The 72,089-nt window shown below is 34.6% G+C and overlaps 2 protein-coding genes across 2 annotated transcripts; both read left to right on the forward strand.

Annotated features, from left to right (window-relative positions):
* The first annotated feature begins 5,263 nt into the window (after positions 1–5,263).
* On the forward strand, positions 5,264–13,616 carry LOC115961307 (toll/interleukin-1 receptor-like protein). The gene is made up of 2 exons (XM_031080306.1): positions 5,264–5,769; positions 13,340–13,616. Exons 1-2 carry the CDS (start codon positions 5,264–5,266, stop codon positions 13,500–13,502), a joined length of 669 nt encoding a protein of 222 aa, XP_030936166.1. The 3' UTR covers positions 13,503–13,616.
* Positions 13,617–13,895: 279 nt separating this feature from the next.
* LOC115961308 (disease resistance-like protein DSC1) lies at positions 13,896–23,317 on the forward strand. Its single transcript, XM_031080307.1, has 6 exons — positions 13,896–14,447; positions 14,997–15,269; positions 15,366–16,100; positions 16,204–17,161; positions 20,886–22,412; positions 22,684–23,317. The coding sequence occupies exons 1-4, from the start codon at positions 13,896–13,898 to the stop codon at positions 16,861–16,863; spliced, it is 2,220 nt and encodes a 739-aa protein (XP_030936167.1). The 3' UTR covers positions 16,864–17,161; positions 20,886–22,412; positions 22,684–23,317.
* The last annotated feature ends 48,772 nt before the right edge of the window (positions 23,318–72,089 follow it).

The following is a 72,089-nucleotide window of genomic DNA, read 5'->3' on the forward strand; positions in this document are numbered from 1 at the left end:
AGAAGGTTGGTGAGTGAGACATCTAGGGGGATTGGACTGATACCCAAGTTGTGACATTGTGGCTAATGCCTAACCTCTATGATGGGTGATTCCATGCAAGAGGTTAAATGGGTAGAGGTCAATAGTGGTCCACAGGTACTGTCATTTGTTATGTGTTTTCCGCTATCTCGATAAGGAGATTAGTGATGAGTCCATCCCTATGGTGTGAGACAGTGCTAAGTTGCAGAATTTGGTGAGGTTGAGCTTTAGGCTCTTAATGGATCTATATCCCTACCTGTTGGGATGGGTTGTATCTGCACGCACTTCTGATGGATGCCACTGATTAAGTTGCAAATTGTTAGAGGTTGAGATTTAGGCTCTTAATGGATCCATACTCCCTATTTGTTGAGATGGGGTGTTCTACACGCACTCCTGATGGATGCTACCTATGTGTGAGTGGAAGTTGTGCCGCTTCCTATGAGACTTTTTGGGTAAGTCTCTAGAGCTCTCACGAAACCCAGTGGCGCATGGCCTGGATAAGACACCAACCCGCTTAAGAACAACCTTGATAAAAAAAGTTATGTGGGTGGTAAGTTTGGTTTACTAATAGCTTGGTTAAAAGAGTTTTAACTCCACCATTATCTTTTAGTTTCTACTTATTTATCCTATGTATGGTTAAAACCTTCTGGTACCATATTGATGCATGCTTTCTTTAGTTGCGTGCCTTTCCTATTTTGTGTTTGTAACATGTGGGGATTTTTGGTGTGGGTGTGTGTTTCAAACACTTTTATTCTTATTTATTTCTAGCCGTTGGAAATTTATGAGTAAAATAGCTGTTGGGCAATTATGAGAAAAATAGCCGTTAGGCAATAATTGATAATATAGCTTGTTGGCTTGTTTTTAATAAGTATTGATAATCCCCCTAATTAGAATACACTATCTTTTCAAATAAAGCAATCTAACAGTAAATAAATTTTAATTTATGTTTGATTAAATTTCCTTGAACAAATTTTAATTAATATGTATATTCTACTCTAAAAAGTCTCTAATTGACTTTTGATTTATTAATACTTATTAGAAAAAGTCTAAATTACAAATTACACCTCTAACTTTGACTTGTTTTTAATTCGGTTCTTTAAGTTTCACTATTTTTCATTTCATTCCTTTAACTTTCAGTTGTTTTCATTGAATTTCTTCCATCCAATCCATATTGGACAATATTAAACTAAGCAAGATTGGACAATATTGATGGAATGACCTAATTGGTAACATATTTAAATTAAAGATTGAAAAAAAAAATGAAACTTAAATGAAAATTTTGAAAATAAGTTAAAGTTGGAGGATGTAATTAGGATTTTAAACTTAAATAAATATGTTTTATATAAATAAATAAAAAATTCCTGATCATTACATAGGATGTGGATGAGTAGATAACTAGATATGTAATTGTAGTCCATTTTTATTTTTATTTTATTTGCATAGAAAGTATTGGATGATGTAAAATTAACCCTATATCATGATTGCTACACGTTAGATAATTGCCATACACTTAGTCTGCAATTATGCAATCTACATCAATCAAGTATTATATAGTCCAAAATTTTAAGATTATAACTTTCCAAGTCTTTGAAAGTTTCAAACAATGACGAAAAGGCTTTGGAAGTTTTGAACAATGGCCAAAGACTTGGTGAGACGTTAACAAGATTAAAGACTTCTAATGGTGTCACTCGTTTTCATGATTAAAGGTATCTGGCATATCAAGGACTTAACAAGAGTCACAAATATTTTCTCCCACACAAATTTTAGGAGATAAAGCTACTAATTAAACTTTTGTTACCTGTTAGGAACACTCTGTCTTCCCCATAAGTCCACTGCCCCCATTAACTTATTAAATTATTACAAAATGTATGTACACATATTTTGGAAGGCTCATGCAGCTGCTTAACTCTAGTAAAAAACGTTCAAGTAGAGATAGGCTATATGTTAGATGGGTTTTCAATGGACTTTTTTTTTTTTTTTTTTTTTCTTTTTTCTTTAAACTCACACGCCATTACCAAAACTGCATGCAATAGTTGGTAACGTGGAGTTTTCAATGGACGTTGCATTCAGATAAACATGTTGATTTGCTTGCTAACTCCAATTACTATAACCATTTTGTCTCTTTCGTGTAGATGATTGCAAGCTGTTTGTTTCCTGCTTCTCCAGGTTTGGATCAACTACTATTTCATGAAGTCAACAAATATCTTGATGGATTAGGAAGGATGGGCACTACCAAACTAGTGATATGTTAGGGTCATTTAATTCGGATTTGAATGGTCTGTATGTAATGTTAATAGGACTCGTTATAAAACTTGGTTAGCTCTTTAGTTTAAAAAAATTTCTAGATTCTAACCAAAAAAGAAAAAAAGAAAAAAAGAAAAAAGGACAGCAGGGTTTGGATACGAGAGAAAATTTGACATATAATCTGGTTATTTCATTGCTGAATCATGTGTTCTTATAATTCCCTCCTATTTGTACTCTTAGTTCGGCAATCTCATTATCAGGTTATTTGTCAATTTGACACCCTCATTATTGATTAATTTCTCTCTCCTCACTCCCCCAAAACTTCACAAATATTATAAAATGATGACAAACTTTCTTATCCACAATATTGGGCAAATGGTAAAATATGGCCTAGGTGAATTTTACTTTCTTCACTTTTTCAATTTTCATTTCTCTTTTCCTAACTAAATAAAGGAAAGTAATATTCCATTCCCTTCTCTCTTTCTTTCCACCATCAGTTTCACGGAAATAGAGGAGAAATATGTAGGAAAATGAGAAACTTTACTTTATAAAAAAAATCTTACTTCTCTCTATTTGGATACTGTTTATTTTGATGAAACTGAAAAATTATTGCTGAAAGTATTGTAGATAAAGGTAAAAGTTAGATAAAATGATGACAAACTTTCTTATCTACAATATTGGGTGAATGGTAAAATATGGCCTAGGTGAATTTTACTTTCTTCACTTTTTCATTTCTCTTTTCCTAACCAAATAAAGGAAAGTAATATTCCATTCCCTTCTCTCTTTCTTTCCACCATCAATTTCATGGAAAAAGAGGAGAAATATGTAGGAAAATGAGAAACTTTACTTTATAAAAAAATCTTATTTCTCTCTGTTTGGATACTGTTTATTTTGTTGAAACTGAAAAATTATTACTGAAAGTACTATAGATAAAGGTAAAAGTTGGATAAAATTGATAGGCCACAAATTGAATGACCTCTTGTGATAGTAATTAATTAATTAATTAGCCAAGTTATTAATTAATCAATTTATCATGCAAATGCGTGGTAGCACAAACAAATCACCAATAAACTAATAATGTAGCGGAAAATAAATAACACGATGATTTGTTTATGAATGGGGAAAACCTAACGGCAAAAATCCTACCGGGTGATTTTTAGGTCACCACTCCCGAAACTCCACTATTATCACAACAAGTGGTTACAAGTAATGGAATCCCCCGTACCTTACTAACCTACAGTTGAACCCTTACCCCAATACCCAATTGGACTTGTTCTATAGTGACAGTTCCCTTTTCTGATGCACGACTCCCAAGTACGTGACTAACCAATTGCGCGGATCCCAGTACGCGACTTCAATCACCAACTAAGAAGGTTGTTGGTTGCAAAGTTCTTCAATTCATCCACACGATGAAGATCAAGAAGATGCTTGGTCACAAAACCCTACGGTACACATACACAGCAACTTCTTCAAGAGAAAGAGATGAACTAGGGCAAAAATTTCGTCTCCGGTCACAATTTGCTTGAACAGAGTTTGCTCAAAGATTGTGCAACTTATGAACTGTTTGACGGCCCTTAAAATAATCCTTTTATATGTCTAGAGTTAGGAGAAAAGAAAATCCAAAGATACATTCACGGATCCCAAGAAAATCAAATTTGAATTCTGAAAATCTTAAACCTCGACAGATAGGAGGTGTCGAGCAGCTGTCGAGCAAATGTTGAGCACACCGAACTTTGAATAGCTTTCTTAAGCTCGATAGATGCAGCTGTTGAGTTAGCTGTCGAGTTTTAATGAATTTGCATTATCAACTTGTTTTCTTGGACAGACTTGAAGGCTTTAATATTTGATCTTGAAACATGGTTTCTTGAAATATTTAAACACATCCTAAATCTACTCAAATACAAGTAAAATGCGTTTTGTCAAAGGATAAACCAATTACATAACATCATGACATATGTTCTTAACATGTGAAACACATATGTCCTAACAAAAATGATGACAAACTTTCTTATCCACCATATTGGACGAATGGTAAAATATGGCCTAGGTGAATTTTACTTTTTTCACTTTTTTATTTCTCTTTTCTTAACCAAATAAAGGAAAGTAATATTCCATTCCCTTCTCTCTTTCTTTCCACCATCAGTTTCATGGAAAAAGAGGAGAAATATGTAGGAAAATGAGAAACTTTACTTTATAAAAAAATCTTACTTCTCTCTGTTTGGGTACTGTTTATTTTGCTGAAACTGAAAAATTATTGCTAAAAGTATTGTAGATAAATGTAAAAATTAACTGAAATAGTACAATAGAGCCTATGAATAGTATCAAAAAGTACAGCGAAGTCCATAAATAGTAGCAAAAATAAGCTAAATAGTGAAATAATTTTCATTTTTCATTAGTAATGGAGGCGAAAATAACTTATTTTCCAAAAAAGCAAAAACACGTGGACCTCGGGTGTGGAGACTTGAACTAAAATATTTTAAACGTTACCCTACTTTCACGGAAAGTACCTGGTAGAATAGTGGCCAGTAGACGCGTTTACACCAATAAGCCCAAGTTCGAACCATAGTAGAAGATTACTTATTTTTCCTTTTCTTATTATGCCAAAACCAGTGCAAGTGCTGACTGCTGAGCGGCCCCATGCTAACGTAGAATATTAACCCCCCTTTTTCCCCAGAAAATGGAAAGTGGGAAATGTTTGACTAGTCCACAATGACCGCTGTAGTGCTTAGAATTTTCAAAGACTTATTTTAGGTTTCACACGGAAACCAATTGCAATGAAAAAAGCATCAGTATGGCATACTTGAAAAGTTCAAAGAGTTCCTACTTACTAGTCACACCCAAAGCAAGCTACCTATAAAGGCTCCTCCAGCTTTAATTCATCCTCTTCATAATTTGTCATTCACTTAATTTCCTGTGTTATATTGACAACCCTTTCATAGTTTTTTTTTTTTTTTCCTCTTCATTTCAGATCTTTACACCAATTTGCTCAAAAATCCCCCCGATGGCTCTTGTTACTAGCAAAGGAGGCTCATCTTCATCTTCATCTTCCTCTTTCACCTACCAACTCAAGAACTTTGATGTCTTCTTAAGTTTCAGAGGTGAAGATACCCGTCTTGGTTTTATAAGCCATTTGTATAATGCTTTGTGTCAACGGGGTATCAAAATCTTTATCGATGATAACCTTCAAAGGGGAGAAGAAATTTCTGCAGGACTTGTCAAAATAATTGAAAGTTCAAGGATTTCAATAATTGTATTTTCTGAAAACTATGCGTATTCCGCATGGTGCTTGGATGAACTTACCAAGATTGTTGAGTGTAAGAAGAATAACCAATTAGTGCGACCAGTTTTTTACAACGTAGATCCATCAGAAGTTCGTAACCAAAAAGGAAAGTTTGGAGAAGCATTATCTAAATATGAAGAAAAATTAAAGGATAAAAAGAAGGTGCAAAGATGGAGGGAAGCTTTACATGAAGCTGCCAATATATCTGGTTGGCATTACAAGCATGAGTATGTTCCTATATTTAATGACTACTTTTATGCCTTACAAGTTCTAATGATTTTTCTCATAAAAAAAGGTTCTAATTGTTTTTCTCATAAACAGAAAAGTAGTTTTAATAGTTTTGTGATGACCTGTAGATTTTATTGTTAAACAACTGCTACTATGTGATGACTGTCCTCTCTTTCTTTTATTTATTTATTTATGTTTTTCCAAATTATGGAATTTTTTGGGCTCATATCTTCTACTAAGGCAGTTAGCTATGGTTCAATAGTAAAGATAAAATAACAAAATATTAGATTATCTTACCAAATAATTAGGAGTTTTTCTAACATGTGGCTTAAAATTTTTGATGCACCGACACAGACACGGAAATGATGATATGACAGTTTTTGAAAAACAAAGACACAACACAGCATGGACATGACAATTAAATAATTAATTAAAATTTATATTTAGGCATATTTTTTAGACATAAAATACATTTATGTCTAGAATTTAAATTAATTAATTATTCCTTATAAAAAAATTAATTATTTAACTTTAATAAATAAATAAAACTATAGTAGGACACACAAAAACAAAAATCACTAAATTCATAATAAACATTTATAAGGCAAAACAAAAGGCTGAGTAAAGAAACAAAAAAATATAAGTTATAAGATATAACTTAATATGGCACTAACAACATTATATATGTCACATGATGATAGTAACAACATTATATGATATCCCACTTAAAAAAAAAAAAACATTATAATATATCCCACTCTCACCCTATGATAGTGAGAGTGAGATTTTTTTTAGGGGGACAGTAAGAGTGAGATAAAAAATAAAAACAAAACAACATGCGTTATAATAAGTGAGATTGGCCTGTTTAGTAGGTCATTTCAATACACTTTTAGGGCATTTTAAACACATTAACAAATGTTTTCACGTATTTTATCACCCGCACTTAAGTAACAAAGATAAGGATATATAGAATGGGTTGCTCGTCTTGGTAAGGTTTTCTCTGTAAACCTCTGCCAAGCCGTGGCACTGTAGTCCCTTCCTTTGGAAGGAGAGTCTGTCCCTTGCATTAACAGTGTTAGTGCAAGGCTAGTTGGGTTTTTTCCTGGGGATTGGGAAACACCATGAGAGCTTCGTACTGGATCTCCTTCCCTAGATATGGAAGACTTAACAAAACATTGGAGTTCTTTATCTCTGTCGGAAAATGAGGGCCTCGGACTAAGCCTTAAAAGCGAGCAAGCAGTCAATGAAGTCGGTATCATCGCTAGATTCCTAACCAGACGCCCTTTGAACCTAGAAGCCATTGCCAACACTTTCTCTCCTCTGTGGCGATCTAAATCGGGTTTCAAAGTCAGAAACATCGGGAACCATGCGACCCTTTTTTCTTTTGAAAACAACTCAGATGTTGAGCGGATTCTCTCGTCGGAGCCTTGGAGCTTCGACAAACACATTATGGTCCTATCTCGTTATGATAAGGAAAACCCAATAAATGCCTCTGAGCTAAATAAGGTTGATTTTGGGTTCAAGTCTATGATATTCCATTAAGGTTCAGGAACAAAGAAGTTACAGAGCAGATTTGTGAGATAGTTGGAACAATCCTACATCCCAGCGTAGATTCAGATAATGAGGGAGGGAGTTTCATAAGGGTCAGAGTCAGGGTTGATATATCTAAACCTCTCTGTAGAGGCCGACGCATATCGCTTGAGGATGGGAAGACGCATTGGGTCTCTTTCAAGTATGAACGTCTCCCCAACCTCTGTTATTGGTGCGGTTGTCTCACCCATAATGATAGGGACTGTGAGAAGTGGATTGAAAGCGAAGGAAGCCTAAAACCTGATGAACAACAATTCGGGTCATGGTTACGTGCTCCTCCATTTTTTTCTTCGAGGAAAAATGTTATTTCAGTCCAAGGTTTCTTTACGAAGAAAAAACAGAGCACAACAACCCACCCCACCGAATCTCAACAACCCATCCCTCCGGCAAGAGAACAACAACCCTCCCCCGAAACTCCTCCACATTCCCCAAGGACATCCTCTGAGATTTCTGATAAGAAAAAATCTGAAGCTGTCAAGGCAGCGGATTTTCCGCTCCAAAAATATTTTGTTAGTTCCGAGGAGGTACCCCCGCTGAAATTTTCGAACCATGGTGACTTCGAAAAGGTAATCCAAGACCTTGACAGTGACATCCACTGCTTTGACAGGACGGAGGCTTCCCCAATGGACCCAAAAAATGCCTTACCTGTGAAAGATCAGATTAACCCGTCACACCAAGCCCAATCATCTGGCCCAACGGTTGTATGTTCTCAGGTCCAGCCCAACGAGCCCACTCCTCTAAATGATCAAACGAATTTGGACACAGACATCACGATGACCAAAACCCAATCTGAAGGCAAATGGTTAAGAATTCAAAGGCCAACCCAACTCAAGGAAAATCAAAACCCGGTTGTTACTTTGGGTAAACGCATCTCCCTTGATCAATTAGATTCCTCCATTCCTCCAAAACGCATAGGTCGTATCGGCGTTGCACAAGATGAAAACTCCTTACTTGAGGCGGTGGCTGACATCCAGCCCCGCCATAAGAGATGAGTTGGCTTGTCTGGAACGTGCGTGGGCTTGGGAACCTACGCACATCCCGAGAGCTCGAGGTAGTCACTCAAGCAAAAGTCCCCTCTGCCCTGTTTTTGGCCGAAACTTGGGTAGGTGAAGCTAGGCTGCGTCGTTTATGCAATGAGCTGAAGTTTGACCACTGTTGGATCAGTCCTAGTGCTGGTAAGACTGGTTGTTTGGCTTTGTTCTGGAAAAAATCACTTAAGATTGAAGTGATGTCCTGTTCGCCGAACCACATCGATGCTACTGTTGGGGAAAGATCAGAGACTCAATGGCGTTTCTCAGGTGTTTATGGGTTTGTCGACAAGGCCAGGAAACACGAGACCTGGTCCCTTCTCCGTGATCTCCACCGGTGATCCCCTTTGCCGTGGATGTGCGCCGGAGATTTCAATGAGATACTATGGTCCCATGAGAAGCTTGGTCTGGGTGCTAGACAAGAAGGAATGATGAAGGACTTCAGAGATGCTCTGGACGTTTGTGGGCTTATGGACCTCGGTTTCGTGGGGGATAAATTCACCTGGCGAGGCAAACGCGTTGGCGGTTTGGTCCTTGAAAGGTTGGACAGGGCGGTGGCGGACAATGCTTGGTTCTCTCTTTTCCCCGACACTAAGGTCCAACACCTCCGCACCCATTCCTCCGATCACAAAGCCATACTGATCAAGCTGGAAGGTATTTCTCCCCATCCTGATCGCCCTTTTAAATTTGAACAAATGTGGCTTTGTGAGGAAGGGTGTAGCAAAACTGTTAACTTTGCTTGGGGGCCTACTTCATTGAATGCCTCTATAGTTCATATTGCCTTAAAGATCAAAGTGTGTGGTGAGAAGCTCTTGGATTGGAGCCAGCAATCTTTTGGCAGCATTAGGAAGCAACTTGTTTCAAAAGGCAAACAACTCTCCAAGGCTGAGTTCAATGCTGCCAGGGGTTATCTTGATTACGAAGTGGTTAAAGTCCTAAGAGCTGATCTTAACGATCTTCTAGACAAAGAAAGTAAAATGTGGCAGCAGAGGTCTAGAGCTCTTTTCCTTAAATGTGGGGACCGGAACACAAGTTTCTTCCATAGTAAGGCCTCTCATAGATGCAGAAGGAATAGAATCTCTGGCCTTAAGAACTCTGTCAATTCTTGGTGCACGGAGAACAGCGAGATCAAAGAGATAGCCTTTGAGTACTACCGCTCCTTATTCACTTCTTCCCAACCTTCAGATTTTTCAGTTATATTGGAGGCAGTTCACCCCTCTGTCTCTGAAGACATGAATACTCGCCTCCTTAGGCCCTTTATCAGAGCAGAAGTAGAAGCAGCGATTAAAGAGATGAAGCCCATCACAGCCCCAGGCCCCGACGGTATGCCTCCTCTATTTTATCAATCTTTTTGGTTGTTAATTGGTGATGATATCTGTGCTGCTGTGCTTGATTGTCTTAACAACTGTAAAATCCCTAAGGAAATTAACTGTACCAACATTACCTTGATTCCTAAAGTTAAATCCCCTGAATTCATTACTGATTTTAGGCCGATCAGCCTGTGTAATGTAGTATACAAAATTGTTGCTAAGGTACTAGCTAACAGATTGAAAGCTATCCTCCCTCATGTGATATCTGAAAACCAGAGTGCCTTCCAAGCTGGCAGGGTTATTACTGACAACATCCTCATGGCTTTTGAAACCTTGCATTACATGAAACACCATCAAAAGGGTAAGTCGGGGTTTATGGCTTTGAAGTTAGATATGAGCAAAGCCTACGACCGGGTGGAATGGATTTTCCTAGAAAATATCATGAAGAGAATGGGTTTTGATGTCAAGTGGGTTAATCTAATCATGGAATGTATTTCGACTGTCACTTATTCTGTTCTTATTAATGGTGAGCCTACCCAAGTGATCCATCCCTCTAGAGGCTTACGTCAAGGGGATCCTTTGTCGCCTTACTTATTTCTATTGTGCTCTGAGGGTCTCCATTTTCTGCTCCATAGGGCAGTGGAAGCTAGGCAAATCCGGGGTGTGTCCATCTGCAAAAAGGGCCCTCGATTGACTCTTCTATTCTTCGCGAACGATAGTTTGATTTTCTGCAAAGCCTCGCCTGTTGAATGCCAAAAAATCCAAGACCTTTTGGAATGCTATGAAAGGGCTTCCGGTCAAAAGCTGAACCGGAACAAGACCGGCCTCTTCTTCAGCAAATCTACCCCTTCTAACATTCTGGACCAGATCAAATCTTCGCTTGGTGTGCAGGAGATTAAGCAATTTGAACGCTATCTCGGCCTCCCCTCGCTAGTTGGGAAGAAGAAGAAAGCTAGCTTGCTTTATATCAAGGAAAAAGTAGCAGCTAAACTTCAAGGTTGGAAAGAACAACTTCTTTCCCAAGCCGGTAGGGAAGTAGTCCTCAAATCGGTGATTCAGGCGATCCCAACCTTTGCCATGAGCTGCTTCAAACTCCCCCTCACTCTCTGCTCTGATATTGAGGCTTTAATTAGGAACTTCTGGTGGGGTCAAAGGGGGAATCAAAGAAAGATACACTGGTCTAAATGGAAAACTTTGTGCCAGCCAAAAAGTTTAGGAGGGTTGGGTTTTAAGGAGCTCCAGAAATTCAATGTTGCCATGCTGGCAAAACAGGTCTGGCGACTAGCGGACAACCAAACCTCTTTGTTTCATAGATTATTTAAGGAAAAATTCTTCCCTAATGGCTCCATTTTTTATGCTAAAGAGGGTAACGGCTCTTTTGCCTGGAAGAGCATCTTAAAAGGTAGAGACGTGATCAGCAAAGGGCTGCAATGGAGGGTGGGGAATGGTGCCTTGATCCGGATCTACCATCATAGATGGCTCCCCGATCCATTCAACAAGAAAGTGGTGTCCCCTAGTGACTTCCTTGGCTTGGATGCTCAGGTGGCTGTCCTAATTGATAAAGAGAAGCGGTGCTGGCTCCAGGAAGCAATTGACAACATTTTCATTCCCCATGAGGCGGCTATTATTAAATCCATCCCCCTCAGCATTTGTGATTGTGAAGATAAGGTGTTCTGGCCTCACTCTCCTGGAGGCAAATACACTGTTTGTTCGGCTTATAGACTCCTTATGGATGAAGAGTTGAGTGAGTCTCCTTCTCCATCTGATTTAACCCCTATCAAGAAAATTTGGAAGGGCATTTGGAGTCTTCATGTTCCGAACAGAGTTAAGACTTTGCTTTGGAGAGCGGGTTCAGATTCTCTCCCCTCAAAGGCCAATCTTTTAAAGCGTAAAGTGCTTGTCGATGACACCTGTCCCGGCTGTAATAGGGAGAGCGAAACCTCCTTTCATGGCCTTTGGTCCTGCACTGAATTAACCTCAGTTTGGGAGGGCACCTTTGGCTGGTTAAAGAAGCTTTCCAAAGATTGCAGCTCTTTTTTGGATGTCTTTCAGCTATGTCTTTCTCATAAGGACCTTGTTGATTTGTTTGCCATGACTATGTCACAGATTTGGACCCGCAGAAATCAACTTAGAGTTGGTGACAGTTCAGCCCCTCTGTGGAAACTACTGCCCTTAGCCTCGGACAACCTGCTGGAATTTCAGAGAGCTTCGTCTGAGCTCCCAGCAGCCAAAAATGTTCTCACCAACGCCAAATGGCTCCCCCCTCCTACGGGTTGGCTAAAGGTGAACTTCGATGGGGCTATTTTTAAGGAGAAAAGCCTAGCTGGTATAGGTTGCATCATCCGAAACGACAAAGGTCTTGTAATGGCTGCCTTTACACAAGTTATTCCGCTGCCTACATCTGTAGAGATGGTGGAAGTGTTGGCAGCGTGCAGCGCCATTGGTTTTGCGTAAGAACTTAGTCTAGATCAGATTATTTTGGAAGGCGATTCAGAAACGTGCATTAATGCGCTATCCAAAGGAGGTTGGGAGTCTTCAAGCTTCGGGCACATCATCAAGGATATCAACTTCTTCGCTTCAGCTTTTAGGAGTTTATCCTTTAGTCACACTCGTAGGCTAGGGAACAAAGTTGCCTATAGACTAGCAAGATCAGCTTGTAATTTTCCCCTTTTTCATGCTTGGATGGAAGACATCCCCCCTGATATTGTCCCTGTGTATGCCTCTGAGTTGCAGTAATGGAATTTGCTTCCCCCTTTTTCAGGGGTGGTTTCTCAAAAAAAAAAGTAACCCATTCACGCAAATGGCCCAATATCTGAATATAAAAAAAAAAAAAAAAAAAAAAAAAAAAAAAAAGAGAAGCTTAAAAAAGCAAAGAGGTCGGACCTGACCTGTTGTCCACGTCGAGAGAGAGAGATCGGAAGGGACAGTGCACGGCGTTGACGTCTATGGAGCTCGCCGATCTGCCCGATCTAGCTCCGGCGAGGGCAGAGGGCAGCGGCAGCGGCAGCAGGCAGAGGTCAGAGGGAGGGTGGGTTGAGAAGTGAGAACTTGAGATGTGGGTCTAATGACTTCTCAGACTTGTTGTTTTAGGGTATATCACAAAATCAATGGTATTGGTAAGATCATCTGTCAAAATCTGTGATTTTCCTTTTTTTTTTCACTGCTGGCGTGTCGGACGTGTCGGAGCCGCGTCGGCGCCGTGTCGGAGAAGCGAAAAGAAAAGAGACACTGCTCGGACACCAGAGTCCGGCGAATCGTACCGGTCCGGTGTCTGACACCGACACGACGCCAAAAATGGCGTGTCGGTGCAACCTAGAAAATTTTTTTAGAATAAATTCTTAATAATTTTGTTCAAGTATTAAGCTTGGTTTCAATAAGTTTGTGCCCCTCATCTAACTGGATTTTCCATGCAATTTCTTTGCAAAAGCCTAAAACTGATTTCCTAGAAAACAATAATTAGAAAAAATCCTAATCAAATTATAGTTCTTAGACCTATAAATTACATTTGGCTTTCTTTAAAAATAAAAATTAAAAAACTTTAATTGTAATGCTCAAACTGTACATCTTGAATTTAGTTCAGGTTCATATTTCAATTTTATAGTCTAACTATTTACATGTCTTGTATGCTTTGTGAATGACAGCTGTACTGAATTTGAATTTATCCAAGAAATTGTTGAAGAGATCGCAAATTCTGAATTAAATCGGATGCCATTATTTGTTGCTAAATACCCCGTTGGAATAAATTCTCGTGCAGAGGCCATAATATTGCAATTAGATATTGGGTCAAATGATGTTCGTATGTAAGGTATGTATGGACTTGGTGGAGTGGGTAAAACAACCATTGCAAAAGCTGTTTATAACAAAATTTTTTACTGTTTCGAAAGAAGCTACTTTTTGGAAAATGTTAGAGAAAAGTCAGGGACATTTGATGGTATTATCCAATTACAAGAGATGATTCTTTGTGAGACCCTAGGGAATAGACAACTGAAGGTGTGCAGTGAATCGAAAGGAACCATTGCGATAGAGAACATACTTCGCAATAAAAGAATTCTTTTAATTCTTGATGATGTGGATAAATCAGACCAAATAGAAAGATTGATTGGAGAATGTGATTGGTTTGCTTCTGGAAGTCGAATCATTATAACAACAAGAAATAAACATTTGTTACATACTTTAAGAATGTAACATTCAACTTACATGGTTAAGGAATTAGGTGATCATGAAGCTCTTGAACTATTTAGTATGCACGCCTTTCAAAAAAATAAACCTGAGGAAGATTATTCAGAACTTACTAATCAAGTTATATGTTATGCCAAGGGCATTCCATTAGCTCTATCAATAATTGGTGCCAATTTGTATGGAAGAAGTGAAATGGAATGGAAAAGCGCATTAGATAAGTATGAAAGGATTCTTGACAAAGATATTCAAAATGTACTCCAAGTAAGTTATCAAGGATTGGATGAAACGGAACAAAATATTTTTCTCGATCTTGCATGTTTCTTCAAGGGTCTTTCCAAGGATTATGTTGTGGATATACTAAATTCTTGCGATCTATACCCAGTTATTGGTATTCAAAAACTTATTGATAAGTGCCTTATAAATGTTGATCAATTTTACAAATTATGGATGCATGACTTGCTACAACAAATGGGTAGAGAGATTGTCCAACAGGAATCACAGCAAAAACCTGAACTACGTAGTAGACTATGGTATTATAAGGATGTTTTTGAAGTACTAACGGAAAATAAGGTATAACTTGGTCTCATTCAAATTTTCCCTTTTCTTTATTGGGAAAATTTAATGGCTTTTTATTTTTGGTTATTCAAGTTTGTCAACAAGGTTTATTAAATAAAAAAGATACTCAGTGTTGTCGAGTCATCCCATATCGGTAAGGTGTGATATTGAAAAAGGGTTTATCATTTGCTCCACGACTGCTGCATGCAGTTTTAGTATTGGCGTGTGAGTGTATTCCCTTATCTCATCCTCCTTCTCCTATATGTATGTGTGTGTGTGTGTGTGTGTGTATGTGTGTTTATCAAATAAAAAAGATACTTAGTGTTGTCGAGTCGACCCACATCGGTAAGGTGTGATATTGAGAAGGGGTTTATCACTTGCTCCGCGACACTAACTGCCGCATGCAGTTTTGGTGTTGGCATGTGAGTGTATTCCCTTATCTCATTCCCCTTCCCCTATATATGTGTGTGTGTGTGTGTTTATCAAAAAAAAAAAAAAATAATTATTATATTTTTCGTGAATTCTTTTGTATGATGTAATTCACTAAATGTTTTATCTAATCAGGGATCAGACAACATTCGAGGCATGATAATAGTCTCACCTGAACCGACAAAGTTGCAACTAGAAGCTAATTGTTTTAAAAAGATGAAAAATCTCAAGTTCCTTATGGTTGGTAATGTAGATATTTGCAGGGGTCTTGAATATCTCCCTAATGGATTAAGGGTTCTTGATTGGCTGGGGTTTCCTTTATCCTCCTTACCATCCAATTTTCATCCTCAAAAACTCGTTGCACTCAATATGCCACAAAGTCAGATTATATTAGACAAGCTTTTCAAGGTATAGCCATTTTTATTTATTTATATATTATTATAACTTTATTAATCTGTATTTTAACATTTATTGAATTTAAATTTTGATTTTATTTTTCTACAGAGGATACAAAGTAAAAGCTTGACACATATGAATTTTCGTAATTGTCAATACATTAGGAAATTACCGGACTTATTGAGTGCAACCCCAAATGTAAAGAAATTGGATCTCCGTGATTGTAGAAAATTAGTCAAGATTCATGACTCTATTGGATATCTTGATAAGCTTGAAAGCTGGGACCTTTGGGGTTGCTTTGAACTTCAAATTCTTCCAAGTTGCTTTGTGATGAAATCTCTTAAAATTTTAAGTCTTTTTCATTGCAAAAGGGTTAGGAGGTTCCCCCATATTTCACAAGGAATGGAAAATTTAAAGTACCTAAATATAGCACACACTGCCATTACAGAGCTTCCACCATCAATTGGTAATCTCACTGGGCTTAAGCGATTAGATATAGGTTCCTACTATTCATGTCAACTTCCAATTAGCATTTATGAATTGCAACATCTTCGCATACTCTGGCTTTGTGGTAATGTCCAATTTCCAAAGAGTGTGGGAAATGGTAGACAAGCACGGTGCAATTTTCTAAAAAAGTTGACTTCTTGTTTCACCCACATAGAGAAAAGTAAAGATTTGAACATCCGAGAAAGCATTATCAAATTCAATATATTACAGGGGCTTCTAATTAGGGATTCCAAGTTCCTTAAAAAAATTCCAAAGCTTCCAGAAGGTATAAGAAGAATAGATGCAAAAAACTGCATTTCGTTGAATTCAGAATCATTAAGAAAATTAATCCTTCAGGTACCTCCTTTTAAAGTAATATAATAGAAACAATTTTGGTTAACTTTGCAAATACATTTAGTAGATTTGCTAAACATCAATTTCTCAAAATTTCGAATTGCAGTTTGGAAGAAAGTTAGGCCTTCCACAAGATATGAAATGTTTAGGTGTGAAAGGGACCGTATTAATGGATTTGCATTCACATCGCAAATTATCGCATAAGATTGATTTCTTTTCCCAAGTCTCCCGCTCCCAGTTTGACGTAATGAAAGGTGAGTCCTTTCCCAGTCTAGATGCTCATCTGATGATTGATTTTGGAGAGAGATATGATATTAGAGTACCAGGAAAGAAGATTCCAAAGTGGTTTAACCATAAAAGTACAGAGAGTTCCATATTATTCAGAGTTGGTCCTGAATTTCCCACATTTGCTCTTTGTGTTGTTTTTCATTTAGTTCCATTGAAGGACAATTTTGCTAATAATGATAAATATGGTTCTGTTCATGATGATATAATCAGTTGGGTTTGTGATCTTAGAATTTTCATCAATGGTCATAAGCAACCTTTGATTGAGCGGGCGTTCTTTCCGCATCTGAAGTGTGATCATCTGTGGTTTTACGGTGAGCCTCACGGCCAATTACAGAGGAAATTCAAAGACTTGATGCAAGGAGATCAGAATCATGTTGAGATTTCATGTAAAATCTCTCATTGGACAAGTGAATCTGGAAAATTTGCTCCTATGATTGCAAGGATGGGGGTACATGTGGAATGCATTTGTTCTCCTTAGAATTTTGTTATTATCCAAGACAACTCTCAAAATGCTGATGACTCTGAAGACACTATGCTCACACCTTTTCTACCTCCTTGCTCCACTTCTAATGGTTCACATACGAATCTTGGGTGTCTCAACGGACTCAGACACAAAAACCCTAATAACACTAGGTGACGACATCTAATTCAAGGCTTCCAATGGATATAGCAAGTTGGTTCGACTAAAATTTGGGTATTGACTCAGCAAATGGTAATGGGTTTAAGTTGGTTTCTTCTTCAATAGCCCATACCTATCTAAAAGTAAATATTCCCAGGTATCATTTTTACTTTGAAACAATTTTCCATTGTGTCATCTTTATTTGATTTTTTAATGATGTTAAATGCCAGAGTATGTCTCACTGTTTGCATTGTTTGATTTGCATCTTTGGGGGACTTTGGCACTTCCCATTCTCTTTCTCTAAATTAATGGGCTTTTTCATACAGGGTAATAATTCAGAGAAAGAGGATGGGAAGTGACAAACCCCCAATGAGAAAGCAAGATCGATGATCATATTGTTGTTGAATTCTTTTTCTTGTAATGTTAAAAGAGATTTCAATCTTATCCAAGAGAAAAGCATTTAATTTATCTAGTTAATGGACAAGTAAAGTCCAAAGGCCTATACTTTTTTAGACTCACAAATCAACATCGTATTGGCTATTGTCAAGAGATTACTTGTAATGATTAGAATTATTGATTTTATTAGTTAAGCATATTAGTTATGAGGTTTTGGAGGGGCTCAATGGTATTAGTTCTGAAAAAGATAGCTTGAGTGAAAGTTGCTGGAAAGTAAAAGTTTAATTGATGAAATGGTATATTATCTTTAGAAATAATATTTTTTTTGAGTTGTTGAATGCCGGTGTATGTTTCCCTCTTTAGTTTTATTGTTTGATTTGCATCTTTGTCACATCTCACTCTCTTTCACTAAATTTACACACTCATTAATAAAGAGGTTCCAGGCCAACTTGAAGGATATAATAATGCAAAAAAAGAACAGAACTAATGAAAGAAATTAATAATTTGATCTGTTTCTGAGTTCTGTTTCTTTTAATGGCCTAGAAGTTTCCAAAATGCTTCTAGAAAAAAGCATTAAGTTGTGCAACTTAATGGACAAGTGAGGTTAAATGAATATAATATTTTATATTGATGATGATCAACATGTACTTGGTCATACACAAGAGATTACTTGTATTGAGTTGGATTTATTGGCGTAATTAGTTAAGCATATTTTCTATGGGACTATGAAGGCTGCCAGATTTGGCAGAAGTAAGCATTTAACTAGGGGTAACTTAAAATTTTAGGCATAGCTTTTTCTCCCTTCAAAAAAGCGGGAAAATAATGGTTCTTATTTTCTTTGACTATTTTATGATTTGAATTGTCTCAACATGCATATGAATTGGATGATTGTGATTGTAATGGGTTTCAATTTTTCTTGCCTTAATGCTATGATCACCTGCCTAGACTTCTGCATGGTAGAGAGCAATTTTCCAATGCAGCAATTGCCCAACCTCCTCTAGTCCCTCATCACAGTGGGTGTCTTTCCTTGACATCTGATTCAAGGCTTCTAATGGATATACCAAATGGAACTATTATTACATTGAAACTATTTTCCTATGCATCATCTTCATTTGGTTTATTTTACTTTGTTGAAGGCTAGAGTATGTCTCCCTTTTTTGTGCTGTTTGATTTGCATATTTGGGAGTATTTTTCACTTCCTATTCTCTTTCTCTAAATTAACGGGCTCTTTCATGTGGGATACTAATTCAATTTGAAAGGCCATTTATGCAAAGAAAAAGCAGAAATGATGCTCATTTTATTTGTTTTTGAATTTAATTTCTTGTTAATTTGTAATGGCAAAAGAGACTTCAAAATTATTTGAGGAAAAGAATTAAATTGTCCAGTTAATGGACCACTAAAGTCAGAAGGCCTATGCTCTTTCAGACTCACATAGATACACATCTAATTGGCCATTGTGAAGAGATTACTTGTAATGATTAGAATTGTAGGTTTTAATTAGTTTAGCATATTGTTATGGTGTTTTTAAAGGGCCGAGTGGTATTAGCTCTAAAATAAATAGCTTAAGTGAATGTTGCTAGAAATTTAAGTTTTAATGGATGGAATTTCATGGTGCCATAAATTTTCAGCTAGAAGACTTAGTTCAACCACAATGCACTGTGTATTATGGAAAATAAAAAAATATACAGATTCAACCAACCAAAAAGAAAAATTTAGAAGTTGGAACAAGAGTGAATCCTTGATCTTAAATTTTCAGTTTGTATATTCTACTGATAAATTCACTGCCTGTTAAATTTGGTGCAATTTTAAAGTTGTTTGAGAGTAAAACAATTTTACAAAGTGATCAGGTTTGTTGGATTTGGCAGAGCTAAGTATTTTAACTAGGAAGTGACTTTAACTCAAGAATAGATTTTGCTCCCTTCAAAAAATGGGGCGAAATAATGGTTCTTACTTTATTTGAATAGTTTATGATCTTAATGGTCTTAAAATACAGTTGAATTGGATGATTGCGATAAAAGATGGATTTGAATTTGTTTTGGTATCTGTGGCCTTAATGCTATGATCGCCTGCCTAGACTTCAACATGGTAGAAAGGCATTTCCCAATGCTGATTTCCCTCCAGGTGTTTGTGTGAAGTTGATTAGTAGTTATTTTTATCTAGGTTCTATTTTAAGTACAACTTGCTGGGACATAATAATTCTATATCATCATCTTTGTTTGAGGAAAATCCTGTATCATTATCTGTTAGATGAATTATGTTCTTGCATTTACATGATAAATATTTAAATAACTTTGTAATAGTGTTTCTACATAGTGAGACATCTTATGCATGGATTGGTCTTTTGGTATTTGGACATGGACATGTTTTTACTATCTGCTTAAGATGTTTGCCTTAGAACTCATGGCTGCACCCTTTCATTTTATTCAAACTTTGCAGTCTCAGAACTATCTATTTTTTCTAGCTCTGGTTTAAGACTTGATTTGATGAATGAGTGAAGTAATATGATAGTGGCATACTGGTGTTTGTGGAGGAGCTTTAAGGAGTGGGTAAGGCCGTATTTGGGGGAGCCATTCACTTCTAGGTAGGTTGATTGTAATTCTTTTTGGACCCTGATTTGTTATACAGATTAGAGTCTATCACCTTACATGAATTCTAACAAATTATTGTTTAAGATTGTTAGTTATTTTTGTTGGAGGTTGGCTTTGGAATTTCTAGGCTCCCAGATTTGCTAGATCCACATTTTGCTATCCGAGTTGCATGTCCTTTTTATTTTGTGGGGAGTGGTAATCTGGTTGAGAAGAGTTCTTATTGATATTTGTGGTAGCTTGGATCTCAATTGGCATATAATTTTGGTTGGAGATGTATGATTTCATAATTTGTAATCCTTGTTCTTGTTTATAGAGCTCTAAATGTGTTTGAATAGATTTTAGTATTTATTGTTTTACATTCCATGGACAGATTATATATTTTGAAGGAAGAAAATTGTTCTTGAGAAGTTTCACACAAGTGTGTAATCCTTGATGGAAAGGAAATGCCTTTGAAAAATTTCATACAAATAAGAGATTCAAACTTAGGTGATGTATGGCAGTTTAATTGTCCCTTTTAATTTGTAATACCAACTAGTTTTTGTAATAATTGGAATGGATGTAAATTTAGAAAAGTTTTTTGGGTGACTGAGGTGAATAAAGTAACATTTTCTGGTTTTCTAGAAAATTCTTTCAGGTAGTGTTGTAGGGCCTTATTTTGGGAATAAAATATGTGAGGAGGAGCCTCTTTTCAAGATATGTTTTCCATTGTTGGGAATAAGAGTGCAATGTCAAGCAGGAATTAGAGCACAATAGTAGCTAGTAATATGGGAATAGTGATGCAGTGGTACTTGAGATACATGGATTTTGATTTAAATTTGGAGTCTGGATGTCCTCTTTTGTTTTTTGTTTTATGCGTAGGGGCATGACATGGTGTACTTCTATTTGTATTTGTTTCAGATTTGGCTGGTCAAATTGGACTTCTGCTTGTGTCTCCACTGTCATATTCTTAGATCCTGCTAACAAATTTCCCACAGGCTTCTTCAGCATTATGCAGATTTCCAATAGGGATCCTGTAGCCCTTCTCTTCAACTTTTTGGTTATGAAGATGCTGAAAGAGTGATTGCAAGAACAGCAAGAGGCATTCTTATAATGTTTCAGGTGGAGATGTACTACAAGGTTTCACACTTCATTATATATGATCCCATCATCCTCTATTGGAGATGTACTACTGAGCTAAGCTATCTTAGTTTTCTGCTTCTTTGCTTTGAGAGATTTCTGAATTAAACATGAATATGGGTTCAAGTTAATTGGTTTGAGCAGATGTTGAATCGGCAGGTGTTCTGCACTGTAAGGCAGGTTCTCTTCCCATGCCATATTGAGTTAGATCTAATATTTTCATATTTGGAACCCAGAAAAAAAAAACCCTTATTTTATTTAATAGATTTTCTTGTCCTGCCTAACTTAGGCTTCTAGGAAGGGGTGCCCTGTCTCAGATCCAATTTTTTTCATCCTGATTTATTCCCTTTTATATGTTCTTGTTATGAGGCTTTAATTATTTTTATTTGCAAATGAATTTGCAATCATGTTAGCAAGTCAGTGATAAGGAAGGTGGTGGAGCCCTGTCTTAGATCCATTTGTAACCTTGCATTAAGTTAAGATGTAGTTGTATCCGCTTCTATGAACTCCATTGTACCCAAAACAGATCTTTGTTCTTTTGCAATAGCTATGTGATATCCTCTTCATTCCTATTTCTTGTAGTTAAATATTAGGCCAGACATGATCATAATTAAAAGATCTTTTTTGTGTGCTAATTACCTTTGATTCTGTACTTAAATTGATTGTATCTTTTTTTGCATTAAGTTATATTTGGCTTTTAAGCAGTTCTCAATACAATGGTTTTTTTGCAACGTCAAGAGTCGTATTTCGATTCAGTTCTGGCAAGGATTATTAGCACGACTTACCGAAATTTTTTTAGAAGGGTTATATGTTGAGGATATTATAAGAGGTGCATACAATATTCTTGTACTTTTGTTTTTCTGGTGTCACTAAGAATGAAAGACAGCTGCTGTGACACTAAGTGCACAAATATAGGCAATTATTTCATTTGTTTCTTAATAGATGGCATTTGAGGAAAGACAGATAGCACTTATTTGAAGACTTTGCAAAATGATTTTAAACTGTTGGGGAAATTTTTTAGCTTTGCAGATTATGTTGGTGTGGTTGTAGAGGAGGAGGGGGGGTGGGGTTAAAGATAGAGGAGGAGAAAGCAGCACAAAGTTCAAGTCATTAAACTAACTTGCATAACTTGTATGTATATATTGGTGGGGTTATTGTAGGTGAAGTGGATGACCTCCATTGCCAATAGTGAGCTTGATGAAAGAGTATACGGGCATCATGGATCTCCTCAATTAGAATGGCTTAGCTTGGGATGAAATTTGCAAAACAGTAGTGGCTGATGTTGAGCTTTGGGTAGCTAATATCAAGGTGCCATTCTATCTCATTAGTGATGTTGCTAGGATAATGGGGTCTCCCATTTCATTTCCTCTAGTTATCATTAAAGAGCACCCCAAAGCATGGTGTGTGTAGAGTTGTATTTTTTCCCCCTTTGATGAAATGACATTACTAATTTCTTCATCAAGTAAATTGAGTGTTTTTGGGTAACATGGAATGAAGCACGATCATATAAATTCTATAATATTCAATTAATTGGATAATTTTGAGTAACTTTCATTCATTTAAAAGTGACACTTTGCAGGATCATCCGGATGCAACTGCATACCAAGATAGGATCTCATATTTGTGATTTGTGCTTCATTAATGTTAATGAAAGTTAGGATGGAAGATCAAGTTGTTTGGACAAGAAAATGGAGGTCAACAATAATGCCTTTCTGATGGGATCAATGATATCTTGGGATATGCAATATCCAACTAGAGAGTTTGAAATATCTTATCAGAGGAAAAAACAGAAAGTCTGTAACTTCTTAAGCCTCAGCATGTTCTCGAAAAGTTCAGAGAACATCTATGAAGATATACAAGAAGCAGTTGACGAAAAGCCATGAGTAGTCAAAACTGATTTGGGTACTGGGTACTGAGAAGGACAAAGACTACAATTCAATAGAATGTATTGTCACAACACTTTAAATTGTTCCTGAGATAGATAAGAAGCTCTCTTTGGAGGCTTGTGAAATTTTTGAAGATGAGAGAATGGCCAAGAATTTTGCAGTGAGGAAATGGATACTGAGAAAGCTTTGACAGTGCATATATTCTGTTTGTCAGTTTGGAATTTAATTTAGGTATGGTTCCAAAGTTTTGTCAATGTAATGTTATTTTATCAATACAATTTTCTGCATGATTCCATTGACATAGTCAAATTATTTTCAAGTGCTGAAGGTTTTGATTGAAGTCCAAGTTGATTTTGTTGGGAGCACCTGCATGGTGATGTATACTCAAATTATTCTCTATTCTTGAAAAAACTGACCAAATTTTTTTTTAGTTATCACAATCCTTCTCTGGACTTGAGAGTTGAGATAACCCTAGAAGACTTAAGTTATCGAACGTACTTTCAATTACTCTTATAGTGATTTACTTTTAGAGCATCTTGTATCTATATATTTTAAAAATAAAAATTAGTTGCATCTCTTTCTGGGTTAAAGTCAAATTTTTTTAGTGTTTTGGGCTTATGTTTATAAACTTTAACTATCAAGATATAAGTTACCTATTCTTCTTTTCTTACATACTATCTAATTGGTGGGTTTGGGCTTATGTTTGTAAATTTCATCTACTCATCTCCTTTATTATAAGCAAAATTCATGCTAAAATGGCAAAGAGGGTGTTGTTTGCACCCAATACATATATAACCTGTTTGGCATTTCTGCTGTATAGAATAGGGCTAAGAAACAACAACCCAATCAATTTATCCTTGTGGCCTAATATAGTAATATGTCACAAGTTGTCTCTCTTCTTCTTCTTCTTCTTCTTCTTCTTCTTCTTCTTCTTTTTTTTTTTTTTTAATTGGTATATCGCTTGTTATCAAGGATGTAAAAAATTAGATCTAAGTTCAATAAAAACATTGTGATATTTGCAGTGTAAAATCGAGTAGTAGACATGATGCCTGTGGATTGGATGCTAGAGCCTACAAGTACTAGTAAGAGTATTAGCATTGCAGTAGTCAATTGACTATGGATTGGATATGGAATTGGTAGTAGCTAGTCATGGCGTTGTGGTTGTGGCCGTGTGGGTAGCGGCATGGGCAAAGGTGTACGGTGCAGTTTGGCATAGTGGGTTGACGTGTGCATTGACAAAGACAAAGTGAGGGAAAAATGTAAATAGAAAGATTAAAAAAAAAAAAAAAAACCAAGAAAATAATATTTTGATAGAGAAATTGAAAATGAGTTGTTAAACACAAAAAGTGGAGGCTAATTGGATGCTCTTGGTAAATATTAATTATGTTGCATAAAATTGGCGTTGACCTATTCAGAGTGCCCTTAGTCCTTACTTCTTAGCGAATTCATAAATTTTATGTTACAGGTGACCATTCTTCTTACTTCTTAGCGAATTCATAAATTTTATGTTACAGGTGACCATTCTTTCATGTAACATGTGACCTGACCATTCTTTCATCTTATTTCTCATTTCCAAGTTCCAAGCTTTTGTCTTCAGTGCTTGGTGCTTACTGCTTCGTGCTGCCTTTAGTTTCTTTTCTCCTCCTCTTCTTCTTCTTTTGTATTTTCTCTTTCACACCGGCTTCTCTCTTCAGTCTCTTTTCTCTATTTTTTTTTTTCTTTTGTGTTTGAAGGCAGTGATTTTGCTTCTTCTTGAAGATCTAGTGTTTGAACTTTGAAGGCAGTGATTTTGCTTCAAAGAAGGGGGAAAAAAAGGTGCAGTTTTGAATTTCAACATAATTTGCTCATAATTGGTTAAACCGGACAGGTATTCGGTTTTCATAGTTAAACTGGCCGGTCCTAGTTAAACTTGCTTTTTTCCTATTTTTCGGCTTTTAGACATAATCGGACCAGATTGGCACCCGGTTGAACCAGTTGGTCCGGTTTTCAAAACCATGGGTTTATATGGTCGGGTTGTTCAAGAGTACTAACTATGAGGGTTTGTTTTCTTTGTCTGCTTTACATGGTCGGGTTGTTCAAGGGTTAAATTGAATTGAATTTAAAAAATTATAAATTAATAGTGACGTGTAAATTTGTGGAGGTTGTGAAGCTTATGTGACTAATTTGCATGAGGTCAACAAATACTCAACAAGCTTCATTTTTATAGTATATCTAGTGTGTAACCCTGTGCATATATATACTACAATTAAAAACAATCATAATTAAATGGTTTAAATTATACATATTTTTTACAAGAGGTTCAAATCATATGAAAGTTCAATATGTGTATAAAACACCCTTGAACGTTTAGACCCCCAATAACAAAATTACCAATTCAAGCTTTATGACAAACAATAAGTGTGCGGAAAATGAACACAAACTATAAACAGAATTCGTAAACAATCTAAGCCAATTAAAATCACATACACAGCAGAAAATAATAGGCAAAGATTAAGGGAAGAGAGATGCAAACATAAGGACAACACAACGATGTGTTATCGAAGAGGAAATCGAAGCCCTTGGCTTAAAAGCTCTCCGCCGCCCTCCAAGCGGTCAATAATCTACTAGAAAATGTAGTTGGGATACATGAACAGCAATAGACCCTCCAAGCCTAATTTACCCAGTGTACCTAAGCCCTCCAAGCTTCTTGCTCCAACGAGGTTGCGCCGAACCTATTTCTTTTCTAACTTCCCGGATTCCGCTACTTGACTATAGCATCAACCAATGTGAAATTGTTTCCTTCCTAACTGCTTCCCAAAGCACCAAACAGCCCTCTCATAGAAATGAATATGGTGAGAAAAGGTTTTGGTAAAAAGCCTCTCAAGGATTTAACAATAGAGAGGAAGAGAGTTGAGGAATTTGAAGAGTCTCTTGATGAAGATTGGGGATGAATCAATCTTGTTTTTCTCTAGGGTTTCTCTCTCAAAATTCTCTCTGAAAACTCTCATTCTTTCATGGGTATAAGGGGTATTTATACTAGGGTGAGAATGGAATGTGAAGAGTCAGGTTTTTCAAAACAGGGCTGGCTCGCGGCTTGACTGAGTCGTGAGTTCCAGCTGCGAGGTAACTGAACGGCCAGTTGTCCTATTTTATCCTGTAGTGCTCCAGCTAGCATGATACTTCAACTTCTGATATGCCTGGCACGTGTGCAGTTTCTAGCGGCTTGCAGCCGCGAGTCACCCATGAGATCCAGTTGCGAGTCCCTATTTTTCTTGCACACTTTTGAGCATTTCTTCACACTATCTCACTCACTACCCTTACAAGAATCCCACATAAATACAGGGTTACTAATTGCTGAAATACAAGCAAATTTGGCATGGAATAAAGCCAACAAGATGGTTGATAAAATTCAACCTTACAATCTCTCCCTTTGGCTATTCCGTGACAAAACCCTAAAACTGACTCTAGACTTAACATGTGAGTTGGGAACAATTGAACATAACTCACTCATACCTAACTCTAAAAACTGTGAAGCTCTTGAATCATTTGAACATGAATCTCCTAAAACACAATAATACACCATGATCATTGTATGCAGAAAAGCATGAAATGCATATGAAGCAGGCATGATGTGATCAAGCAAAGATGAAGTTAAGAAACAAACCATGGCTTGATCAAATAAGCAATCACTACAAGGTAGTGACCACAATGCTCATCCACACTTGGAATGAACATTTGGACATACAAGCTAATAAGATCAATGCAAATCACTTGCATGCCCAACACTCAACCAATGCCCAACACTCAATCAATCATTTGGACTCGCGACTGGATCTTACGGGAGGCTCGCGGCTTGCAAGCCGCCAAAATTTGCAGACGCGCAGAGCATGCAGGGGAGCTGAACAGTCATGCCAGCTGGAGCACTACAGGAAAAAAATTCAGACTGGCCATTCAGATAGCTCGCGGCTTGAACTCACGACTCAGTCAAGTCGCGAGGTCAAGTCGCTAGCCAACCCTGTTTTGGAAAAACTGACTCTTCGCATTCCATTCTCACACCAATATAAATACATCTCATTCCCACAAAATATGAGTGGCCATTCAAAAAAAAAAAAAAAAAAAACCCTAAGAGAGGTTTCTTCAAAACACCCACCCAATTAGAGAGAGCTACTCATTCTTAAAGAGAAGTCTTTGTAGTCTCTTCTCATTCCCTCTCTCATTATTATACCTATTGAGAGGAGATTTCTATCCAAACACTACCCATACCCATTTAGAGTGTTGAGTGTTTTTGGAGTTTTGGGAAGCATTGGAAGATGCCAAGGATGGTGGATGCTATGGATTATAGCGGAATCCGGTAAGTTAGAAAAGAAAAAGGTTCGGTGCAACCTCGTTGGAGCAAGAAGCTTGGAGGGCTTAGGTACATCGGGTAGATTAGGCTTAGAGGGTCTATTGCTGTTCATGTATCCCAACTACATTTTCTAGTGGATTATTGATCACTTGGAGGGCGGCGGAGAGGTTTTACATCGAGGGCTTCGGTTTCCTCTTCGATAACACATCGTGTGTTGTCCTTGTGTTTGCATCTCTCTTCCCTTAATCTTTGCCTTTTATTTTCTGCTGTGGATGTGTTTTTAATTGGCTTAGATTGTTTACCAATTCTGTTTATAGCTTATGTTCATTTTCCGCACACTTAGTGTTTGTCATAAATCTTGAATTGGTTATTTTGTAATTGGGGGTCTAAACGTTCAAGAGTGTTTTATACACTATTTGAACTTTCAATAGTCATTCTTTATGAATAGCTATTCTTTAAAATGAAGAATAAATATTCCTCCCTAAAAGGGTTGTAATTACTATTACTTAGTAGATGTAATAATTTCTAATATTAATATATTTCTAAATAAAAAAACTTTCCATATCCATCTAACAATTATGAAAATAAAAAATCATCAAAAAATAACTAATCTCTCTAAAATTTAAAATATATCATTTTCTAGAGAAATATAATTGTATGAATAAGATATTTCCTAAAATAAATCTTAAGCTTTATTCTAATGTTATAACTCACAACTAAACTAATGAATAAATTTAGTTATTCTATTGCAACACATTTTATTCCCAGTAATAAAGATTACAATTCCTGTTATAATCTACATTTCGTGCACCAAATGTGCCCTTAGGACATGTTGGTAGATTATAATAGACATTGTAATGCAATAGCTATTCAAATGGTTTAACTATTCAATAGTTGGGTTATGTTTTTATTACTGGGAATAGTCATTCCTTATGAATAGCTTTTCTTTCAAAAGAGAAATAAACATTCCTCTCTAAAAAGGTAGTAATAACTTTCTTAGTAGATATAATAATTTTTAAAATTAATATATTTTCAAATAAACAGACTTTCCATATCCACCTAACAATTATGGAAATAAAAAAATCAACAAAAAATAACACATCTCTCTAAAATTTAAAATATATTATTTTCTAGGAAATATAATTGTATGAATAAGAAATTTCCTAAAAGAGATCTTAAGTTTTATGCTAATGTTATAACTCACAACCAAGCTAATGAATAAGTTTAATTATTCTATTAAAACAAATTTTATTCTCGGTAATAAAAATTATCATTCTTGTTGTAATCCAGATTCAATATACCAAACGTGCCCTAGTGATTAGAATTTCAGGCTTATCCTTGCACATTGCAAGTCATATTCTCAACTAAACAACAAAAATCCATTGCTGGCTTAAATGACACCATTAGGAGTATTGGTTACAATAAAAAAAATATTTTAGATCGTACCTAACCTATGGTAGCATATGGCTGTAGTTATTCCATCCGTATATGTATTTTAAACACATGTCGAATGTATACTTGAATCAAGGAACATTAAATTCATCATTGATTCTAGCATAATCAAAGCCTCCAAGGTGTATAAATTGAGTCCTGGTTGCAAAACTTAAAATTCAGTAGAAAAATACAGATTACACATTTTGTTTCATTTTCCAACCAAAGCTCAGCTCATCCATTGACCGCCTTTGACTGTCATTGGTCACTGTTGTCCAGCCACTTCCGGTCATGGTTTTTCTTTGAATAGAGAACTTTCCCAAGTCACACAACCTTGCTCAGTCATTGATTGCCTTCGGTATCCATTTTGCTATTTCATGTTCCCAGGTCACACAACTTGGCACATCACTTATTATTTTTGGGTTCAATCTATGCGAAATTTGCTAACTCACTCATGCATTTCACCACGATGTCAATCTTTGCCCATATTCCTCAATTCGCCGGTGTAGCCATCATCCACTTTTTGGTCACTAGTGCAGTCATTCATAAGCACTATAGCGGTCTTCTAGCAAGCAACCATCTTTGTTGTCCATTGCTATCACTAACATTTTGCACGATTTTATATCTGATCCTATCACTTACAGTCATTTTCAAGGTATCTTCACGAGTTTATATTCCAAATCTAGGACATCGCCTTGATTATGAAGGGGCTACATTAGTGCATCATTCATATTACTTTGATGTATATGTTTTGAATTCAATATTTTAAGTGCTTTTTTTTTTATTGATCTTTTATTTCAATCCTTAACTTCCATTTATTTCTTATGTAGTCCCTCCATCCACCTTTCATCCAATTTGTACCGTTAAATTCACCAAAACATCATAGTTTGGGAAAGTAATAAACTACTTAAACTAATGGCAAGTTTAAGTATATTTTGTATTTAATATTTTTTTTGGATTAATTAGACTCACTCTTGTAAGATTTGTAAAGTTGTAATTTTTAATTATATTTTGTTGGCTTTAATTCCGTATCAAATTTGATTGTATTTAGTCAACCATTTCTCTGTATGCTTGTTAGATTTAATAGAAGGGTTGAGTGCAAGAGTTTGGTAAAGAATTGTAAAAAACAGAGAATTTTGTGACTTGCTCATGACTGGCTTGTGAGTGGACAACCCATAAAAGGTCATGTGAGAAGCACATGCTGGAAGCTAAAGAATCAAGTGTCAAGAGACATGCGACTCATCTCGTGACTGGGACTAACTCGCAAGATGACCCACAAGATGCATTGCTAGGCTGTTTTAATGTGCTTTCCTAATTTCTTTACCTACACTATAAAAAGTGACATTACCCACAAAATTGTGAGGAGAATCTTAAAGAGAAAACCCTAGAAATACACTTGAGAGTTAGAGATTGTAAATCCACAATCATCTACACAATTTCTCTTAGTTTTCCTCTACTCCTACCTCTTCAATTACAAATCCTTGAAAAGTTCTTAACCCAAACACTTACCTTACCTTACCCAATCTTAGTGTTGAGAGTGGTTTTGGTGCATGTGAGAAGTTTTGGAAGAAGCCATCGATTGGCGGATGCAATTTGGAGCTAATTGTGGGATCAGGATAAATAGTGAAAAAAATGACTCAATGAAGTCCGTTGGGTGCTGGAACTCGAAGGGTTCAAATACAGTGGGTAGATTAGGCTTGGAAGGTCCTTTTGATAATCTTGTACTTCAACTTTATTCACTAGTGGATTGTTTTGGCTTGGAGGGCTGCAAAAAGGTTTTTTGCCGAGTACTTCAATTTTCTCTTTGATAACATGTCTCAATGTTATCTCGTTGTTTATATCTCTCTTCCGTTACTCTTTGTGCTTTACATCTGTTGTTTATTGTATATGCTTATGCACTAGAGAGTAGATCTGGTTTTATTGTGTTACACTTACTCTTATTCCTCACTTAGTTAAGTAGGATAAAAGCAGTTTAACAGTTAATTTAAAATTGGAGGTCTAAATAAGCTATAGTATTTTACACTATCGAGCTTTCAAGATTAAGTGATGAATCACTGGCTGAATTATTTAAAATTTTAAGCTTTAAACCACTAAAACACCTTCTTCTTCTTCTATTGTTGTTGTTATTGTTATATTAGTATCTTTATTGATATGTACGTTTAGAACTCAAATCGGTCAGTTACAGAATATTAGCCCTATGTGTCACCTTCCTCGTGTCCCTATATATCAACCTTATCAATGCCACTTATGTACAAATAAGCAACACCAATTAATTGGACTACTATTGACTATGTGAACGATTTCAAGTTGACAAATGACTTGTGTGAATCATGTGGGAGCAGCACTAACGGAACCTACACAATTTACACTAGCACATCATTTTAACAGCAATGATCCAATCAATGGCATTTGCTTCTGCAGATTGCGTGAGAAGACACTCATTTGACATGTATTAATTAATGAGCATATTAGTAGCTACTGTGCAGGTTTTTCCTGTTTTCAGTTGTGAGATGTACCAAGTTATGTTAGGAGTAGTAAGACAAAAACTCTGGGCTCAAACCAAGTTCTGATACCACTATATTCGCTATGAAATAAGTCGGTGCAAAGACTTTGATGAGTTCTAAAATTTTGCAATCAAAACCAAACTTTTCTAAGGGAATATAAACCATTTTCCCTGAACAAGGGGAAGAGAATTATTCAACCAAAGGCGTCCTGGGGTTTGGCAGTAGCTATTGTACGAGTGATCGCTTAATTATCCTAGAATTTATTGCTACGGACTAAGAAATGGGCTAAAAATTTATTCTTTAAGTCCAGTTAACACATTCTTATAGAGAATTTGTTCTTTAAGTCCAGTTAACACATTCTTATAGAGAATTTGTTAATAGATCATTTTTAAAAAGTTTTTATACAACTTTTATGAAAAATATAAAAAAAACAATTAAAAAAAAGTCATTATTTTCTTTTCACATAAAAAGTTTTCAAAAATATTTCTTAAACTAATAGTCTTGGGGCATTCATTAACTTTTTCCTTTCTTCTTTTACTATTTTCAATTCAGTTTAGATTTTTCTAAATACATGAATATTATTTTCAAACATTTAATTCCCCCTCTCTATTATGCAGCCAACAAGAAAACATGCAAGTAAATGACTAAAAAGGACATAAATTTAAAATGCATTATAACATTCAACAAACGTTAAATTTTAACTTTTATCACTATAAATGTACAATTTGTATATGGTCTATAGATAGAATAAGATTTGAATAAAACAATACTACAAAAATTTACTAATGGAGAGAATAGAGTCAGACTTATGAGAAGCCATAAAAAAGTTTTGAATTTGTTATGACTGGTAAGGTTTTCAAGTCTTGAATAAAACTCGAAACACTCCGTATATGGTCATTGAGGTGAAGGTATAAATATTTCTCTCAATGTCAATGATATGTCATTTGTGAGAGAAATGATGAAGAGAGGTTGGTAGAAGGTTCTTCTCTGGGCAAAGACTTTCGCTTTCTCTACAAGGTTGGATTGGATTAAATAAGCTCTTTCAAGGTCTATATACTAATTTTACACTCTCTAGCCCTATCCAACATGCACAGAGTGTGAGTGTTGGCATATATAATAAAGCTAGGAAAGAATTTATCTCAAAAAAAATAGAACATCTTGTCTGCATGCCATTCACGACCAGTCGACTAAGCAAGTTGCGAAGAGGTAGCAACGGGCTTTCTTAGACAGACCTCATTCTTGTATGCCACGTGTCATCTCGTGAGTTGGCAGTTTGCATAAGACAGTTTTGACCACAGTTTGACCAGCTCAAGAACTTTCTACCTAAATACGCTTTAGTCTAGAAAAACACATTAGAATTAGAGAAATAAATACATAAACTTTGTCACTGAATTAAGCCAATAAAACAAGGACTGGGAGAATTGATGCCAGTTAAATGCGGACATAATCACAATTCTATAAAGCTACCAGTACCGTTGCCTAAAAGCTAGGCAAGGGTGGTGCAGTGAGACCAGTGAGATGATCACCGTGAGTTAGGTCCTACTGAGGGCCGGCCTAAGGTATTTTGAGGCCTTAAGTGAAACTCTTAAATGAGGCATTTTTTACTGTTTTTATCTACCTTATATTATTAATTTTATATAAAATATTTTTATTTAAATTTTAATTTTCTTTCTTGTTAAAAAGAATATTTTTCTTTCTTTTTTGAAATATTCTTTTTAATTGATAATAAGTGCAATTATTTCATTATTATCCTCTAACTCTGTTTTATAAATTTATTGTTCATTTGTGAATGCTCAAAAATGTGTGAAAACAAAAGAGCTATTTAGACCCCAAAATTAAAGTTATGGCTCAATTGATTTTATTCTAACTTAATACTAAGTGCAGAATAGAGTAAATGTGAGCAGATAAATAAACAAGCTACTCTAACCTATAAACATTATAACACAGTAGTAAAATGAAAGGTAAAAGAGTAGGGAAGAAGAATGCAAACACAAGATAACACATCGATGTGTTTTCGAAAATATATATATATATATATATATATTTTAATAACATGTAGCATATTGCTATTATTATTATTATTATTATTATTATTTTTATACAAGATAGAATTTTACTATAGCCTCTAGCCTAATCTAAGTGTATATGTGTGTGAAACTCCATCTTGGAGACTTGAACTCCGGCCCTTACCCCCCCACACCCCACAAGCACTTATATTTGTAGAGTGATCATTGCATCAAGGGTGTGCGGTGGTGCATATTGCTATTATTAGTAGCTAGTAACTTGTAAATTCATTATTACTAGCATGTAACTCCATACAAACACACGGATGCATTTAAAATTAAACAAATTTTTTATTATAAAAATATAAATAATTAGTCAAATTATTATTTTTTTTTTAAGTATGTAACACATGCATTCATGCATACATATAGATATATTATAAATTAATCACATATTAAAATTATTAACTAAATTTAATACTACTTATGATCATTTTTTTTTCTAATTTTTAATAAGATAGAACGTGTGGTGATTTTTTTTATATGGTGATTTTTTTTTAAAAAAAAATTTATAGTTAATTAATATTAGATTCTTAATATTTTGCACTCATAAACTCACTTGACACAAAGATTAAAAAACTTAAGTAAACACATGGCACAAGCTTAAGTGGATAATTATGATGTAGTTCCCACATAAATTTAAACACATGGTGCAAATTGGATTATAATTTCTAATTCTAATTCAATTTTTTCTAAGCTTTACCTATTAATATATATATATAAATGACTTATGAATTTGAATTGTTTTTAGTTATATGATTATATTTTTTATGGTTTATTATATTGAACTCCTCTTTTTCTACACTAAATTAACTAATTTGGTACAAAAATTTAAAAATTTAGATTAGATGGGATACGTGGGGCAAAATTAAACTCTAATTGAAATTCAATTTTTACACTAAATTAACTCACTTGGCACAAAATTGTAAAATTTAGATTAGATGAGATATATGATGCAAAATTAGTCTTTAATTTAATTCTAATTTCAAATTTAATTGGATTTTCTCTCTGCTTTATCTATTATTATATATATAGATATAGATTACTAGTAAATAGTTGTTATTATTACAATCATTATCCTTTCACACTCGTCGATGTACACTTTGTAATCTGTATACACAACATCCAAAATTTCAAGTGCAATATTCTCAATTTCTATTTTTGTCCCATGGTGTGTACGAAAAATATATATTAAGAAGTAAATGAGAATCAATGGCCTTTTCATTCTTTTTGTTTCTATTATATACTATCTCGTAAAAGCATGTCATGGCAAGGCTATACAGAGTGGCGGATGCTACACCAGTTAAAAGTTCATGAGGAAGAGACCACGATCGGACCAGTTGATTCACACTTTGTCTAGAGGATCAGTCTCAACTAACCCTTGGGAATGTAGTATTATTTCTTAATTTATACATACAGGGTCTGAAAAACAAGGAAACACGCACAACATAACAGCTCATATACCACTGGCCATTACATCTTAGGAACTGAAAGGAATATTATTTGAATAGCAACTTCTTATGCAATCGTACATGTGTTGCAAGTGCAGAAGCAAATATATTTATGGCTAAAATGCAAATTGCACCTCTTAAGTATGACTAAAATTTATTCCAGTCTTTTAACTTTAGTCTCGTTAGATTAAGTTCTCAAAGGTTCAAATTTATTAAATTTCAGGTCTTTTATCCTATTCCATTAAAAATTTTCCATTAATATAAAATATTTGTATTGATTTTATAGAGAATTTTTTTGTTTTTGTGAGAAATATTTTTTTTTTTTAATGTTAACTTTTTAGCAAAATTAGATAAATGACCTTAATGGAATATATTTGAAACTTACAAGATTCAGTTCAATGAAAGTAAAGTTAGAGAATTAAAATAATTTCAGTCAAACTTAGAGATTCCAATTTGCATTTTAGCCTACATTTAATTATCTTGACCGTTACAATTAATGCGATGCATTATTCCATTGCAACGGCAAGCGAAAGCACCACTAGAATCATAGGCGCAGACTCCCTTTGTGCTCTTACATGATTCACACAAATGTGCCAAATCAGCAGTCAACTTGATAAGGGTGATGAGGAGGATACAGATGAGAAAACGAACGATATCCATGGAGCCCATATTTTCAAACTTGGCTCTGAACCTATCAATTGAAAAAAAAAATGAAGAAGAATATATTGTTAGTGCTAAAAACAGTAGATGAGGGAGAGGGGACAACATAGTTTTAGAATGAACAATGATTATTTTACACGCTCTGACCATATAGACTCAGTGTAAAGAGTGGACATTTCTAAAAATATGGATATCTAGCTTTGCAAAATGTGGACATTTTGTAAAAAGTGTATATCAAGGAGTGTAAATCAACAATTTTCTTTTTAAAATTATAGTTAAATAAATATATTCATCATTTTTCTAAGAAATTAAGGTTCAAGGAAAATCGATAATCTATATATATAATAATAGGTGAAATTGAGAAAAACTTAAATTAGAATTCCAAATTAGAGTTCCAATTTTGCGCCATATGTTTTAAATTATTTATTTTTAAAGAGTTTTATTTCTTAATTTTATAATCAAATATGGGATCACTTCATAAATATTCATCTAAGTGAGTTATTAAGTACAAAAACCAAAGAATATAGAGTAAATGAATCATAAAACAAAAAAAAAAAAAAAAAAAAAAAAAAAAAAAAAAAAAAAAAACACACACACACACACACAATAAAAGTGCTTCACAATAATAAATAAGTAAATAAAATGGACAATTTACATTTTATACCTAATAATATTCTTACAAAATTTTTTAAAGAGTTGACAAAATATAAAAGTGACTATCAATAATATTTAAATTATATATATATATATATATTATGCATCTTATTGTATATTTTTAAGTGTATTCATGCATATGCATGAAATTATAAGCTAGTTTATCATAATATTAAAGCAGGTGGTCTAAAGTGTGAATTTTGAAATGTCTACACTACTACTCTTTGTTGAACCGGATGATCATCCTTCATTGTCATCCTCATGAATCATGAAATTAAATTACAAACACGTAAAAGTATATTGAATCATGCATCGTCGAAAAATAAATAAATTTTTTTTGTTTTTTTTTTTTTTTTTAAGAGGAACCCAAAAGCATCATATGGAAGACGAAAACACCATACCTCCTAGGTTGTTGAAATCTGAACACCACGAAAGAGAAGAGAAGGAAGTCACGCTTTTAAATTTAGTATAGGCAGTATGGTTAATTTGTATTAGCACTTTCTCTCTTTAACACTTTCAGGCTTGTCCCTCTTTCTCTTTCATTCCTATCTTATTAATAAGAAAATTTAGGACGACAAAATATCTCTAGCCTAATATGCCCCACTTCCATCCTTCTTGGATTTTTCCTGCCAGAAGAATCCCATCCTTAATTATAATCCCTAATGCAATTCTTAGTTTCCAAAAGCAAAGAATATATCAATAAATGATAACATTTAATATGTATAGTTGGGGTTGAGAAATTTGAACCTTGAATGTTTTTGTTGGAAATACCAAAAGTGCTAACCAATTGAGTTACAAGACTTTTGACAATTATATATATTATCAAATCAAGCTAAAAGCAATGTAAACTTACATAAAATAAATTTTCCAATAAAGTATTCACACCACGTAATACAAAGTAAATTTGCATGAAATACATTGAAAAATAACTAAAGTATAAAATGAAAAAAAATATATAAAATCAAATACATGACATACAGTATGTATTAGAGTATAAAGTAAAACAAAAAAGATAGATAAGATATGTTCATGTGATACATTAAGCAAGGAATGGGAATAACTATATAAAATATTCTTCTTGACTTTGTTCTCTAAAATTCCCTCAAAAACTGGTTCTCTTCTTATAATCTTTGACAAAATTTCCATTGTTGATACGGAAGAATATTGTTATTAGCATTTAGTGGTAGTTTAATGGCTCACAGATCATTTACTTTGTGACAAAATATCCTTTCTTACTTCGGAAGATGCCTCCCTCATGCATTCCATGCATCTTTTGCTTTCATCCTTTGACTCCTTAATTGTGCTGTATCGTAGATTTCTTGTGAATCATATTCATATGTATATTGGGTGCCGAATTTCATCTTTCTATGCATTAATTGGAGGTAATGAAAAGTGAGTTAGCTTTTGATGCGCTACATCACCTTCTTTTTTAGTATGTAATTTTATGGAGAAAAAAGGCAACAGCCTAAGGCCCTCAATGAAAAAAGACCCCTAAATTTTTACCAATAGAGATATTCTTGTACCAATAGAAATATTAATTAAACCCTAAATATTCATCAATAAATAAAAAGTAGTTTTTTTTTATCAAAGAAAAACCAGTTAAAGAAAAATGTTTTCATTGGATGTGTCAATCATTTAATCTCTCACACATAAATGTTAAAAGAACTTATCAATCTTACACTAGTAAATAAATTTATACTCAAATTTTATTTAGAGATATCAAATATATAACTTTATTAAAATTTTCAATCATAATTTTTTAGTATTTGGTTACTTCATTCAATAAATAGTTTTTTTTTTTAGTTGTATAATCATTGAGTAATGTGATGGGTTCATTTTAATTTATAATTTTTTTCTAAAAAAATAGATTTTAAATGGAAAAAAAAAACCAAAATTTAAATAAATATTCTATTAATATTTAAAGTATACGAATATAACTCACTTAAAGTAGTTGCCTTAGGCCCTACATTATCTTGAGCCAACCCTAAACTTAATTAGTAAAATCTGTGATGACTGAATAAGAAATCTGGGGTTTAATCTCAACCTATACCAAAAACTGTCTTGATCTAATGATAAAGAGCTATTATCAGAAGCATTGAAACTCTCTTTAAAAGAAAAAATATATATTCAATATACAGGAAAACATATATTTTCTTCTTAAAATATAGTCTTGGTTTTATTATTTTAGAAACATGAGGTTTGAAAATAAATTGGCAAAACTGTAATTCAATCATAAATCTTGTGCATGCAACCGTAACTAAATTGCAAAGGACAAATTCCAGAGTGTTCGGTTGACAGGAATTTAGGGGAGAACCCAAAATTTTTTGTAAGTTTCCTAAATTATGTGATATTTTGATTAACACAATTCTTTAATATGCTTAAATTTCTTGCTATACATTGAGATTTTTCCCGGAATAAACAATTTTTATCCACATGCCTACTTTTACAAACTTCACATTTTTGTTGAGTGGACTCCACTTTTTAAAATTTCTCCTTCCTCTTTCATGTCTTCCACACCTAGAAGATTCACCTTTGTACTGATCAAAATTTTGAGTCTTTTTTAATTTGTTTATAATTTCAGGAGTCAACATTGAGCTTGGATTGAAAGACACTTTCTAATTTCTATTGATTTTTCGGAGCGCCTACTCTCAACCTTTACTCAAACGTTTTAATTAAACCCATTAATTCTTAACTACCCAAATCATTAATATCTATAGTTACTTCAATAATGGCAACAATATGATCATACCTTTTTCTTTTTTTTCTTTTTTGTTGAGAAACCAGACAATAAGCCTGGGAATATATTAAACAACCAAACTAATGAACATCAAAACCAATCGAAGGCACAATGTCTTCAGGCATAGCCTCAAACGAAACCTGACAACTTACTATGTTTTTAGCCTTTTTAACCAAAGCATCAGCCACCAAATTACCAGTACGGTGAACATGAATGAAATCAAAAAACTGAAAAGATGAAACTAAACATCGAAAATCCTCCACGAAACATAAGAAGCCAGCGCTGCATTTCTCTGAGAAACCGCGTTGATCACAATAGCCAAATCCCCTTCGAAGATTACTCTGTGAAGACCAAGTTCAGCAGCAAACTGAACTGCACATACTTTTTCTGTAAACTAATTAGAATCTTTTTAACAATTCTTTGATTGGGAGGAAATATTTTCTCCTTATGTTTTCATTTGATTCACAAGCTCAATGGCCATGAGTTTAGAAAAATAATCTTTCAAAAGCTCTCCTTTCTTTTTTCATGTTTTGAAATTTATTCTCAAAGATTGAATTTGTACGGTTCCTACCTTCATGGTGCCCCTATACTCCTTTTGAAGGGTGTCCCATGCCTTCTTTGTTTTAGTTGCAATGATAATTCTTGAAAAAAAATGTGTCGGCTACTGCCTGTTGAATGGAGCTAAGAACTTCTGCATCCTTTCTTCCTATGCTCATTCAGCTGTTTTTGAGCATTTGACAAAGTTACCTCTTTCTCAATTTCATGTGAAAGAAATATGGTTCTCGAGCTCACAAACTAGAAATCACAGTTTTCCCCAACAAAGAAAAGAAATGAAGGTGGTAGGGCTCCCATATTTTGGTTGCTTGAACACTCCATTGTCGTGGCTTTCGCACAAACTTTTTTTTCCTATCTCAAATCCTCATGCCCAGCTTATTCTTTAATCAAACCAAAAGCTCCCAAAAGCTCTTATACCACTATGTTGGTTTTGGAATAGAGGAGCACAAAGACTTTGATTAGTTTTTCTACGATTTTTTTTTTTTCAATAATCAAATTATTTTAAGGGGACAACTATAAGATTGTAAGGCATCAAAAACCCAATAGTACAAGGTCAATCAAAAGTCAAACGTCTTCAATTTTTTTTATATATTACTAGTCGCTAACTCGTGCGATGTAAGGGAAATCTATTAACAATCTTGATGCAAGGATTATCCTCCTATAATCCCTTTTTTTTTCTTTAAACCTACACGCCAACCTCCTCTACAATGCAAGAAGATGTGAATGATAAAACCTACAATATGATATAATTCAGTGCTTAGCACCCTGTGTAATTATGAACTCAAATTCATTGTTTCAAACTTTCAATACCATTATAGTTTTATATGTAGCAGTTGCTATATGGCAACCTATTCTTAAAAAATAGCAACTAACATAAGCATTTGACAAATTAAAGGGAAGGAAATCCTAAATGACAACTCTTCCTAGAAGATTTGCCAACTTATGCAAGGCATATGGAGCAATCATAATCGATGATGAGATCTACATCTCTATTCTGGTTGCACCCATAAGAAATCTAGGTTGAATCCTGTGAAAGCCATAAAAACTTATAGGTAAAATGCCACACACGGTTTGCTCTATTATTAAGATTTGTATTAGCCCTAAGCTCCACCAACATAAAAATCATAGTGCTTTTTTTTTTGGAAGGACTTCCCTAACCAATTATTGGAACTCTTTCATATTAACTGCCCTACCAAATGTTTGTGCTTCAAGTGGAGTGTGTTGACTGATTTTGGTTAATTATAATATTCACTTTCAACCATTGCACTACAATCCACAAATAGTCCTTCCTGCCGTCTTTGAACTTTGAGTGTTGATACATGCCTCATTTAGAAAGGTACAAAAGAATCAAGATCATGCATAGTAAGACTTTGGAGGACGCCTCATTGAGTGATACCACTTGAAAAAGATGTTTTATTTTCATGATATATACTTGCCTCAAATCCCTGAGTCTTAGTCCAAGCCTCCTTTTCAGTTTGGCTTTAGGCATTTTGTCAAACATTTTGAGGGTGATAAAATTGGCCACTCTTTACATGCGATGAAGAACTACCAAAAATACTAATTTCCCTGTCCAAAAAGTTGTCATAAAAGCTATCCAAGATTCTTCAAAGTCTTGTGTCATCCTTTGATGAGTTAGAGCTCTACACAAAAAATATCAAAATTAAAAAAAAAATTAAATAAATAAAAGAATATGATGAACTTCAGTTATAGAAAGTACTTGATTCAATTGTGGCAAAAAGAAACTTTCTTGAAACATTCTTGTAGAGTTAACTATAGGGTAATCACAACACATCTCAGGTGGAAAAAACAAGACTGCAAATTCTCCTAGACAAAGAGGAATAGAAACAAAATTAAAATTAATTGAAAAAAACTAAGGAAAACAATATTTGAATTAACAGAACTGAAATTACCATGCATCATAGAACTAGCTTGTGGAACTTGAGAAGTGGTTGCACCTTTAACTTCTTCTTTTTTCCTTTCCCTTTCCAACAAACCTTTTATTCTTTTATTGGTTACCCCCTTCATTCTCACATGTGGTGGATCAAGAATTGGTCTATCACCAACTAAGAAAATTTGTAAATCATCATCATTTGTAAGATCTTCTTGTTGACTTTCTTTACCAACATTTTCTACCTTATTCATAGCCATAATCATCTGTTCAGCCTCCCATGTCACTTCACTCAACTTCTTTTGACAAATTTGGTCAACTCATTATAGGAAGCAACTTTATCAAAAATATTATACTCCATATGACTTAACTCGCTCATTTGTAATGCATGAGTGGATTTCTCATTTAATTGACATGAATTAGCACAAGTCAAACTCTTCTTTGCATCTCTTCTCCATCTACTTGATATATATTTGTCCAGTATCATGTTCACATTATTCACAAGAAACACCCTTAAAGCTTGGCAACATAACAAGCCCAAAGTCTCAAATAACTTGCAATCACAACATGTAATACCCCAATTTTTTTTTTATGATTATCACCGTACCTCATCATTATTAATATAGAGTTGAGGTACTATACGTGTGTGCACAGTAAGATAGGAGTTGACAATTTTGTGGTGCTACAAATAGGTGAGAAAATTAAAGTTTTAGTGCATACAATTTGGTGTGGCAATTAAAATAATAAATAAATAAATAAAAGATGAAGATATTTTATGGGCTTCTTGGAGACTGAAGAGATAAGCTCAAATGGATTTTAAACTCCAGCTCACTACCCCACCAAACCCACATCTCTGATTCGTTAAAATATAAGGTAAAAGATAAATTAGGGTTTCATCACTAAGGAGGTTAAGAGGTGTTTTTCCTTGGAGTTTAGAGCACATACAATTGAAGAGGCAACCAAAGAATTCCAGGTATGATTTTTCATTTCCTAGAATCAAAGAATTAAAAAGTTAGAATCTTATCTTGGGATCAGTAGTGATGGGTAGTGATGGGTAGATTGTTTAAAAGGGGGATTGTTTACACTATAAATCTTAATTCGTGTAGATGATTTTACGTTCTTCATTGGGTTTTATACATATTAATTCCTAGATTGCAAATCCTAATTCAAGGAAAACATGGCTTTTACATTTCCTGGTGGTTATATAGATTAGATTGACCTAACTTTTTTTTACTTTGGGATTATAAAGCCACGGATTACATTTAAGAATAAAGCCACTGTGTGTATCAAGATAAAGCCATGGTTTACAAAACTTGCTAGAGTAAAGCCACGGGTTACACAATTTGATCATGTACATGGCTTTACGTTTCTTTGGGTTATATATATCTGTATATATTAAATCCTAGGGTCCCTACAGCTTGTATTCTAGGACAAAAGTCATGATTAAAGCTTAAATAATGTATAAGGGTTTACTTTCTGTTGGGGCATATATCAAATCTTGAGTTTACAATATATTAGTTACTGCCTCTAAGGTTTGATAAATTCAAGGAAACATTTTGGGTACAGATTCCTTGCATTGTGTTATTAATTAGTTCAACAAAGTATAATCTTAGTGAGTCAGTTTGTATAATTCGATAAGTTTTATATTTTTTGGTGGATAGTAAGTAATTTCTATAATTGAATATAGGTCTTATTTAAGAGTGTTTTGAGGCTTTTTGGATGTTGTTTCGGCTGGACTTTCAGAGGGATTCAAGTGTTGTAAGTAATTATGCATAATATGCACAATTTTGTTCATTAGGTTCTTAGATGTCAAAGGTTTTCAAAACTTTTTTTTTTAAGCTTACATTTTCTAAAGTCTATCAAAAGCATTTTTACAACTTTGAAAGAGAAACTTCGACTTTTAAATAATGTTTAAAGAGAAACTTTGAATTTTAAATGAAGTTTTGAATGTCTAAGTCTCATTTAAAAGATGATTTATAAACTAAACTATTTTCAAAAAATAATTGAGTTTCAAAGTAAGTTTTCTAAAAAGGTTCTTGTCCTTTAAGTTAGTTTAAAACTGAGCGATTTCAAAGTCATATTCTTATTTTCCAAATGGTATTTAAGACGTTTCTTTTAGCAAAATGGGCTTTTCAAAATTACTCAAGAATTGTAAAAAAAAAAATTATATATATATATATATATATATAAACTCTTCAGTTCTTATTCCCTAAGAGAGTCAAGCATTCTTTGATTTATGTTCAATTCGATATTGTGCTATTCGCTACGCATTTATATTTGGAATAATTGTTAATATTAAGAAAATTATTCTATTTTGTATATATTTTGTTTTGTGATATGTGACTCAAAATGAATGTTTTTAGAATTGATCAAATAAATGTGTAAATCCACTCACAGGATTGTATGTGAAAATATGTGTTGATCCCTCACCAGCAGGGGTTAGATGTTGGTATCCGTTCACAGGATTGTATGTAAAAATATGAGATGTATATATGTGACACTGTGCTCTGATCAATTATGTGAATGTGTTCTCTAATGATTTTAAGATGTGATTACATATGTATTAAGTGATTCATTATATGTTTTGGAATAATTATTTTTGATATCATTGAATGAGTTTGTGAAAAAAATCAAAATACTCGTGCTTTGCTAGAATCTATTCCATTGTATATTCTGTATAATTACTTACTAGATGTGTGGCTCATCCTATCAATTACTATTTTTCAGATTAAGGTGTTGTTGGGAATATAGAACCTTTGGATCATTTTGTATGGTGCAAGGTAGAGCATGGAAGTTGTAGGCGACTTCTGTATTACTTGAAGACTTATAGAACTTCAGTTACCTTTATTTTGTAGTTCATGTTTTATATAGTGGAGATTATTTTCAATTTGTGGAGTTTAGATTTTTGTAAGAGGTTTTTAAGAGTACTTTTTCTTTGGAGTTTTAATTTATTTGGATCAATTATGTTTATTGAGTTATATAAGTTTAGCAAGTTGTCATGCATCTAAATTCATGTTCTATGGATTTGGGTCGTGACACAACAAATAGTCAAATTAGATCGGTTAAAATGCACAATATACACCCTGTTACTTTCACCACCAACTAGTGAAAAAGTACATTCATCATCATAATGGTTAGTTTCAACATGACTCAATCATTTACCTAAAGAAAACTCATCTTCAAACATTTTAAACAAAACAAGATGAATGTTCAAATAATGTGTAAAACACCTATGAACGTTTAGAATCCCAATTTACAAATTACCAACACAAGCTTATAATCAAACAATGTATGTGCAGAATATGATAATAAGCTAAAACAGAATTGGTAAAATAATCTAAACTAAAATTAATCACAACCACAATACTAATTAAAAGGAAAAAATTAAGGAAAGAGAAATGCAAACACAAAGACAACACAGCAATGTGTTATCGAAGAGGAAACCGAAGTCTTCGGCGTAAAACCTCTCCGCCGCCCTCCAAGCGGTTAATAATCCACTAGCTAATAAAGTTGGGGTACATGAATAGCAGAAGACACTCTAAGCCTAATCTACCTAGTGCACCTAAGACCTCCAAGCTTCTTGCTCCAACAGGGTTACACTGAACCTTGTCTTCTTTAGCTTACCGGATCCCGCAATAGCCCATTGTATCAACCAAAATGAATTGGTCCTTTTCTGGACTGCTTCCCAAGCACCAAAATACTTTCTCACAGATATGGGTATGGTGAGATAAGGATCTGGCTAAATGTACCTCTCAAGAATGTATCAATGGAGAGGGTGAGAGAAGAGGAATTTAGAAAATCAAAGGATGAAGATTGTGGATAAGTCAATCTTGTTTTTTTCTCTAGGGTTTCTCTCTTAAAATTCTCTCTAGAAGCTCTCTACATTTCGTGGGTACAAGGGTATTTATAGTAGGGTGTGTATGGAATGCAAAGAGTCAGTTACAACCAAACCGGATGTTCTGGCGACTCGAGCTCGTGACTGGAACAAGTTGCGAGTTTAAGTCATAAGATAACTGTCTTGCTAGACTGGAGGCTTTGTCTTATTGTGCAACAGCTAGCGTGACCCTTCAGCTCCCCTTGCATGCTTCACACGTGTGCCATTCTAGCGACTTGCTAGTCGTGAGATCCAATAGCGAGGCTTTTCTTGATGGCACACTATTGAGCTTTTCTTCACACTCTCTCACACACTATCCTTACATAATTCCCACCTAAATACAGGGTTTCTAAATACTAAATTACAAACAAATTTGACACGGAATAAAGCTAACTAATAATTAAATAAATTCAACCTTACAGAAGAGTATAAACATTAGTAACATGCTTTAACATACCTCCATACCTGTTAACTTTTGCAGGTACACCATTCTTGCAACGGAAATCTTCATTTGTTTCTTCTTAACGCATATATGCCACTTTTTCCTCATAAAATTCAATAACTTGAATAAGCGGCAAGAAAGTTTTCATGATTTTATGAAAAACACTATTTGTGCTCTCACTTCATTTGGTGGACTTCATCTTTGGTGAAAAGAAGGCTACATTAAAACTTGGACACCACTTTTCTTGAACATGGTATAGCCTATTAAGCCAATCATTATTTTGTTGCTTATGCTTCTTAATCATCACACTCCAAGTTGCCTTAAACTCCATTACATTCATATTTCCATATAAGCATTTACTGAAACTTTTATGGAAATCATGATTGCTATAAAGCCCAGCAAGTTTTTTTTTTTTTTTTTTTTTTTTTTTTTTACTAATATGCCACAAATAAAGTCAATGTCGGGACTTAGGGAAAACCTCCTTAATTGCATTTGCCATTGCTTGGTCTTGATTTATAAAAATGGATATTGGTTGTTTACCTCCCATTGCAGTCAAAAAAGTCACAAACAACCAAATAAATGACTCAATTGTCTCATTTATTAGAAATGCACAACCAAATAAAATATTGTTCCAATGATAGTTAATCCCCACAAATGGTGCACAAATTAAGTTGTATTTATTGGCTCGATAAGCAGTATAAAAAATAACATCTCCAAAAGAGTTGTAATCTAATTTTGACCGACCATCTCTCCCAGAGAAATTTGTCATTCTATTATCTTGATCTACTTGCATTGAATAGAAGAACACTAGATCTTGACTTTGCCTTTTTTTTGAAATGATTAATGATACTTTGCCCATCTCCAGCTTCAATTATTTCTTTTCTTACAATCTGCAAGAAGTTGTGACAATCTCACCTTAAGAACCCAAGATTATTTGCACCATCAACTTCCTTTGCTAAAAAGGAGTATGACTTTGTTGCTTTCATACCCACACCAAACATATTGCTAAGTATATTCCCATGTCTACTATGCAACTTTCTACCTGATCACAAATTACACGTTTCTTTAGGACTTGCTAATTCATGAGTGTATATCGTTGAAATGTGACATAGTCCAAATATCATTCTTTACATCAAACCGAATCCTAGCACAACAACCTATCCTTGTCTCTAAATGATTGTATTTTTTTCACATCAAAAGGGTTTTCAAATTCTTTAAAACCTTGTTTAGAACACACAAATTATATTTGCCTAACAACACCATTTACTGTTCGTCTAGCTGCTTTTCAAATGCTAAACCCCTTCTTTAAAGTGTATTCATTATACATGTTATATGCCTCTTCTTTGGAACTCACTTGCATTCCTATTTTGATTTCACCACTTTCAATAAAAGTTACATTCTCAATATTTCCTCCTTCATCATTGCCTTCATCCACATCAATGACATTCTCATTTTTTTTCTCCATCATTCTTCTTAGCCACATCAATAACATTTCTTTGAAACTCCATTGCATTAGTCTAATGCAAACAAGAAAAAAAAATTAAGCATTGCATAGAAACAATTAGAAAAGACAAAGTGGAGCTTTCAAAAAAAATTAAAAGAGAAAAAAAAAAAAATTTTTTTTAAAACATATACTAATTCTCCTATATCTCAGCCATAGACACACAAAGATAGTAAACACTCATATACTAATGCTCATATACTCAGTTGAAATCATAGATAGTAAAGACACAACACACAGTAAATACTATGATGCCCAAAGAAAGGGAAGGGGGCAATGCTTCTGTATCTCAGCCATAAACGCACAACACACTCAACTGGGCATCATACCCATAATCAAAATATTATAATTTTCACTTAACTCAGATACTAATAGAGTATTTATTGTATTTCCTCAAATACCTTTTATATATATATATATATATATATATATATATACGTAATACTTCATCAAAACTTATATTACAAATTAGAATGAATTGTTAAAAATCAGTAATTCATACCTGTTAGTCAAGAATCAAATCCTCCAATTAAAAACAAAGGTCCTGCACAGCAACAACATAGAAATTAAAAAACAACCAATGGAATTTTTCAAAATGAATAAAAAATGGAATAGCCACTTAACAAACTTACTATTGGTTCAATAAGGCTCTAATTAGAATTGAAGGAACAAGGTTCCTTTTGAGAGGTCATTTGACGAACTGAAACCAAAAAAAAAAAAAAAAGTACTACAAATAAAAGAAATGGATAAACTTTGGCAAAGAAATGATACAACACAATAACAAAAAAAACCAAAAATGTGACTTCAAAATATCCTCACCATATCTAATCACATTTTTTTTGGGTGGATTTTGAAATAAAGGTGAGGTGGGTGGTGGAAACAATCAGTCCACCACCGTTCAATCACCAAAACCTCTACTCTGGTGTTTCGTGGTGTTGTCGTCAGGCTAGAGCAGTTGTTGGAACTTTTCTAGGTGGAGCTAGATTGCCGACAACGGCAGATGTGATTTTCCGTCAGCAGCTAGAAGTGATAGGGAGTTTATTTCTTGTTTTTGAGAGAGCTGTGTTTTGAATATTGGAAAAAAGAAAAACATTTGGTGTTTCAGTGGCAAAAAAGTGGGAAAAATGGGCGGGCTATTGAAAACTTCAAGGGTATTATGGTATTTTTATTTTGCTACACATGTCCAATTTTTAGTGGGTAGTCTCACCAAACAAGTTGCTGACATGGAGAGAGTGTCCCATAGGATACTTTCTCCTATTTTGCTTATTGTAGGTCTTGCCCATGTATAGCTCATCTAGTAAGCTTGGTGTCCAAGATGTTTCGACAACGCATGAGGAAATTCAAAGTCCCCCAAACTCACTTACTCTTGAGAAATGTGCATACAAGACAAAAAAATTTTTGACAATGACCTAATACAGTAATACGAATTGGACACTCATCTTTTAGCTAGGATGAAGCTTGAATTAATTACACACGAGTTTGACTGCATGTTTCTAGGGGAGGATTTAGTCACAAGTTTTGGTTCTTGTCTAAGGACGAACAACCTCTGCATGTTTCTAGGGGGTTTAACTTAAAATAAAAATAAAATAAAATAAAAACAAACAAAACAAAACAAAACAAAACAAAAAACAACAACAACAACAAACAACAAACAACAAACAAATATCTCTCTCTCTCTCTCTCTCTCTCTAAAATACTCTCATGGAGACTTAAACCCTGATCCTTATCGCTTATACTCTACAAGCACCTATACTTGTCGAATGACCTCGCACCCCAAGGGTTATTTAAGCACAAGCACTTAAACATTATTCTCCACGTTACCTTACATTTTTCTTAAAAAAAAAAAAAAAATACAAATGATTATTTATATATCACTTTTAAACTTTGTTAGGGACGTTTTACGACAAAGGCTAAGATTGTAGAAATGAGCCAAAACTCCCCTTAGGTTCGTTAAATTCGTCTGTTATTTAGAGAGCCAAGCCCAAAATTCACAATGCGAGGTACACAAAGGCTAATGGTGCTTTATGGAAAGAGAAACCAACACAAAATGAAAACACAAGAAAGTGCAGAAACTATATGTTCATAAGTCAAAAATTTCAACCCACAGTCATCGAGAGGAAGAACTTAAGGGAGGTCCCGAGCAAGAAAGGGAGAGTTCCTCGATATCAGTATTTTCACCTCCAACCCTTCAAATTGTCCATACACTAGGTGGCTGACTGGGCTTTTGTGTCAAAGTTTTGGGTTTTTTGTAGGGAAAACGTTGCCTTTCTTGTGGGCTGGTGATGCATATTTATATCAAGCTTTAGGGGATGCTTGTGACCAGTTTTTTGGTTGGGAGGAAGGCCTTGGACCTTTCAAATGCTATTATGTTTTATGTTTAGGGAAAGGTTTTGGTTGTTTTTTGCTTGGTTTTGTAAACAAAGTTGTTTTTTTCTTCATAACTATTGTCTCTGGTCTTTGTAGACCTTGGAAAACTACATTTGGGTGGCTGAGTGGACTAGGCTATTTAGCCTTTTTCTTAGAGTCAGCCATGCCTTGGTGTGGAAAAATGGAGCTAAGCTAAAAATTAAGGGCACAATCACCCAAAGCATGGAGCCAAATCTGGGGTAGAAATTTCTGACATTGAACCTCCTTCATGGGCCTATTGCCCAGGCGTCCCGCTAGCACTTCGTGGCACATATGGACTAGGCCTATGTAATTGCCCCCAGCGTCCCTAGCCCACTTCGTGGCACATATGGACTAGGCCTATGTAAAAAGTCCAATGGGAACTAACCCACACCCACTGAAACCATTCTTACTCAATTCTCCAACCATTTGCATGGGCTTGGGCCATACAACAAAGCAGAATACGTTGATAAGATACATTAGTCGAACCCACTAAGCAATTGGGCTTAGTCATTTCTGTTGGACCATAAAATTTGTTGCGAAATGACCATTAACAAACTTTATAATATTAAACCCAAAAAATAGATAAATAAAAAAAAAAAAACATTATTACATGAGAAAAGCATGTATGATTACTCTAGTGTGTGCGTGTATATATCCTTAATTTTTGAACTATATAGCTGAACAGTTCAATGTTCAAACTAAATAGGAAAATATCACTATTTTGGCACTCACTAGTAGTAATATCGAGAAACAATTCAGGTACACAAGATCATTCGGTCTACATAACCGACATAAGGTTGTGGCAATTCAAACTTCAAACCAACCACACCATGCCCCACAAAGTAAAAAACACTACAGTCAACAAAAATTAGTTGAAGTTGGAGGCTTGAGACCCTAAACTCTAAGTTTGTGTTTGACATGAAATATTACATGAGCATAATCCTTTTGGGATTCTGGATTAATTAGTATATTGTAGACACTTTAGTTTGTAAAGACTATGTAGCAAAACTAGTAATATCTCTCTCTTTTTTTCTTTTTTTATAATTCAATAGTTAAAAGGGGAGAGAGGTTTTGACCCTGTATGTATCAATTAGCTAGAAATAAAATGGTACCAAATAATTAAGTTATAAGACTTTTGGTGAAATGGTAATATCATTATTCCTTAAAACCACTCATACAATACTAGAAGATGCTAGCTAATTAAGTTGCAAGACTTTTGGTAAATTGGTAATATCCATAATAACACTCATGTTATTGTAGATGAATCTCTAGAGTTAGTTCTAATGATCTAGCGTCTGCTGTTTATAACCTCGTTTTATAACTACAAAGGTTAGACTCTTTTATAATTGTACTCTGATTATGTAATGTATTACAAACCCGGTTTAAAACACTAGTATTACTATTTTCGTATGTGTTCTAATATGTATTACTGTTTACTAAAAAAAAAATAGGGATGTTTATCCTACATTGGTTATGTGTGTTTAGTTTCTGCTATTTATAACCTCAGTATACAACTACAAAGGTTAGGCCCTTTGTAGTTGTACTCTGGTTATGTAATGTATTATAAACCCAGTTTAAAATACTAGTATTACTATTTTTGTATGTGTTCTAATATATATTACTGTTTACTAAAAAAAAAAAAAAATAGTGATGTTTATCCCACATTAGTTGTGTGTGTCTAGTGTTCACTGTTTATAATCCCAGTCTACAACTACAAACGTTAGACCCTTTTGTAGTTGTACTTTAATTATGTAATGTATTATAAACCCGGTTTAAAACACTAATATTACCATTTTCGTGTGTGTTCTAATATGTATTACTGTTTACTCAAAAAAAAAAAAAAGTTCAAATGATCTAATCTCATGATTCAAGGTTGTGTTTGAATACTTGAATTTGGATTTGTATTTAAAAATGTGAATTTTAAAGTGATCAATTTGAAATGGCTTAATTCCAAATCCATAAATGTTTAGTCTGTCATACTAATTTCTAAAAGAGTCTAAATTTAGTAAGGATGGATTGTCTAAGAAAATATTGTTACATCAGTTTTTTACGTAAAACTCAATACATCCTACCACACCTAATAACATTTCAATAAACTCTAAGTTGGATTGGATTTTCAAATGGGTATTATAATTGATTGGATGTGGTTGTGCCTATTTTTTAATATGTAATAAGATGATGTGGTATGTTGAGATTGGAGGGTTTAAAACTTAGGTTTTATATCATATTCTTATAGAATTTAATCTCATGTTTAGACGTTATTTCAAATTCAAGGATTCTAAGGTTGAAAGTCCTTGGTTCATCAAATCCAAATCCTTCACCCTTTGTAAACTATTCAAATAAGGTATTTGGATTTTAATCACTTAAATCCAAATTCATGTGCTCAAATCCTACCATCCAAACACACTACAAGAATCCTATATATTTCTTGAATTTATGCAGCAAAACATAGATTTTGATGGAAGACACAAAAATTGTCCGAGAGCAAATATGTAATTGACTATCAGCAATGGGCGGGTTGAGAAGAAATGAGTAAAGGGAGAAAGAAAAGAAATAGGGAACAAAAAATTAAAAATGTAAATCCATAAAAAAGTGCATTAATATCAAAAATTTTGTAGTTTAACTAGCACTCTTTAGTGTTTCCAACTAGAAAAGGGTTTAAATTTCTCTCCCTCAGCTATTAAATTATTAATTTGCCAAAAAGAAAAAGAAAAAAAAAAAAAAGGTGCATTAGTATTTGGGTGTCAAGGCCTAGCTACGTGTTTCACTTTCACCCCATATATATATATATATATATATAGAAAAGCGCCTTTTCATAGGCTGGGGATTAAACTAAAGAGGAGCCCTTCCTTATTAGCTGAGAAATATCAAATATGCTACCGTTCACTAATTAAAAGATAACAAATTACATAATTAAAACGAAAATGATAAATTGCAAATTACACCCCTAAATGGTAAAATCTAAACACTTCCAAACTTTAAGGGGTAAAATCCAAATTCTGAAACGTCAGAGTATAAATCCAAATACCTCCAAATTTTAGAGGGTAAAATCTAAATTCTAAAACTTTAGAATGTAAATTTAAATACCCCAAACTTTAAAAGTGTAATTTATAATTTACCCAAAAGAAAATTAGCATACAAAAGGATCAAGGCCCTATTAAACCCAATCCAAAACAAAACGCACTACATGTCAAGCCCAAGGCCCAGCTCAAACAATTTCCTTAAATTTGGGCTTTTATGTAAAATAGTATATTTTAGAAAAATTATTTACTAAAATAGCAATGAAATAAGCTTTTCTTCAATTTGTCTCTCCAAAATAAATTCTACATTTCTTTGAGCACGATAATACTCTTTTTTTTTTTTAAATGATAAGTTTCACCATGTTAAAGAAAAATCATCTTTAAAAAAGATGAGTTTTATTTTTTAAAGGAAACTCGACTATAAACTTGAAAATCACGCCATATTAATTAATGTTAGCATGCAAGATGTGAGACTTGTAATGTAAAGATGATCAGTTTAAGAGAAGACTATTTTGTAAATCATTATAACATGCAATAAAAAAAGTTGAGTTCTAGAAATAGGGGTTGCATCAAGTAATTCCATTCTCGATTCTTAAAAAATAAATAAATAAATAAATAAGTTATTTTCTCTCTCTTTTTTTTTTTTAAATTAGTTATCCTCTCCCTGTGAAAAGTGGTTGCACTCTTTTTGATTAAAATTAATTTATATTATTAATTACTAGGTGTTTTAATTTAGCTAAAATTTTGTCACCTATATTTCAAGAAATTAAAAAGTATACTCCAATTAAAATTTTATTTCTCTTATTAATTGTTAGGATAGTTTAATTTCTGTAAAATTCTATTATCCAAATTTCAAGAAAGTTAAAAGTATATTGCCCAAAATTAAAATAAAATTTAATATTTATTCTAATTATTTCAATCATCTACCATTTTTTGTATTTTAATATCAAGTGACTCAATTTGTATTACCATTTACATAATGCAAAACCTTTGGTGGAGGGTGGATGAAACAGAGGGTAAGAACTAGACAGGAAAACTTATCATATCGGAAATTCTATTTCAAACCTAGTCTCAATAAGGTCTGTTAGGAATATATACGAATTTTTAGATCTGTGAGAAGCGAAAAATAAATAGAAAAATAATACACACACAAGGCAATCACACATCACAGGAAACGACATGGATCGACAATTTTCCTACGTCCATGAAGTTACAGTGATTTACTATTTTAAGGGAAAAATATAAGATGCGGCAATATAATTTTTCTCTCTACACAACGTGACCAACCTTGATTAGAAATAACAGTATTTATATCCTATACAAAGATCCACAATGGGCTAAAAATGGGCTGAATATTACCTCAAGAAATCTCCCATTAGAATCGAAGCACTTTTATATATATCAGATTAGGTTATAATTCAAGTTAAATACAAACCAGGCTCCACCTACCTCAACAAAATTAGGTTAAAAAAATACCTAAGATAATAATTCTATATATAATAAAGGAAAATGGAAGCCCTTATTTCCCTTTCTTCTAGTAAAATCCATCACCCAAATTCCTCTACCTTTACTCAAATAATTGCAAATAATATCAACATAAAGTTTTACACTATATAGGAAAAGGGTTTTATTAAGAGCATCTCTAGTAATCTCTCCAAATTTTTGTACTGTTTGGAGTATGAACAGACTCTCTATCTTTTTTCTATCCCATTAAAATATTATTTCTTCATTATTTCTTTATTCTTTTTTTAACCTTCCTTCATCCATTCATAATGGTTATATTTTTCAAATTCTCAACATCTATATTTTTTAATCTTCCAACGGAAATATTTTTAAATTTTCCAATAATGTTTTTTTAACAAATATCATTGAGCACTTGTTACAACGATATACTGAGTTATAAGATCATCTAATTTTAATGAGAAGTGTTACATTTACAACATTTTTGCAATAATTTCACAAAAAAATCATGTGGTAAGTTGTTATTAGTTTTAATTTGAACCAACTATTGAAATTATTTTTTTTCCCGCCAATATTAGCTAATAACAATCCATCACTTACAATTTATTGCAAAAATATTGTGAAAATATTGTGGTAACATTTCTCAATTTTGATTTCTTATTCTTTATTTTATTTTTCCTTTTTCTCTTTATTTTTTTCATGCATATGTTTCTTCTTCTTCTTCTTCTTCTTTCTCTTGTTTTTTCTCCTCCACACACATATACCCACTCTCCTCTTTATCTTCAACTTTTTCACTTTTGTATTTGCTTTTTTGCTTCACTCCAGAACACCCAATAGTTCTCTCTCTTTCTCTTTCTCCTCTCTCTATCTTCACTTTTGTTCTTGAACAATACATAGTTAATTTCTCACCAGATACCTCTTGCATAATTTTACAACTCCACAAACCAAAGTTCATAATATGACAAATCTCATTTGAGAGAGAGAGAGCCATTGGAGAACAAAAACCATATGGGTCTCTCTTTCTTTTTCATTTTTTTTTTCTTTTTGTTTCTGATTTCATTTATTTTATGATAAAAATTGTTTTGTGTTGGATTGTGTTCCACGTTTTGTAGCCGTTGAGATAAAGAAGAGAGAAAGAGATGAGGAAGAAAGAGAAATGGAGGAAAGAGGAAAAAATCATTTTTTATTCAACTGGGTGATTATTTTAAGGGATAATAATGTTCAGAGTTACTACAGTAATTGCTACAGAGTGCTCTCTTCTTCAAGAGAGCTACTGTAACAACTCTAATAATAATAAATAAATAAATTAGAGTTAGAGAGGTTGTTCTAGGCTTTTCTTGTGTGTTTACTTTCCAAAATTGGTTTTAGAGAGCCTATTAGGAATGCTTTAATGGGTTGTGTTAACGGGCACCATAAGGTGCCCATTAATTGCAGCCAATTGTACTTTTTTTGCAGCTTTATGTTATATTTTTTATAGCTTTTAGGTTGTGGGATCAACTATATAGAGAGAAAAAAAAATATTAAAATAAACTATGGGGTCAATTTTATGTTTTTTTTTTCTTTTATTTATTCAATTTTTTTATTAAATAAAATTCATATTAGTACAACCTTAACAAGCGGTAATTGATAGCATTTGCTTTTATTAATATATGTCCTTAATAAAACTTCAAATTGTACATAATACACTCTGCAAAACACTAAAGACTACAACTCAATTATGAAAAATAGCAAAACCTGTCGTACATCAGATCCCAACATATCCTGGGACTTTATTCTAGCTCAGAGTACCGTTTGAAAAGAATCTTACTACTTGCAGTAGGTTCACGTTGTCTTTTTTTCCTTTTTATTCTCTGTCTAATCTCCGATTATATGGACGCGGTACTCCATGACAAGGGCAAGCGAAATTACTGTGACGATCAGTTGTGTAAGTTCCCCCAAAGCTCTCACATGATCGACATAAATCATTGGATGGGACAGATAGCCATTTGAACTTCAACCCATTTTTCATTGCTGAATCTCCAGTTGCTGTGCTATCTCTCCTGCGTCTTTCATGAATGTAAACTTATCTTATCAAGATTCTGAACACATTTTAAAGAGTCATTATTATAATTACTTATAGAAGAAGCACAACATTCTTTTTTGTAAAAAAAAAAAAAAAAAAGGTTTATACAAGAGTGTGCATAAGTTAAGCTGAATTGAATTCAGGTCATTTTTCATCCCAATTGGACGCCTTTGAATTGGGAAATCCCCAACTCAACTCAATCCATAATAACCTTAGAAACCAACTCATAAAGACCAAGTTAGGTTGGGCTGAGGTGATTTTGTTAAGTGTAATTAATATATGAAAATACTCAACAAAAGAATTGCAATAATAATAAAAAATGAAATAATCAGGCTTATTCAAATAATCAAGCTTATTATTAATTAAATGTTTACATTTACACAAGAAAATATAAACTTTATCAAAATTGAGTCAAAAAATATCAATAATAAACCTTTTTTTTAAACAATTAATAGTGTGGATTAGAATAGATTACTTATTACAAAATTTATAAATCCAAACCCGAACCAATTCAAGTTCTTTTTATTTTTAATTCAATCCCGACCAATCAATATTCATTGAAAAATATCTCAATTAATACTTTTGTTAACTCAACTACTCTAGGATAGTTCCATCTAAAATAATAATAAAATTATCCCAACCAATCCATATTCATTGAAAAATATGTCAATTAATACTTTTGTTAACTCAACTACTCTAGGAGAGTTCCATCTAAAATAATAATAAAAAATTAAAAAGAAAACAACGTACTTTAGGATGGTTGACGATCACAGTATGCCTAATCAATGTAGTTGATTTATTTTTAGATTATTCGCATTAGCTCGTGCACAATTTTTTGTTTATTTTTATATTAAAATTTACTTTTTCTATTTTACATAACTACTTTTCAAAAATACCTACATTAGTTTATATGTTTTACAATATATTTTATTAAAATACTCTCTCTCTCTCTCTCTCTCTCTCTCTCAATATATATATATATATATATATGGGTTAGGTTCGAGTTATATTTAGTGTAACTCTAAATAATATTACACCACCCAATAACTTGTTAATAAATTTATATTTTGAAAATTTTACCGTTGGATTACATATTCTATATATTCTAAACATGCATGCCAATTTTCATATCAATCAAATGTTATTTATCATTCGATCTATAAACTCATATTTTACGCATTATTTTAAATTACAAAAACTTGAATTTATACAATTGATAGATCACATGACTATTGATCTTTAATCACCTTGAAATTTTGCAATATATAAATACACACATAGATATGCACACATAATTGAACTGTTACTCATGCTAAGTCAGTTAAACCCAAAAATAGCACAAATAATTTGCACTACATGTAATGTATATACAATACAACAAATATCTTTGGTTCACATAGCCAAAGGCCTTGTAGCTGAATTGACACATCATCATGCACAAAGTGCGTAGGGATCTAGGGGAAAAGAGTTTGAGCTGCGAAGTTAGCAACATCTTGTAATTATCTCTCAAAAAAAAAAAAATCCTTGGTTCACATAAAATAAAAAATAAACAAACAAATAAATATTGTTGGTGAATTTATTTATATACATCCTTGTCATATCACATATGGTATGGACATACTTTTGGAATTACTCTCAGCTAGTTTCAACCTATCTCCATTTCATAGTTGTGAGTCATGCTCGCTTTTGAACCAAGAGCCGCTAGAATATGTTAATATATAAATTAATTAATTAAATATATATATATATATATATGTATTATTTATGAGAAGAAGAAGAATTTTTTTTTTTTATTATAATAGTTTTTTTAGTGATAATGTTTTCTGGAAAATGAGTCTTTTTCCAAAAAACATTTTCTATAAAACTATCTCATTTTCCTATATTTGGTAGTAACCTTATATGAATTGAAAAATAATTCCATAACTTCCTTTATTTAACTTGCTATGAAATAGAGTTGTATTTAAAAAATATTTAGTGGAAAACAATCTCTAAAAACAAGTCGTACTTTTTATGTTGTCAAAGATAGTTTTCCTTTAGCTCATTTTTTTTTATACTACCAAACATTGAAAAACACGGAAAACTATCTTTATACAAATTTTTTCATTAAAACAAACAGAACGTTAGTTCAACTACTAATATTGAATTAAAAGTGAAAATCTTAAACACCATTCCTTCCAATATACATAGATCAAATTATTGCAGGGTATATATTTTATAAATATACAAATTAGGATTTAAAACAGAACCCAACGACCAGTAACTTAAAAGCTTGTTATATATTTTCCTTTGTCAAAAGCTAGACTTTCATCCAAAATTTAAAGATATGTATTGGTATCTATAATCTATATGAAGAAAAAAAATATTTATTATTTGAAATTATTTTATAAAATAGGAGCCATGTCTCCCTTTTATTAAGCCACCCTCAACCAGATTTGGGTCAAAGTTACACCCTCAACCCTATATATTTATAGGGTTGAGTTAAAGTTACACCTAATGTATTTTAAGTAAAGTTACATCTCTCAATATTTTTTAATTGGATATGAATTTTTACAAATCAACCGTTAGATTACATTTTCTTCGTATATCCTCAATGCTTGTAAAATTTCAAGATGATCAAATATTAATAGTCATGTTATCAATCAATTGTTTAAATTCAAGTTTTTGTAGTTTAAAATAATACATAAAGATGAGTTTATAGATTGAATAGTAAATAACATCTGTTTTTTTTTTTTTTTTTTTGGTGGTATAAAAACTGAATCAACAGCTATTATAAGATAAAAGTTAGAAGCTACAAAGTTTAGACAAGCTACAAGGATTAGTCATTAATAGACACATATTTCTTGAAGCATCAGATAGGGAACTATGCGACTTTCTAGCTAGATACAAAACCTGGCCTATCACTACATTAGGGACTAACAAAAAATGAGTGATCAGACCCTGTTGGTGGAGATTTTGGAGATCCATTGCCAAGGCTTGGTCCTGCCAAGTCGCCTTCCTGTGGTTGTTGCATAATTCAGCTCGTTTTTGGTCATTACTCACTATAATAGCTCTGAAAAGATCCATAGCAGTAGATTTGATCAGAACCTCCACTTGAGCTTCCTGAGCTGCAAGGTGCTGAGTTGGTCTTCCACAGCTAGCACCACCTCTAAACAGTAGAGCACCATCCATCCTCCTAGCTTCAAAGGCAAAGCCACATCTTTTTGTTCTTCTATTTTTGGAAGTAGCCACCTTGATCAGGACTTGCCAATTTTGAGTAAGCATGGAGATACTTGCTTTGGCTTGTATATTTGCCTCTAATCCTGGTGAGTTTGAAATGCCTCTCTACACCTACAAATAAGAGATTGGAACATTAGCACAACTTCCAAAGGAATGGGGACCTTTCCTTTGTGAAGAACCACATTTCTATGTGTAAGGTTGAATTTTATCAACCATCTTGTTGGCTTTATTCCATGCCAAATTTGCTTGTATTTTAGCAATTAGTAACCCTGTACTTAGGTGGGAATCATGTAAGGTTAGTTAGTGAGAGAGTGTGAAGAAATGCTCAAAATTGTGTAAGGATGCAAAGACTCACGGCTGGGACTTGCGGGTGACTCGCGACTGGCAAGCCGCCAAAATTGGCACACATGTGAAGCATGCAGAGGAGCTGAAGATTCATGCCAGCTATTGTACTACAGGACAAAAGTCCCAGACTGGACAGGCCGTTAGCTCGCTACTTGAACTCGCGACTCAGTTCAGTCGCGAGGCCAAGTCACTAGATCACCCTGTTTGGGAAAAACTGACTCTTCGCATTCCTTTCTCACCCCACTATATATAGACCCCTATACCCACGAAATGTATAGAGTTTCCAAAGAGAATTTTGAGAGAGAAACCCTAGAGAAAAACAAGATTAATTGACTCATCCACAATCTTCACATAGAGACTCTTCAAATTCCTTTACTCTCTTCCTCTCCATTGTTACATCCTTGAAAGGTTCATTACCAAAACTTTTTTTCACCAAACCCACATCTGTGAGAAGGCCATTTGGTGTTTGGAAAGCAATTAGGAAGGGACCAATTTCATATTGGTTGATGCTATGGTTTATAGCGAAATCCTGTAAGCTAAAGAAGAAATAGGTTCGGCATAACCTCATTGGAGTAGGAGCTTGGAGGGGTTAGGTACATTGGGTAGATTAAGTTTGGAGGGTCTTCTGTTGTTCATGTATCCCAACTACATTTTTTAGTGGATTATTTACCGCTTGAAAGGCGGTAGAGAGGTTTTACACCGAGAGTTTTGGTTTCTTCTTCGATAACACATCGTTGTATTGTCCTTGTATTTGTATCTCTCTTCCCTTAATCTTTGCCATTTAATATCTACTGTGGATGTAATTTTATTTAGTTTAGATTGTTTATCAATTCTGTATTAAGCTTATGTTCATATTCCGCACATTAATTGTTTGATATTAAGCTTGAATTGATAATTTATTAATTGGGAGTCTAAACGTTCATAGTGTTTTATACACTAATTGAACTTTCACTATGGTTCCATATAAACCAAAGGGTAGTGAACACAACCTGTAGAAGGTCCATCTTTGCACTTTCTGTGATCCTATATGTGTTGATATAATTCCATATCCACTGCTTAACTGAGTAGGCATTTAGCTCTATTGTTTTGATTTCAAGAGTTGAGCCACACCAAATAGCTCATGCAAAAGTGCAATGTAAGGAAAGATGTGAGGCAGACTCCACCTCTAAATCACGCATCAGGCAGATAAAAGAGTTCATGACCCCTCTCCTATGAAGGATTTCAAACACAAGTAAGCTGTCCTACATAATTTTTCAAACATAAGTAAGAATTCTAGTAAGCAGTTTAACCTTGCAGAAGAGCTTCCAATTGGATTGAGATATTTGAAGGGAACTAGGACCACTGTTTGTGGATGTGGTTTGGAGTTGTTATAAAAGAGAGTAAGCTTGAGCCACACTATAATCCCCTTTTTGAGTGTTTCCAGACTAGCTTATCAGGGTTATCACCTGTTTTAGGAATAGGAGTTTTCATAATTTTTGTGTAGATAGGGTGTGGGTATAGTTTCCTTAAGAGGTTACAATTCCAGCTTTTAGGATTAGGAACAATAGGATTGTGTTTGTATCTCTCTTCCCTTAATCTTTGCCATTTAATATCTACTGTGGATGTAATTTTATTTGGTTTAGATTGTTTATCAATTCTGTATTAAGCTTATGTTCATATTCCGCACATTAATTGTTTGATATTAAGCTTGAATTGATAATTTATTAATTAGGAGTCTAAACGTTCATAGTGTTTTATACACTAATTGAACTTTCACTATGGTTCCATATTAACCAAAGGGTAGTGAACACAACCTGTAGAAGATCCATCTTTGCACTTTCTGTGATACTATTTGTGTTGATATAATTCCATATCCACTGCTTAACTGAGTAGGCATTTAGCTCTATTGTTTTGATTTCAAGAGTTGAGCCACACCAAATAGCTCATGCAAAAGTGCAATGTAAGAAAAGATGTGAGGCAGACTCCACCTCTAAATCACGCATCAGGCAGATAAAAGAGTTCATGACCCCTCTCCTATGAAGGATTTCAAACACAAGTAAGCTGTCCTACATAATTTTTCAAACATAAGTGAGAATTCTAGTAAGCAGTTTAACCTTGCAGAAGAGCTTCCAATTGGATTGAGATATTTGAAGGGAACTAGGACCACTGTCTGTGGATGTGGTTTGGAGTTGTTATAAAAGAGAGTAAGCTTGAGCCACACTATAATCCCCTTTTTGAGTGTTTCCAGACTAGCTTATCAGGGTTATCACCTGTTTTAGGAATAGAAGTTTTCATAATTTTTGTGCAGATAGGGTGTGGGTATAGTTTCCTTAAGAGGTTACAATTCCAGGACTTAGGATTAGGAACAATAAGATCAACCACTGTTCCATTGGTCAAATTAAGCTCCATTAAGGTATTACTTGGAGCTTGAAACTAGTCAGGATTAGGAATGGCAATGGGTTGGGTTCTGGCCAGGTTTTTTCATATCCGGACCTGACCCACAGCCCAAACCCAACCCGTTTACTAAACGGGTTTTTTTTCGGGGCCCGGACCCGCCCCGCCGGGCTCCACGGGCCCCGTCCAGCTAGGCCAAATTTGGGTCTAATTTTCAACCGAAATCATGACCCAATCACAATAAATTATTTTTTAAGGCCCAGATGCCTAAAATAGGCCCAACCAGCTTAAAATATGAAGAATAAAAAAAAATCTTACGCCAAATCAGCTTGTGTAGGATTTTGAGTATAAGTAAATGCATTATGCCATAGTGTAAGATTTTTCCTCTTTTTTTTTTTTTTTTTTTGGGGTAAAAAAAAGAGGAAACAAAACAGTTTTTTTTAATCAGTTTTTTTTTTCCTCTTCTTTGTTAATACAGATTTTTCACCATCAAAAAAATAAAAAATACAAATCACAATCCCAAACATAAACAGAAACACAAATTAGCTTTTTTTTTTTGTCACTTCTCTGTTAATACATATTTTTTACTAAAAAAAAAAAAAAAAAACACAAACCACAAATAGAAAACAGAAAACAAAATCAATAAATCCCTATTTCGATTCTTTCGTATCTGATATCGACGTCGATGTTGTCAAGCGACATACGCGTGGCGGTGGCGTGTGCAGCTGAGGCAAGGGCATAGATCATCGTAGGGAAAAACATCCGCTGGGCTTAGGATCTGGTGCGATCGGTTGTACCTGGAGAGTGAGAGTGAGGCCGTGAGGGTGGGTGAGAGTGAGTCCATGACGAGGGCGACGACCATGCGAGAGGGTGAAAGGAGCGTGAGACGAAGCGTGACTGCGTGAGGTGTAAGGCCGTGAGATAGAGCGAGACTGCGTGAGGTGTGAGGCCGTGTGTTATCTGAGGCCGTGTGCTGTGTTAGGCAGTGTAGGACGAGGGTGAGGGACTGAGGAGGTGTGAGCTGAAATGAGGGATTGAGGGTGAGGAGGTTGGAGGCGTGAGCTGAAAAATGAGGGAGTTAGGGTTAGTGTTTATAGCTATATATATAGAGGGTTTTAGTAATTTCCTAATAACCGGGTCTTATCCGGGTCGAGTTTCGGGTCGGGTTTCAAGCTTTTTGATAAAACCCGGACCCGACCCGAACCTGCTTCGGGTTTTTTTTTTTAACCCATACCCGACCCTATTCTTTATCGAGCCGGGTAAAATCCGGCCCATTAGGGTCGGGCCGGATCGGGTATCCGTGGGTCGAATCTAAATTGCCATCCCTAGTCAGGATGGGTGAAAGGTATTTGGTGCCCTACACCCACTATCCATCTTCCTTTATGTAGCTCAGTACTTTGAGGGTTTGCAGTGGCCCTCCAGGTCTAAGAATGGTATGGCTTAGGGCATATTCTTTTAAAGGGGTCCTAGGGAAGTATTTGGCTTTATAGGTTCTAGCTAGCAAGGAGTTGGGGTTGTTTTGAATCTTTCAATACTGTTTAGCCAGCATTGCCTGGTTGAAATCACTGAATTTTTTGAAACCAAGTCCTCCCTTACTCTTAGGATTACAAATCTTATTCCACCCAATTAAATGCATTTTCCTAGTACCATTGTTATGCCCCCACCATAAGTCTCTAATCATGGCATCTAGTTTGTTACAAATCGCCTTTGGTACTTTGAAGCAGGAAAAGGTGTATAAAGACATGGACTGAAGCACTAATGAGATTAGAGTTGCCCTACCTGCTTGAGACAACAATTTTGCACTCCAACCCTAAAGTTTTGCTTGAAGCCTCTCTACCAAATCCTCAAAATCTACTACTCTCCTACCTTTCAATTTAAAGTTCAAACCTAGACATCTGTTAGGATTTTAGACTAAGTTTACCTGCAAGGCATCAGCTAAGGATTCCTGAATAGAAGAGGGGATATTAGGGGAGCAATACGAATAAGATTTTGTGAAATTCATGTTTTAACCCGAGAGGAAGCAATACCAGAGAATTATGCCCTTCAAATTATTCAAGGAATGTCTATCATTTTGGAAAAAATATAAGGAATCATCAACATAGAAGAGATGTGTGAAAGAGAGTGTAATGACCAAAGGAAAAGAGCTAGCTATATCTGCGCTATACCTCAAAAGGACTAGTCATAATTGAGGCTCCTTGTAGTTGTTAATAAAGCCCAGTTCAACCTAGTAAATACCCGATGTGGGACTCATCACACACCCACACATATCACACAATCAATCAAATTGGGGTATCACAATCTCCCCCACTTAAATCCCTAACGTCCTCGTTTGGGCCCACTTTGTGGGGTAGTGTCTCTGAGCCCACACGGGATTACCGAGCCGGCTCTTATACCATATGTAACGACCTAAGGAAAAGCGCTAGCCACATCTGCGCTATACCTCAAAAGGACTAGTTACAATTGAGGCTCCTTGTAGTTGTTAATAAAGCCCAGTTCAATCCAGTAAATACCCGATGTGGGACTCATCACACACCCACACATATCACACAATCAATCAAATTGGGGCATCACAGAGAGTCCATTTCTACCTAATTTGATTCCTTTAATTTTCTTTTGGCCTTCAGCTTGTATGAGTGCAATGGATAGAATATTGGCATATAACAGGAATAAATAGGGGGAGATTGGATCCCCTTATCTGACTCCTCTGGTTGGAAGGAAGGTGTGTGTGGGACTACCATTTAGGAGTAGAGCATATTGCACTGAGGAAACACATTCCATGATCCTGTGGACCCTATAATTGCCAAAATTCATTCAGATCAAAACTGGCTTAAGAAAATTCCGGCTTACCTTATCATAAGCTTTACACATATCAACTTTGAGAGCCCTATATCCTTTCTTTCTACCCTTCTTTTTCTTTAGAGTATCAATAATTTCATGGGCAAGAAAGAAATTATCAGAGATTACAAAGACTTATCCATTAAACGTTTCAACCTATTGACCATAATCTTAGATATGATCTCATAAGTGACATTACAAAGACTTATTGGCCTAAAATGAGAGACCTCCTCTGGTACCATCACTTTAGGAATAAGGGTAATGAAGGTTTGATTTAAGGCTTTCAGCATTGAACCTGAATGGAAGAAGGCATGAACAGAATTTAGTATATCCTAATTAACAATATTCCAGTACTCTTGATAGAAAAATGTTGAGATACAATTAGGACCAGGAGAGTTGTGTGGACTCAATTGAAAGACTGCCAGTTTAATCTCAAAATTTGTAGGTGGTTTTTCAAGTTGAAGTAATTACTGATGGTTTAACTTGGGAATAGGTAAAGATTCTAACTCACCAAGAATCCATTGAACTGATTTAGGATCTATTTCAGTAAACCTATCCTTGAAGTGTGACACAAGAATTCTTTCTATCTCCTTAAGATTCTCAATCAGGGTCCCATTATCTTGCCTTAGGTTTACAATCCTATTTTTGGCTCTTCTTTGTTTAACTACAGTTTGAAAGTACTTTATGTTCCTATCCCCTTGGATAATCCAATCACTCCTTGCCTTTTAGGCCCATTTAATCTCTTCCTTAGTCAGCAAGTCTTCTATATTCTCCCTAAGTTCTTTTTCTTTTCTAACATCCTCTAGAGTGTGAATAGAGTCATGCATGTTCTAAAGTAGCTGGTGTTTGACCCTAATTTCCTTTTGCACTCTTTCAAATACCCTTCTATTCCATTCAATGAACTGTTTTCTAACATTAGCCAATTTATTCTGTAATTGGAAAGCTCTTGACCCATTAGTTACCACTTTCCAAGCATTTTGGACCACATTATGAAATTCATTATGATTGATCCATATCTTTTCAAATCTATAAGGCCTTCTCTTAAAATTTATTTTCTAAGTCTAGGAGAATGGCTCCATGGTCAAATCTTAGGATAGATTGGTTATGGAGAGTATATTAAGGGTAAGTATTGATCCAATCCACAGTGGCAAAAGACCTATCCAATTTTTCCATGACAAAGGTTTCATCCTCTCTTATTGATAGGCCAAGAATGTATTGACCCCTTGTGATGAATTAATTGATCAATTAGCCAAGTTTATTAATTAATCAAATTAACATGCAAAATACGTGGTAGCACAAACAAGTCACCACTTAACTAAAGTACAGTGAAAATTAAAATGACATGGTGATTTGTTTATAAATGGAGAAAACTTACACGGCAAAAACCCCACCAAGTGATTTTAAGGTTATCACTCCTAAGAATCTACTATTATCAAAACAAGCGGTTATAAGTAAAGGAATCACAGTACCTTATACCAACCTACAGTTGAACTCTTACCCCAATACCTAATCGGGCTTGTTCTATAGTGACAATCTCTCCTTTCAATGCACAGCTCCCAGTACCTGACTAACCAATAGATGCACAGATCCCAGTAAGCGACTTAATCACCAACTTGAGAAAGTTGTTGGCTGCAAAGTTTTTTAGTTCATCACACAATGATGATCAAAAAGCTCCTTGGTCATAAGACCCTACGGTGTACAAATACAGCAGCTGCTTCAAGAGAAAGATGAACTAGGGCATATGTCTTTGGTTCACAATATGCTTGTGAAAAACTTTTGCATTGAGTTGCATTTACTATAAGCCCTTAAAACAATCCTTATATATGTTTAGGGTTGTGAGAAAAGAAAGCCTAAACACATGCTCACGGATTGGATGAAAATCATCTCTTGCAAAACTGACTTTCATAAACCTTTATAGATAGCCATCTATCAAACTAGCTATCGAGCCACGGGCTTTAGTAGTTTTTAAACCTTGATAGGTACTAGCTCTCGAGCTAGCTGTCGAGTTTTAAAATCCAACACTTTCTCACTTGATTCTTGGACAAACTTGCATGACTTTAACACTTGAACTTGAAACTTTGTTCCTTGAAGTATTACGCACATCCTAGATCTACCCAATTACAAGCAAAATGCGTTCTGTCAAAGGATTAGTCAATTACATAAAATAGTGACATATGTTCCTAACATTGAATCACATATGTCTTAACATTTATGTTCATCTAGGTATATTTTTGACCCTTAGCCTCAAGTTCACAAAATTCCAATTCATTCAGGGTTTGTTGAAACAACTCTGCCCTAATTATTTTCCTTCTATTAAAAGCAAATTTATCATCATGGGACAAAATTTGATTAAAGTCCCCTATGCAAAACCAGTTTGTCCTAGCTATTTGCTTAGGGTGTTTAAGTTCTAGCCAAACTTCTTCTCTTTTAGAGTGGTTAGGTTGCCCATAAATAAAAGTAATTGAAAGAAGAGTACCTTCTTAATCCAGCATCTCTAAGTGGATCATGTGCTTCGAGCTGTGTTGGACTGTGAGCTTCTGCTTTGACAACCATCCCTACAAAAGACCCCTACTGAGTCCCTCCCTTAGAACTTCCCATCCATTCCAGAATCCACACTTCCTCAAAAAGTCCAAGCCTTTATCTTAGTCCAACTTGGTTCCCATCAAAAACAAAATATTGGGTTTATATTCTTGGGCTTTTCTTGGCATTACAGAATTGCAAAGGGGTTGCCCAGCCCTTTACAATTTCAGCTTAGGGCCCTTATGGCTACTGGGGAAGCTGTTGAGGGCCAGCTTCCCAAAACACATCTTCTGACATAGCATTAGTAGTGGTTTTATTAGTTGTTGATAGTAGCTTTTAAGGATTGATTACTACTGATTGGTGGCTTTCCTTACCAATTTTCTCTATCTCTTTCCTGAGGCTCTTCCTTGAATTCTCTGATAGATTATCCTCCTCTAGCACTATTATAGGGTGTGCAGTTAAGGTCAAGGTGGGGTTGGCAAAAGGAGTTGATTCTGAGGTAGTAGGAAGTGATAGGCTTGGGCCTAAGGTGAGCAATTCAAAAGGGCTAAGATCCCTTACCCTTCCTTCTGTATGCCAAGCCGGGCTAGAGCTAGAGAGGTTTGCATGTGGGCTTAGATCAGTGGCAGTAACACATTGGTCTAGGTCCTGGCCTTTTGTGCTAGTTGGGTTTACATTTTTAGATTGGGCTTCCTCAATTTGAGTGGGTAGTAGGCTCGGCCCAGTGATTGAACTTCCCAATTCAAATTTAAATCTCCCATGATTAACTCTTTGCACAAGAGATTCAATAAAGGAGTCTGGTGACTCAGGTATATAGCCATTCATCCAAGGCCGAGATTGTACAGGTTCAGGCCTTTCCTCATTCAAGTTGTCCAAATTAAACAACACTGCTGTTGTATCACTCTCTGTCTCTGATGCTTCAAAATCTTGATACTGACTTTGTCCATTACTTATGAAGGGGTCATTTCCTTCAATCCAAGCCCATGTCACATTTGAATCTTCAGGTGTTGCCCACGGAGGTCTTGTGGAGAGATTGTTTCTTGCTAGCATGTTACTTGTGTGATCTTGTTGCATTTGCTGATATGCTGCCTGGTCATTCTCCTGGTTAACTGTCTCTGGGTTGGTAGGGATTGAGGTGGCTAAGACAAGAGAGTTTTCTAATGTAGGAGGTACAATCCTATTGTTCAAGTTTAAGAGATTAATAGTAGTATTGAGAATGGATTCATTGTTATTTGGTTGACAATTAGAGGTGGCTTGAAGGTTGAAGTTAGGTGTTTGATTATGACTTTCTGGTGGTTTTGTAGTGTCAAGTCTAGGTTCTTGGGGTGAATGTGGTAGACTTGGTGTATTGGGCTCAGAGTACTCAGGGAAGGGATCAAAAGGTGCTGCATGTCACGCCCCAAACCCCAAAGGGTCCAAAACATGAGAGAGACGTCTCAAGTACCTGTAAATTTTTTTCCTTCTTGACAATTCAATCCACATAATTATTATCAAGTGCCAACAACAAGAATTATCCTAATCATCCCATAGAATATACTTTCAGAGTAAGTCAGAGCTCTAAGCATTAATTACAAGGATCATAGGCCACAAAAGAATAGAGGTCTGAAAACAACCATTACATAACAACAGCTTGTCCCAACAGTGGAAAATACAGTCATAACCACTATAATATACAAAAGAATGAGTCAAGCCTAGACTAAGATGTACACCATCTAATATATCCATTACACAAAAATTCAGCCTCCATCAGTAGTTAGTTTAACTACTATTAGCCACCAAAAATGCTGTCTCAAAAGATTGTTGCCTACTCTGAAAAGTTATAAAAATAATAGAATGAGACAAAGCCCAGTAAGTAGCATAATTAAAGGGGGTGGGGAAATGCAAGTTTCTTGATGGTAACAATTTACTAATCATGCTTTTAATTCAGGAGTTTCCAAATAGTTTCTACAAAACTATTTCCCAAAAATAATATGACAATAATGAATAAATTGACACAGCACAAAACTTCTCAAAATGTTCTCATGAGATTACATACTATACATTCCTCAAAATATCTCAACATGAAACTACTTACTATACTGTGAGCAATAACACACCGTTCCAAACTAGAAAATCTAACCCAAGGCCACATGATAATCGCCGACACAAGCCGGAACTCATTGCCGACACAAAGCTGGAACTAAACTGCCGACACAAAGCCGGAACTCATCGCCGACACAAAGCCGGAACTCATAACCATCACAAAGACGGGCGCTAAGATACTAATGTCACACAGACTATAGTATCTAGCTAGGTAATCACCGAGTAATCACATGTCACAGCACATGGGTAGAACATAAAGAGCTCACATAACTTTAATTCAAAATACATAATTTCACTTCTAAGTAGTTTCATAAAACATTTGAATGCCCAAGATATTCACAAGGTTCTCAATGCCTTCAACTTATTTCTTGCCAAAGAGATTTTGTATTAACTTCCCAAATAACATAGGCCAAGATAAAGCATCTTTATATTTTTGCAAATAATGCAATAAATCCATAATACGCATTTTCTAGAATTTAATCAAAGATGCTAGTCTTTTCTTTGCTAACAAATCATGCAAATCCCCCATATGCAATAAGAATATGCATTTTCATATATAATCATATATATAGTAGGGTCATAACACAACACCTTTTAGAAAAACATAGTTCCACCATTAATTTTCCAAAATGTGTTTGACCCAAAAACAATATTTATAAGATATGGTTATTTTTCAAAAATACCCATTAAAAAGCTACTTACCTAGCAACCGCAAAATCCTAATTCTCCAAGCTCCAAGGGGAGATTAGCTAGAACCTAAACAATGTCAAGCAAATCTATCACAATGAGCACAAAACTTGAAATTGTATCTAGCTACATATTAGGAATTGCCAAATAAGCACTAAATTAGGCAAGCCTAGATTTAGCCTCACAAATAATATTTTCCATCTCCAAAGTTTCTCAACCAATTACTTTACAAGACATAGACTCCCATTATACTTATGAATCATACAAGGTATTATTTCTAACATCAAAACCTCAATAATTTATAAATAGTTTCCACATGGTTTTCACAACATCATCAAGAGACCCATGACACCAAAATCACAATATCCTTTCAAACAAACAATTTAGATCTTTAACTAGCTCCAAATAAACTATAAATTTATATTCACAATTTCATTTCACAAGATATACCTCAAAACCCCCAAATTTTCACCATAACAAGCCCTAGATACCCAACATTGTAAAAGGCATGAACTCACTCAACAATTACATCCACCAAGACCAAAACCCATAAGTATAACACATGAATATCATTTCCAAAGCTCTTAAATCACATGAAAATCATCATTAAAGCTTGGGTAAAATAACCTCAAATAAGAACATAATACTCATCAAAAGAGATTAAAACTTTTACCTCAATTTACTTATGTGAAGGTGTGATGTTCTTGAGGATTTTCTAGTGATTTGCAAGAAAAATGGTAGAGGTGAGGATGAGGAGTGTACCGGTGGGAGGGTGAGGGAGAGGAGTGTGTGTGAGTGTTGTGTTGACTGAAAAAGAAAAAGAAAAGGAGAATAAGAGTGGGAGTGACCGGCCAAAGAGAGAAAAGAGGGAGAGGATCGTGTGATGGGTAGTGGGGTTAGGTGGGGGCATATTGGTCCACAAAAATTCTGACTTAACCCTTTTTTTTTTTAAACTCACGGGATGTTACACTGCATGTCCTAAGGTTTGGGTTAGATGTCCAAATCTTATTTGTGTTGTCCACCTTCTTCTATGAAAAGCTCGCAACTCATTCGAGAATTGAGGTTGTAAGGCATCAATCCTGAACTGAACCTGATGCAAATCTTGGATTCTCACTCTCTGCCTGTACAAACTTCGTTCAATATCATCTATGCAACGTGTGCATTGTCTTCGAGTATGTCCTATTAGTCCACACCGAGTACATAATTTGTGGACTCTCTCATATCGGCACTGAATCCTAAAGTTAGATCCCTCATCTGTTCTTAAACTAAAACCTGTAATAACTGGCAACCACGGGTCCACCCTCACCTTAACACGCATGAAACTAATATTTCTAGGTATTCTATCCTCCCAATCAACCCGTTCCACAGTACCCATTAGTTGACCCATATACTCTGCTAATTCCGGATATTGGTATTCTAGTGAAAGGCCATGAAATTGCACCCAAACCGAAATGTGGTTCAATTGAAGACGTTTCAACACTAGGTTAGGTCTCCATTTCTCTAACACTAGCAAAGCCCCTTCCAAGGCCCATGGTCCTTCATTACAGATATGTTGAAGATCTTCAATGTACTCAAAATGCAGTATATAGAAATATGATTCACGACCCACCACAGTGACTAGGCCTCTGAGTCTCCAAGCAGCATTAATAATATTTTGAAAATAACTCACCGAGAACTTTCGATAGTCTAAGAGAAAGCCAATAGCACATCTGTTCCAAAAATCTCTTTAAGCAGCTACATCATCTTGATCAGGTCTTATGATAGGCCCATGCCTGGCAAAGGGAATCTCGTCATCACTAGATAGCAAATCAGGCTCTATCTCCTCTGCTGACATGTCCCTACTATAGTTTGTATCGCTGCTATCTGTCCAGCCATACTCTCTAGCTTCAATATTGTTGTCCATAGGTCCAAGACCAGTAGCGACACCTTGCATGCAGCAGAGGTAGTGGTGCCAAAGGACCAAAGAAAAAAATAAGGAACCCTTAGAACAAAAGACAAGGAGAAAGATGGTGTAGTGAAAGGTACA

Source organism: Quercus lobata, chromosome 9 (genome assembly GCF_001633185.2).
Source record: "Quercus lobata isolate SW786 chromosome 9, ValleyOak3.0 Primary Assembly, whole genome shotgun sequence".
Taxonomy (NCBI): Eukaryota; Viridiplantae; Streptophyta; class Magnoliopsida; order Fagales; family Fagaceae; genus Quercus; species Quercus lobata.

What these genes read in the sequence shown, in the direction of transcription:
- LOC115961307 (XM_031080306.1), top strand. Translation starts at nt 5,264, where the DNA reads ATGGCTCTTGTTACTAGCAAAGGAGGCTCATCTTCATCTTCATCTTCC. An exon ending in GGTTGGCATTACAAGCATGA is followed by an intron (nt 5,770 to 13,339) that starts GTATGTTCCTAT and finishes TGTGAATGACAG; the next exon opens with CTGTACTGAATTTGAATTTA.
- LOC115961308 (XM_031080307.1), top strand. Translation starts at nt 13,896, where the DNA reads ATGGTTAAGGAATTAGGTGATCATGAAGCTCTTGAACTATTTAGTATG. An exon ending in TATTAGACAAGCTTTTCAAG is followed by an intron (nt 15,270 to 15,365) that starts GTATAGCCATTT and finishes ATTTTTCTACAG; the next exon opens with AGGATACAAAGTAAAAGCTT. An exon ending in TAAGAAAATTAATCCTTCAG is followed by an intron (nt 16,101 to 16,203) that starts GTACCTCCTTTT and finishes TTCGAATTGCAG; the next exon opens with TTTGGAAGAAAGTTAGGCCT.